This window comes from Mesoplodon densirostris, chromosome 10 (assembly GCF_025265405.1).
Source record: "Mesoplodon densirostris isolate mMesDen1 chromosome 10, mMesDen1 primary haplotype, whole genome shotgun sequence".
In the NCBI taxonomy this organism is placed as follows: domain Eukaryota; kingdom Metazoa; phylum Chordata; class Mammalia; order Artiodactyla; family Ziphiidae; genus Mesoplodon; species Mesoplodon densirostris.
In genome coordinates, this window is record NC_082670.1 from 48,554,248 (window position 1) to 48,626,336 (window position 72,089).

Below are 72,089 nucleotides of genomic sequence, written 5' to 3' on the forward strand. Positions count from 1 at the left end.
TATGACACCATAAACGCTTGCTGGAGTTTAGGCACCACTTTGACACAGGCTGCCTTGGATCTGGGGCCTGCCTATTTCTGTGACGAGAAATGGATTGTGTTAAGAAGAGAAGATATGGAACAACAGTGTTTCCCTGCCACAATTGAGCCTGCAACGCTCTAAATCCCAGTGAGGAAAAAAACTTTCCCTTCAAGCTCTCTTTTCCAAAGGGAACACAGAGCATTCTCCCTGCACTTTCCTTTTGAGTTTTGTACTTCCCAGGTGCGGTAGAAGGGAGATACTTTTGCTGTTCACATTTACCCGTTCTAGTGGCTTAAGTATAGAAGGCCTCCATTGCCCTTCTTTTGGCATATGATGTCCTCAAATGAAAGTGGTTTACAGATCCCAGAACTGACGGGCAGTCCTTCGCCTACATGTTAGAATCTAGAGCACAGCCTAGTGGCCTATGACACCATAAACGCTTGCTGGAGTTTAAGCACCGCTTTGACACAGGCTGACTTTGATCTGGGGCCTGCCTATTTCTGTGAGGAGAAATGGATTGTGTTAAGAAGAGAAGATATGGAACAACAGTGTTTCCCTGCCACAATTGAGCCTGCAACGCTGTAAATTCCAGTGAGGAAAACAACGTTTCCCTTCAAGCTCTTTTCCAAAGGGAACACAGAGCATTCTCCCTGCACTTTCCCTTTGAGTTTTGTACTTCCCAGGTGCGGTAGAAGGGAGACACTTTTGCTGTTCACAATTACCCGTTCTAGTGGTTTAAGGAAAGAAGGCCTCCATTGCCCTTCTTTTGGCATATGTTGTCCTCAACTAAACGTGGCTTACAGTTCCCAGAACTGACGGGCAGTCCTTCGCCTACATCTCAGAATCTAGTGCACAGCCTAGTGGCCTATGACACCATAAACGCTTGCTGGAGTTTAGGCACCACTTTGACACAGGCTGCCTTGGATCTGGGGCCTGCCTCTTTCTGTGATGAGAAATGGATTGTGTTAAGAAGACAAGATATGGAACAACAGTGTTTCCCTGCCACAATTGAGCCTGCAACGCTCTAAATCCCAGTGAGGAAAAAATAGTTTCCCTTCAAGCTCTCTTTTCCAAAGGGAACACAGAGCATTCTCCCTGCACTTTCCTTTTGAGTTTTGTACTTCCCAGTTGCGGTAGAAGGGAGATACTATTGCTGTTCACATTTACCCGTTCTAGTGGCTTAAGGAAAGAAAGCCTCCATTGCCCTTCTTTTGGCATATAATTGTCCTCAACTGAAAGTGGCTTACAGGTCCCAGTAGTGTCAGGCAGTCCGTCGTTTACATGTTGCATCCTAGTGCAGAGGCACGTGGCCTAAGACACCGTAAAAGCTTCCTGCATTTAAAGCACCGCTTTGACACACGCTGCCTTGGACCTGCGGCCTGCCTCTCTGTGTGACGAGAAACAGAGAGCTTGAGCTCGATGCTAGTCGTCCCATGTGTTTTACCTATTCCCTAACAATCCTTAGTGAATCCCCTCAAACCCTGTTTTCCAAAGGGACCACAAAGCACTCTCCCTTTGCCTTCCTGTGGTCTTTGGGGCTTCCGGGTACTGTAGAAGGTAGATACTTCTGTTGTTCACATTTACATCTTCAGGTGGCTTCCGAAAACGCTGAACGTTTTCAGGTCACTTTTCAAGCCCTCTTCTGCACAAGGACCACAGAGCATTCGCCCTGCGCCTTCGTTCTGTGTTTTGTACTTCCCAGGTGCGGTAGAAGGGAGATACATCTGGTGTTCACATTTACACCTTCTAGTGGCTTAAGAAAAGAATGTCTCCATTTCCCTTCTTTTGGCATATAGTTCTCCTCAACTGAACGTGGCTTACAGGGCCCAGAAGTGTCGGGCACACCGTCGCCTACATCTTTAAATCTAGTGCACAGCCTAGTGGCCTATGACACCATAAACGCTTGCTGGAGTTTAAGCACCGCTTTGACACAGGCTGCCTTGGATCTGGGGCCTGCCTATTTCTGTGACGAGAACTGGATTGTGTTAAGAAGAGAAGATATGGAACAACAGTGTTTCCCTGCCACAATTGAGCCTGCAACGCTCTAAATCCCAGTGAGGAAAAAAACTTTCCCTTCAAGCTCTCTTTTCCAAAGGGAACACAGAGCATTATCCCTGCACTTTCCCTTTGAGTTTTGTACTTCCCAGGTGCGGTAGTAGGGAGATACATCTGCTGTTCACATTTACAGCTTCTAGTGGCTTAAGAAAAGAAGGTCTCCATTGCCCTTCTATTGGCATAGAGTTCTCCTCAACTGAACGTGACTTACAGGGCCCAGAAGTGTCGGGCACTCCGTCGCCTACATCTTAGAATCTAGTGCACAGCCTAGTGGCCTATGACACCATAAACGCTTGCTGGAGTTTAGGCACCACTTTGACACAGGCTGCCTTGGATCTGGGGCCTGCCTATTTCTGTGACGAGAAATGGATTGTGTTAAGAAGAGAAGATATGGAACAACAGTGTTTTGCTGCCACAATTGAGCCTGCAACGCTCTAAATCCCAGTGAGGAAAAAAACTTTCCCTTCAAGCTCTCTTTTCCAAAGGGAACACAGAGCATTCTCCCTGCACTTTCCTTTTGAGTTTTGTACTTCCCAGGTGCGGTAGAAGGGAGATACTTTTGCTGTTCACATTTACCCGTTCTAGTGGCTTAAGTATAGAAGGCCTCCATTGCCCTTCTTTTGGCATATGATGTCCTCAAATGAAAGTGGTTTACAGATCCCAGAACTGACGGGCAGGCCTTCGCCTACATGTTAGAATCTAGAGCACAGCCTAGTGGCCTATGACACCATAAACGCTTGCTGGAGTTTAAGCACCGCTTTGACACAGGCTGACTTTGATCTGGGGCCTGCCTATTTCTGTGAGGAGAAATGGATTGTGTTAAGAAGAGAAGATATGGAACAACAGTGTTTCCCTGCCACAATTGAGCCTGCAACGCTGTAAATTCCAGTGAGGAAAACAACGTTTCCCTTCAAGCTCTTTTCCAAAGGGAACACAGAGCATTCTCCCTGCACTTTCCCTTTGAGTTTTGTACTTCCCAGGTGCGGTAGAAGGGAGACACTTTTGCTGTTCACAATTACCCGTTCTAGTGGTTTAAGGAAAGAAGGCCTCCATTGCCCTTCTTTTGGCATATGTTGTCCTCAACTAAACGTGGCTTACAGTTCCCAGAACTGACGGGCAGTCCTTCGCCTACATCTCAGAATCTAGTGCACAGCCTAGTGGCCTATGACACCATAAACGCTTGCTGGAGTTTAGGCACCACTTTGACACAGGCTGCCTTGGATCTGGGGCCTGCCTCTTTCTGTGATGAGAAATGGATTGTGTTAAGAAGACAAGATATGGAACAACAGTGTTTCCCTGCCACAATTGAGCCTGCAACGCTCTAAATCCCAGTGAGGAAAAAATAGTTTCCCTTCAAGCTCTCTTTTCCAAAGGGAACACAGAGCATTCTCCCTGCACTTTCCTTTTGAGTTTTGTACTTCCCAGTTGCGGTAGAAGGGAGATACTATTGCTGTTCACATTTACCCGTTCTAGTGGCTTAAGGAAAGAAAGCCTCCATTGCCCTTCTTTTGGCATATAATTGTCCTCAACTGAAAGTGGCTTACAGGTCCCAGTAGTGTCAGGCAGTCCGTCGTTTACATGTTGCATCCTAGTGCAGAGGCACGTGGCCTAAGACACCGTAAAAGCTTCCTGCATTTAAAGCACCGCTTTGACACACGCTGCCTTGGACCTGCGGCCTGCCTCTCTGTGTGACGAGAAACAGAGAGCTTGAGCTCGATGCTAGTCGTCCCATGTGTTTTACCTATTCCCTAACAATCCTTAGTGAATCCCCTCAAACCCTGTTTTCCAAAGGGACCACAAAGCACTCTCCCTTTGCCTTCCTGTGGTCTTTGGGGCTTCCGGGTACTGTAGAAGGTAGATACTTCTGTTGTTCACATTTACATCTTCAGGTGGCTTCCGAAAACGCTGAACGTTTTCAGGTAACTTTTCAAGCCCTCTTCTGCACAAGGACCACAGAGCATTCGCCCTGCGCCTTCGTTCTGTGTTTTGTACTTCCCAGGTGCGGTAGAAGGGAGATACATCTGGTGTTCACATTTACACCTTCTAGTGGCTTAAGAAAAGAATGTCTCCATTTCCCTTCTTTTGGCATATAGTTCTCCTCAACTGAACGTGGCTTACAGGGCCCAGAAGTGTCGGGCACACCGTCGCCTACATCTTTAAATCTAGTGCACAGCCTAGTGGCCTATGACACCATAAACGCTTGCTGGAGTTTAAGCACCGCTTTGACACAGGCTGCCTTGGATCTGGGGCCTGCCTATTTCTGTGACGAGAACTGGATTGTGTTAAGAAGAGAAGATATGGAACAAGAGTGTTTCCCTGCCACAATTGAGCCTGCAACGCTCTAAATCCCAGTGAGGAAAACAACTTTCCCTTCAAGCTCTCTTTTCCAAAGGGAACATAGAGCATTATCCCTGCACTTTCCCTTTGAGTTTTGTACTTCCCAGGTGCGGTAGTAGGGAGATACATCTGCTGTTCACATTTACAGCTTCTCGTGGCTTAAGAAAAGAAGGTCTCCATTGCCCTTCTATTGGCATAGAGTTCTCCTCAACTGAACGTGGCTTACAGGGCCCAGAAGTGTCGGGCACTCCGTCGCCTACATCTTAGAATCTAGTGCACAGCCTAGTGGCCTATGACACCATAAACGCTTGCTGGAGTTTAGGCACCACTTTGACACAGGCTGCCTTGGATCTGGGGCCTGCCTATTTCTGTGACGAGAAATGGATTGTGTTAAGAAGAGAAGATATGGAACAACAGTGTTTTGCTGCCACAATTGAGCCTGCAACGCTCTAAATCCCAGTGAGGAAAAAAACTTTCCCTTCAAGCTCTCTTTTCCAAAGGGAACACAGAGCATTCTCCCTGCACTTTCCTTTTGAGTTTTGTACTTCCCAGGTGCGGTAGAAGGGAGATACTTTTGCTGTTCACATTTACCCGTTCTAGTGGCTTAAGTATAGAAGGCCTCCATTGCCCTTCTTTTGGCATATGATGTCCTCAAATGAAAGTGGTTTACAGATCCCAGAACTGACGGGCAGTCCTTCGCCTACATGTTAGAATCTAGAGCACAGCCTAGTGGCCTATGACACCATAAACGCTTGCTGGAGTTTAAGCACCGCTTTGACACAGGCTGACTTTGATCTGGGGCCTGCCTATTTCTGTGAGGAGAAATGGATTGTGTTAAGAAGAGAAGATATGGAACAACAGTGTTTCCCTGCCACAATTGAGCCTGCAACGCTGTAAATTCCAGTGAGGAAAACAACGTTTCCCTTCAAGCTCTTTTCCAAAGGGAACAGAGAGCATTCTCCCTGCACTTTCCCTTTGAGTTTTGTACTTCCCAGGTGCGGTAGAAGGGAGACACTTTTGCTGTTCACAATTACCCGTTCTAGTGGTTTAAGGAAAGAAGGCCTCCATTGCCCTTCTTTTGGCATATGTTGTCCTCAACTAAACGTGGCTTACAGTTCCCAGAACTGACGCGCAGTCCTTCGCCTACATCTCAGAATCTAGTGCACAGCCTAGTGGCCTATGACACCATAAACGCTTGCTGGAGTTTAGGCACCACTTTGACACAGGCTGCCTTGGATCTGGGGCCTGCCTCTTTCTGTGATGAGAAATGGATTGTGTTAAGAAGACAAGATATGGAACAACAGTGTTTCCCTGCCACAATTGAGCCTGCAACGCTCTAAATCCCAGTGAGGAAAAAATAGTTTCCCTTCAAGCTCTCATTTCCAAAGGGAACACAGAGCATTCTCCCTGCACTTTCCTTTTGAGTTTTGTACTTCCCAGTTGCGGTAGAAGGGAGATACTATTGCTGTTCACATTTACCCGTTCTAGTGGCTTAAGGAAAGAAAGCCTCCATTGCCCTTCTTTTGGCATATAATTGTCCTCAACTGAAAGTGGCTTACAGGTCCCAGTAGTGTCAGGCAGTCCGTCGTTTACATGTTGCATCCTAGTGCAAAGGCACGTGGCCTAAGACACCGTAAAAGCTTCCTGCATTTAAAGCACCGCTTTGACACACGCTGCCTTGGACCTGCGGCCTGCCTCTCTGTGTGACGAGAAACAGAGAGCTTGAGCTCGATGCTAGTCGTCCCATGTGTTTTACCTATTCCCTAACAATCCTTAGTGAATCCCCTCAAACCCTGTTTTCCAAAGGGACCACAAAGCACTCTCCCTTTGCCTTCCTGTGGTCTTTGGGGCTTCCGGGTACTGTAGAAGGTAGATACTTCTGTTGTTCACATTTACATCTTCAGGTGGCTTCCGAAAACACTGAACGTTTTCAGGTCACTTTTCAAGCCCTCTTCTCCACAAGGACCACAGAGCATTCGCCCTGCGCCTTCGTTCTGTGTTTTGTACTTCCCAGGTGCGGTAGTAGGGAGATACAACTGCTGTTCACATTTACAGCTTCTAGTGGCTTAAGAAAAGAAGGTCTCCATTGCCCTTCTATTGGCATAGAGTTCTCCTCAACTGAACGTGGCTTACAGGTCCCAGAAGTGTCGGGCACTCCGTCGCCTACATCTTAGAATCTAGTGCACAGCCTAGTGGCCTATGACACCATAAACGCTTGCTGGAGTTTAGGCACCACTTTGACACAGGCTGCCTTGGATCTGGGGCCTGCCTATTTCTGTGACGAGAAATGGATTGTGTTAAGAAGAGAAGATATGGAACAACAGTATTTTCCTGCCACAGTTGAGCCTGCAACGCTCTAAATCCCAGTGAGGATAAAAAGTTTCCCTTCAAGCTCTCTTTTCCAAAGGGAACACAGAGCATTCTCCCTGCACTTTCCTTTTGAGTTTTGTACTTCCCAGGTGCGGTAGAAGGGAGATACTTTTGCTATTCACATTTCCCCGTTCTACTGGCTTAAGGAAAGAATGCCTCCATTGTCCTTCTTTTGGCATATAGTTGTCCTCAACTCAAAGTGGCTTACAGGTCCCAGTAGTGTCAGGCAGTCCGTCGTTTACATGTTGCATTGTAGTGCAGAGGCACGTGGCCTAAGACACCGTAAAAGCTTCCTGCATTTAAAGCACCGCTTTGACACACGCTGCCTTGGACCTGCGGCTTGCCTCTCTGTGTGACGAGAAACAGAGAGCTTGAGCTCGATGCTAGTCGTCCCATGGGTTTACCTATTCACTAACAATCCTTAGTGAATCCCTTCAAACCCTGTTTTCCAAAGGGACCACAAAGCACTCTCCCTTTGCCTTTCTGTGGTCTTTGTGGCTTCCCAGTGCTGTAGAAGGTAGATACTTCTGTTGTTCACATTGACACCTTCTAGTGGCTCCCGAAAACGCTGAACGTTTTCAGGTCACTTTTCAAGCCCTCTTCTCCACAAGGACCACAGAGCATTCCCCCTGCGACTTCGTTCTGTGTTTTGTACTTCCCAGGTGCCGTAGAAGGGAGATACATCTGCTGTTCACATTTACACCTTCTAGTGGCTTAAGAAAAGAAGGTCTCCATTGCCCTCCTTTTGGCATATACTTCTCCTCAACTAAACGTGGCTTACAGGGCCCAGAAGTGTCGGGCACACCGTCGCCTACATCTTAGAATCTAGTGCACAGCCTAGTGGCCTATGAAACCATAAATGCTTGCTGGAGTTTCAGCACTGCTTTGACACAGGCTGCCTTGGATCTGGGGCCTGCCTATTTCTGTGACGAGAAATGGATTGTGTTAAGAAGAGAAGATATGGAACAACAGTGTTTTCCTGCCACAATTGAGCCTGCAACGCTCTAAATCCCAGTGAGGAAAAAAACTTTCCCTTCAAACTCTCTTTTCCAAAGGGAACACAGAGCATTCTCCCTGCACTTTCCTTTTGAGTTTTGTACTTCCCAGGTGCGGTAGAAGGTAGATATTTTGCTGTTCACATTTACCCGTTCTAGTGGCTTAAGGAAAGAAGGCCTCCATTGCCCTTCTTTTGGCATATGATGTCCTCAAATGAAAGTGGTTTACAGATCCCAGAACTGACGGGCAGTCCTTCGCCTACATGTTAGAATCTAGAGCACAGCCTAGTGGCCTATGACACCATAAACGCTTGCTGGAGTTTAAGCACCGCTTTGACACAGGCTGTCTTTGATCTGGGGCCTGCCTATTTCTGTGAGGAGAAATGGATTGTGTTAAGAAGAGAAGATATGGAACAACAGTGTTTCCCTGCCACAATTGAGCCTACAACGCTGTAAATTCCAGTGAGGAAAACAACGTTTCCCTTCAAGCTCTTTTCCAAAGGGAACACAGAGCATTCTCCCTGCACTTTCCCTTTGAGTTTTGTACTCCCCAGGTGCGGTAGAAGGGAGATACATCTGCTGTTCACATTTACAGCTTCTAGTGGCTTAAGAAAAGAAGGTCTCCATTGCCCTTCTTTTGGCATATAGTTCTCCTCAACTGAACGGGCTTACAGGTCCCAGAAGTGTCGGGCACTCCGTCGCCTACATCTTAGAATCTAGTGCACAGCCTAGTGGCCTATGACATCATAAACGCTTGCTGGAGTTTAAGCACCGCATTGACACAGGCTGCCTTGGACCTGGGGCCTGCCTGTTTCTCTGACGAGAAATGGATTGTGTTAAGAAGAGAAGATATGGAACAACAGTGTTTCCCTGCCACAGTTGAGTCTGCAACACTGTAAATTACAGTGAGGAAAACAACGTTTCCCTTCAAGCTCTTTTCCAAAGGGAACACAGAGCATTCTGCCTGCACTTTCTTTTGAGTTTTGTACTTCCCAGGTGCGGTAGAAGGGAGATACATCTGCTCTTCACATTTACACGTTGTAGTGGCTTAATGAAAGAAGGACTCCATTGCGCTTCTTCTGGCATATAGTTCTCCTCAACTGAACGTGGCTTACAGGTCCCAGTAGTGTCAGGCAGTCCGTCGTTAACATGTTGCATCCTAGTGAAGAGGCACATGGCCTAAGACACCGTAAAAGCTTCCTGCATTTATAGCACCGCTTTGACACACGCTGCCTTGGACCTGCGGCCTGCCTCTCTGTGTGACGAGAAACAGAGAGCTTGAGCTCGATGCTAGTCGTCCCATGTGTTTTACCTATTCCCTAACAATCCTTAGTGAATCCCTTCAAACCCTGTTTTCCAAAGGGTCCACAAAGCACTCTCCCTTTTCCTTCCTGTTGTCTTTGGGGCTTTCGGGTGCTGTAGAAGGTAGATACTTCTGTTGTTCACATTGACACCTTCAGGTGGCTTCCGAAAACGCTGAACGTTTTCAGGTCACTTTTCAAGCCCTCTTCTGCACAAGGACCACAGAGCATTCGCCCTGCGCCTTCGTTCTGTGTTTTGTACTTCCCAGGTGCGGTAGAAGGGAGATACATCTGGTGTTCACATTTACACCTTCTAGTGGCTTAAGAAAAGAATGTCTCCATTTCCCTTCTTTTGGCATATAGTTCTCCTCAACTGAACGTGGCTTACAGGGCCCAGAAGTGTCGGGCACACCGTCGCCTACATCTTTAAATCTAGTGCACAGCCTAGTGGCCTATGACACCATAAACGCTTGCTGGAGTTTAAGCACCGCTTTGACACAGGCTGCCTTGGATCTGGGGCCTGCCTATTTCTGTGACGAGAACTGGATTGTGTTAAGAAGAGAAGATATGGAACAACAGTGTTTCCCTGCCACAATTGAGCCTGCAACGCTCTAAATCCCAGTGAGGAAAACAACTTTCCCTTCAAGCTCTCTTTTCCAACGGGAACACAGAGCATTATCCCTGCACTTTCCCTTTGAGTTTTGTACTTCCCAGGTGCGGTAGTAGGGAGATACATCTGCTGTTCACATTTACAGCTTCTAGTGGCTTAAGAAAAGAAGGTCTCCATTGCCGTTCTATTGGCATAGAGTTCTCCTCAACTGAACGTGGCTTACAGGGCCCAGAAGTGTCGGGCACTCCGTCGCCTACATCTTAGAATCTAGTGCACAGCCTAGTGGCCTATGACACCATAAACGCTTGCTGGAGTTTAGGCACCACTTTGACACAGGCTGCCTTGGATCTGGGGCCTGCCTATTTCTGTGACGAGAAATGGATTGTGTTAAGAAGAGAAGATATGGAACAACAGTGTTTTGCTGCCACAATTGAGCCTGCAACGCTCTAAATCCCAGTGAGGAAAAAAACTTTCCCTTCAAGCTCTCTTTTCCAAAGGGAACACAGAGCATTCTCCCTGCACTTTCCTTTTGAGTTTTGTACTTCCCAGGTGCGGTAGAAGGGAGATACTTTTGCTGTTCACATTTACCCGTTCTAGTGGCTTAAGTATTGAAGGCCTCCATTGCCCTTCTTTTGGCATATGATGTCCTCAAATGAAAGTGGTTTACAGATCCCAGAACTGACGGGCAGTCCTTCGCCTACATGTTAGAATCTAGAGCACAGCCTAGTGGCCTATGACACCATAAACACTTGCTGGAGTTTAAGCACCGCTTTGACACAGGCTGACTTTGATCTGGGGCCTGCCTATTTCTGTGAGGAGAAATGGATTGTGTTAAGAAGAGAAGATATGGAACAACAGTGTTTCCCTGCCACAATTGAGCCTGCAACGCTGTAAATTCCAGTGAGGAAAACAACGTTTCCCTTCAAGCTCTTTTCCAAAGGGAACACAGAGCATTCTCCCTGCACTTTCCCTTTGAGTTTTGTACTTCCCAGGTGCGGTAGAAGGGAGACACTTTTGCTGTTCACAATTACCCGTTCTAGTGGTTTAAGGAAAGAAGGCCTCCATTGCCCTTCTTTTGGCATATGTTGTCCTCAACTAAACGTGGCTTACAGTTCCCAGAACTGACGGGCAGTCCTTCGCCTACATCTCAGAATCTAGTGCACAGCCTAGTGGCCTATGACACCATAAACGCTTGCTGGAGTTTAGGCACCACTTTGACACAGGCTGCCTTGGATCTGGGGCCTGCCTCTTTCTGTGATGAGAAATGGATTGTGTTAAGAAGACAAGATATGGAACAACAGTGTTTCCCTGCCACAATTGAGCCTGCAACGCTCTAAATCCCAGTGAGGAAAAAATAGTTTCCCTTCAAGCTCTCTTTTCCAAAGGGAACACAGAGCATTCTCCCTGCACTTTCCTTTTGAGTTTTGTACTTCCCAGTTGCGGTAGAAGGGAGATACTATTGCTGTTCACATTTACCCGTTCTAGTGGCTTAAGGAAAGAAAGCCTCCATTGCCCTTCTTTTGGCATATAATTGTCCTCAACTGAAAGTGGCTTACAGGTCCCAGTAGTGTCAGGCAGTCCGTCGTTCACATCTTGCATCCTAGTGCAGAGGCACGTGGCCTAAGACACCGTAAAAGCTTCCTGCATTTAAAGCACCGCTTTGACACACGCTGCCTTGGACCTGCGGCCTGCCTCTCTGTGTGACGAGAAACAGAGAGCTTGAGCTCGATGCTAGTCGTCCCATGTGTTTTACCTATTCCCTAACAATCCTTAGTGAATCCCCTCAAACCCTGTTTTCCAAAGGGACCACAAAGCACTCTCCCTTTGCCTTCCTGTGGTCTTTGGGGCTTCCGGGTACTGTAGAAGGTAGATACTTCTGTTGTTCACATTTACATCTTCAGGTGGCTTCCGAAAACGCTGAACGTTTTCAGGTCACTTTTCAAGCCCTCTTCTGCACAAGGACCACAGAGCATTCGCCCTGCGCCTTCGTTCTGTGTTTTGTACTTCCCAGGTGCGGTAGAAGGGAGATACATCTGGTGTTCACATTTACAGCTTCTAGTGGCTTAAGAAAAGAAGGTCTCCATTGCCATTCTTTTGGCATATAGTTCTCCTCAACTGAACGTGGCTTACAGGGCCCAGAAGTGTCGGGCACACCGTCGCCTACATCTTTAAATCTAGTGCACAGCCTAGTGGCCTATGACACCATAAACGCTTGCTGGAGTTTAAGCACCGCTTTGACACAGGCTGCCTTGGATCTGGGGCCTGCCTATTTCTGTGACGAGAACTGGATTGTGTTAAGAAGAGAAGATATGGAACAACAGTGTTTCCCTGCCACAATTGAGCCTGCAACGCTCTAAATCCCAGTGAGGAAAACAACTTTCCCTTCAAGCTCTCTTTTCCAAAGGGAACACAGAGCATTATCCCTGCACTTTCCCTTTGAGTTTTGTACTTCCCAGGTGCGGTAGTAGGGAGATACATCTGCTGTTCACATTTACAGCTTCTCGTGGCTTAAGAAAAGAAGGTCTCCATTGCCCTTCTATTGGCATAGAGTTCTCCTCAACTGAACGTGGCTTACAGGGCCCAGAAGTGTCGGGCACTCCGTCGCCTACATCTTAGAATCTAGTGCACAGCCTAGTGGCCTATGACACCATAAACGCTTGCTGGAGTTTAGGCACCACTTTGACACAGGCTGCCTTGGATCTGGGGCCTGCCTATTTCTGTGACGAGAAATGGATTGTGTTAAGAAGAGAAGATATGGAACAACAGTGTTTTGCTGCCACAATTGAGCCTGCAACGCTCTAAATCCCAGTGAGGAAAAAAACTTTCCCTTCAAGCTCTCTTTTCCAAAGGGAACACAGAGCATTCTCCCTGCACTTTCCTTTTGAGTTTTGTACTTCCCAGGTGCGGTAGAAGGGAGATACTTTTGCTGTTCACATTTACCCGTTCTAGTGGCTTAAGTATAGAAGGCCTCCATTGCCCTTCTTTTGGCATATGATGTCCTCAAATGAAAGTGGTTTACAGATCCCAGAACTGACAGGCAGTCCTTCGCCTACATGTTAGAATCTAGAGCACAGCCTAGTGGCCTATGACACCATAAACGCTTGCTGGAGTTTAAGCACCGCTTTGACACAGGCTGACTTTGATCTGGGGCCTGCCTATTTCTGTGAGGAGAAATGGATTGTGTTAAGAAGAGAAGATATGGAACAACAGTGTTTCCCTGCCACAATTGAGCCTGCAACGCTGTAAATTCCAGTGAGGAAAACAACGTTTCCCTTCAAGCTCTTTTCCAAAGGGAACACAGAGCATTCTCCCTGCACTTTCCCTTTGAGTTTTGTACTTCCCAGGTGCGGTAGAAGGGAGACACTTTTGCTGTTCACAATTACCCGTTCTAGTGGTTTAAGGAAAGAAGGCCTCCATTGCCCTTCTTTTGGCATATGTTGTCCTCAACTAAACGTGGCTTACAGTTCCCAGAACTGACGGGCAGTCCTTCGCCTACATCTCAGAATCTAGTGCACAGCCTAGTGGCCTATGACACCATAAACGCTTGCTGGAGTTTAGGCACCACTTTGACACAGGCTGCCTTGGATCTGGGGCCTGCCTCTTTCTGTGATGAGAAATGGATTGTGTTAAGAAGACAAGATATGGAACAACAGTGTTTCCCTGCCACAATTGAGCCTGCAACGCTCTAAATCCCAGTGAGGAAAAAATAGTTTCCCTTCAAGCTCTCTTTTCCAAAGGGAACACAGAGCATTCTCCCTGCACTTTCCTTTTGAGTTTTGTACTTCCCAGTTGCGGTAGAAGGGAGATACTATTGCTGTTCACATTTACCCGTTCTAGTGGCTTAAGGAAAGAAAGCCTCCATTGCCCTTCTTTTGGCATATAATTGTCCTCAACTGAAAGTGGCTTACAGGTCCCAGTAGTGTCAGGCAGTCCGTCGTTTACATGTTGCATCCTAGTGCAAAGGCACGTGGCCTAAGACACCGTAAAAGCTTCCTGCATTTAAAGCACCGCTTTGACACACGCTGCCTTGGACCTGCGGCCTGCCTCTCTGTGTGACGAGAAACAGAGAGCTTGAGCTCGATGCTAGTCGTCCCATGTGTTTTACCTATTCCCTAACAATCCTTAGTGAATCCCCTCAAACCCTGTTTTCCAAAGGGACCACAAAGCACTCTCCCTTTGCCTTCCTGTGGTCTTTGGGGCTTCCGGGTACTGTAGAAGGTAGATACTTCTGTTGTTCACATTTACATCTTCAGGTGGCTTCCGAAAACACTGAACGTTTTCAGGTCACTTTTCAAGCCCTCTTCTCCACAAGGACCACAGAGCATTCGCCCTGCGCCTTCGTTCTGTGTTTTGTACTTCCCAGGTGCGGTAGTAGGGAGATACAACTGCTGTTCACATTTACAGCTTCTAGTGGCTTAAGAAAAGAAGGTCTCCATTGCCCTTCTATTGGCATAGAGTTCTCCTCAACTGAACGTGGCTTACAGGTCCCAGAAGTGTCGGGCACTCCGTCGCCTACATCTTAGAATCTAGTGCACAGCCTAGTGGCCTATGACACCATAAACGCTTGCTGGAGTTTAGGCACCACTTTGACACAGGCTGCCTTGGATCTGGGGCCTGCCTATTTCTGTGATGAGAAATGGATTGTGTTAAGAAGAGAAGATATGGAACAACAGTATTTTCCTGCCACAGTTGAGCCTGCAACGCTCTAAATCCCAGTGAGGATAAAAAGTTTCCCTTCAAGCTCTCTTTTCCAAAGGGAACACAGAGCATTCTCCCTGCACTTTCCTTTTGAGTTTTGTACTTCCCAGGTGCAGTAGAAGGGAGATACTTTTGCTATTCACATTTCCCCGTTCTACTGGCTTAAGGAAAGAATGCCTCCATTGTCCTTCTTTTGGCATATAGTTGTCCTCAACTCAAAGTGGCTTACAGGTCCCAGTAGTGTCAGGCAGTCCGTCGTTTACATGTTGCATTGTAGTGCAGAGGCACGTGGCCTAAGACACCGTAAAAGCTTCCTGCATTTAAAGCACCACTTTGACACACGCTGCCTTGGACCTGCGGCTTGCCTCTCTGTGTGACGAGAAACAGAGAGCTTGAGCTCGATGCTAGTCGTCCCATGGGTTTACCTATTCACTAACAATCCTTAGTGAATCCCTTCAAACCCTGTTTTCCAAAGGGACCACAAAGCACTCTCCCTTTGCCTTTCTGTGGTCTTTGTGGCTTCCCAGTGCTGTAGAAGGTAGATACTTCTGTTGTTCACATTGACACCTTCTAGTGGCTCCCGAAAACGCTGAACGTTTTCAGGTCACTTTTCAAGCCCTCTTCTCCACAAGGACCACAGAGCATTCCCCCTGCGACTTCGTTCTGTGTTTTGTACTTCCCAGGTGCCGTAGAAGGGAGATACATCTGCTGTTCACATTTACACCTTCTAGTGGCTTAAGAAAAGAAGGTCTCCATTGCCCTCCTTTTGGCATATACTTCTCCTCAACTAAACGTGGCTTACAGGGCCCAGAAGTGTCGGGCACACCGTCGCCTACATCTTAGAATCTAGTGCACAGCCTAGTGGCCTATGAAACCATAAACGCTTGCTGGAGTTTCAGCACTGCTTTGACACAGGCTGCCTTGGATCTGGGGCCTGCCTATTTCTGTGACGAGAAATGGATTGTGTTAAGAAGAGAAGATATGGAACAACAGTGTTTTCCTGCCACAATTGAGCCTGCAACGCTCTAAATCCCAGTGAGGAAAAAAACTTTCCCTTCAAACTCTCTTTTCCAAAGGGAACACAGAGCATTCTCCCTGCACTTTCCTTTTGAGTTTTGTACTTCCCAGGTGCGGTAGAAGGTAGATATTTTGCTGTTCACATTTACCCGTTCTAGTGGCTTAAGGAAAGAAGGCCTCCATTGCCCTTCTTTTGGCATATGATGTCCTCAAATGAAAGTGGTTTACAGATCCCAGAACTGACGGGCAGTCCTTCGCCTACATGTTAGAATCTAGAGCACAGCCTAGTGGCCTATGACACCATAAACGCTTGCTGGAGTTTAAGCACCGCTTTGACACAGGCTGTCTTTGATCTGGGGCCTGCCTATTTCTGTGAGGAGAAATGGATTGTGTTAAGAAGAGAAGATATGGAACAACAGTGTTTCCCTGCCACAATTGAGCCTACAACGCTGTAAATTCCAGTGAGGAAAACAACGTTTCCCTTCAAGCTCTTTTCCAAAGGGAACACAGAGCATTCTCCCTGCACTTTCCCTTTGAGTTTTGTACTTCCCAGGTGCGGTAGAAGGGAGATACATCTGCTGTTCACATTTACAGCTTCTAGTGGCTTAAGAAAAGAAGGTCTCCATTCCCCTTCTTTTGGCATATAGTTCTCCTCAACTGAACGGGCTTACAGGTCCCAGAAGTGTCGGGCACTCCGTCGCCTACATCTTAGAATCTAGTGCACAGCCTAGTGGCCTATGACATCATAAACGCTTGCTGGAGTTTAAGCACCGCATTCACACAGGCTGCCTTGGACCTGGGGCCTGCCTGTTTCTCTGACGAGAAATGGATTGTGTTAAGAAGAGAAGATATGGAACAACAGTGTTTCCCTGCCACAGTTGAGTCTGCAACACTGTAAATTACAGTGAGGAAAACAACGTTTCCCTTCAAGCTCTTTTCCAAAGGGAACACAGAGCATTCTGCCTGCACTTTCTTTTGAGTTTTGTACTTCCCAGGTGCGGTAGAAGGGAGATACATCTGCTCTTCACATTTACACGTTGTAGTGGCTTAAGGAAAGAAGGACTCCATTGCGCTTCTTCTGGCATATAGTTCTCCTCAACTGAACGTGGCTTACAGGGCCCAGAAGTGTCGGGCACTCCGTCGCCTACATCTTAGAATCTAGTGCACAGCCTAGTGGCCTATGACACCATAAACGCTTGCTGGAGTTTAGGCACCACTTTGACACAGGCTGCCTTGGATCTGGGGCCTGCCTATTTCTGTGACGAGAAATGGATTGTGTTAAGAAGAGAAGATATGGAACAACAGTGTTTTGCTGCCACAATTGAGCCTGCAACGCTCTAAATCCCAGTGAGGAAAAAAACTTTCCCTTCAAGCTCTCTTTTCCAAAGGGAACACAGAGCATTCTCCCTGCACTTTCCTTTTGAGTTTTGTACTTCCCAGGTGCGGTAGAAGGGAGATACTTTTGCTGTTCACATTTACCCGTTCTAGTGGCTTAAGTATAGAAGGCCTCCATTGCCCTTCTTTTGGCATATGATGTCCTCAAATGAAAGTGGTTTACAGATCCCAGAACTGACGGGCAGTCCTTCGCCTACATGTTAGAATCTAGAGCACAGCCTAGTGGCCTATGACACCATAAACGCTTGCTGGAGTTTAAGCACCGCTTTGACACAGGCTGACTTTGATCTGGGGCCTGCCTATTTCTGTGAGGAGAAATGGATTGTGTTAAGAAGAGAAGATATGGAACAACAGTGTTTCCCTGCCACAATTGAGCCTACAACGCTGTAAATTCCAGTGAGGAAAACAACGTTTCCCTTCAAGCTCTTTTCCAAAGGGAACACAGAGCATTCTCCCTGCACTTTCCCTTTGAGTTTTGTACTTCCCAGGTGCGGTAGAAGGGAGATACTTTTGCTGTTCACATTTCCCCGTTCTACTGGCTTAAGGAAAGAATGCCTCCATTGTCCTTCTTTTGGCATATAGTTGTCCTCAACTCAAAGTGGCTTACAGGTCCCAGTAGTGTCAGGCAGTCCGTCGTTTACATGTTGCATTGTAGTGCAGAGGCACGTGGCCTAAGACACCGTAAAAGCTTCCTGCATTTAAAGCACCGCTTTGACACACGCTGCCTTGGACCTGCGGCTTGCCTCTCTGTGTGACGAGAAACAGAGAGCTTGAGCTCGATGCTAGTCGTCCCATGGGTTTACCTATTCACTAACAATCCTTAGTGAATCCCTTCAAACCCTGTTTTCCAAAGGGACCACAAAGCACTCTCCCTTTGCCTTCCTGTGGTCTTTGTGGCTTCCCGGTGCTGTACAAGGTAGATACTTCTGTTGTTCACATTGACACCTTCTAGTGGCTCCCGAAAACGCTGAACGTTTTCAGGTCACTTTTCAAGCCCTCTTCTCCAAAGGACCACAGAGCATTCCCCCTGCGACTTCGTTCTGTGTTTTGTACTTCCCACGTGCCGTAGAAGGGAGATATATCTGCTGTTCACATTTACACCTTCTAGTGGCTTAAGAAAAGAAGGTCTCCATTGCCCTCCTTTTGGCATATACTTCTCCTCAACTGAACGTGGCTTACAGGGCTCAGAAGTGTCGGGCACACCGTCGCCTACATCTTAGAATCTAGTGCACAGCCTAGTGGCCTATGACACCATGAACGCTTGCTGGAGTTTCAGCACCGCTTTGACACAGGCTGCCTTGGATCTGGGGCCTGCCTATTTCTGTGACGAGAAATGGATTGTGTTAAGAAGAGAAGATATGGAACAAGAGTGTTTTCCTGCCACAATTGAGCCTGCAACGCTCTAAATCCCATGAGGAAAAAAACTTTCCCTTCAAGCTCTCTTTTCCAAAGGGAACACAGAGCATTCTCCCTGCAACTTCCTTTTGAGTTTTGTACTTCCCAGGTGCGGTAGAAGGGAGATACTTTTGCTGTTCACATTTACCCGTTCTAGTGGCTTAAGGAAAGAAGGACTCCATTGCCCTTCTTTTGGCATATGATGTCCTCAAATGAAAGTGGTTTACAGATCCCAGAACTGACGGGCAGTCCTTCGCCTACATGTTAGAATCTAGAGCACAGCCTAGTGGCCTATGACACCATAAACGCTTGCTGGAGTTTAAGCACCGCTTTGACACAGGCTGTCTTTGATCTGGGGCCTGCCTATTTCTGTGAGGAGAAATGGATTGTGTTAAGAAGAGAAGATATGGAACAACAGTGTTTCCCTGCCACAATTGAGCCTACAACGCTGTAAATTCCAGTGAGGAAAACAACGTTTCCCTTCAAGCTCTTTTCCAAAGGGAACACAGAGCATTCTCCCTGCACTTTCCCTTTGAGTTTTGTACTTCCCAGGTGCGGTAGAAGGGAGATACATCTGCTGTTCACATTTACAGCTTCTAGTGGCTTAAGAAAAGAAGGTCTCCATTGCCCTTCTTTTGGCATATAATTCTCCTCAACTGAACGGGCTTACAGGTCCCAGAAGTGTCGGGCACTCCGTCGCCTACATCTTAGAATCTAGTGCACAGCCTAGTGGCCTATGACATCATAAACGCTTGCTGGAGTTTAAGCACCGCATTCACACAGGCTGCCTTGGACCTGGGGCCTGCCTGTTTCTCTGACGAGAAATGGATTGTGTTAAGAAGAGAAGATATGGAACAACAGTGTTTCCCTGCCACAGTTGAGCCTGCAACACTGTAAATTACAGTGAGGAAAACAACGTTTCCCTTCAAGCCCTTTTCCAAAGGGAACACAGAGCATTCTGCCTGCACTTTCTTTTGAGTTTTGTACTTCCCAGGTGCGGTAGAAGGGAGATACATCTGCTCTTCACATTTACACGTTGTAGTGGCTTAAGGAAAGAAGGACTCCATTGCGCTTCTTCTGGCATATAGTTCTCCTCAACTGAACGTGGCTTACAGGTCCCAGTAGTGTCAGGCAGTCCGTCGTTTACATGTTGCATCCTAGTGCAGAGGCACATGGCCTAAGACACCATAAAAGCTTCCTGCATTTATAGCACCGCTTTGACACACGCTGCCTTGGACCTGCGGCCTGCCTCTCTGTGTGACGAGAAACAGAGAGCTTGAGCTCGATGCTAGTCGTCCCATGTGTTTTACCTATTCCCTAACAATCCTTAGTGAATCCCTTCAAACCCTGTTTTCCAAAGGGTCCACAAAGCACTCTCCCTTTTCCTTCCTGTTGTCTTTGGTGCTTCCGGGTGCTGTAGAAGGTAGATACTTCTGTTGTTCACATTGACACCTTCAGGTGGCTTCCGAAAACGCTGAACGTTTTCAGGTCACTTTTCAAGCCCTCTTCTGCACAAGGACCACAGAGCATTACCCCTGCGCCTTCGTTCTGTGTTTTGTACTTCCCAGGTGTGGTAGAAGGGAGATACATCTGGTGTTCACATTTACAGCTTCTAGTGGCTTAAGAAAAGAATGTCTCCATTTCCCTTCTTTTGGCATATAGTTCTCCTCAACTGAACGTGGCTTACAGGGCCCAGAAGTGTCGGGCACACCGTCGCCTACATCTTTAAATCTAGTGCACAGCCTAGTGGCCTATGACACCATAAACGCTTGCTGGAGTTTAGGCACCGCTTTGACACAGGCTGCCTTGGATCTGGGGCCTGCCTATTTCTGTGACGAGAAATGGATTGTGTTAAGAAGAGAAGATATGGAACAACAGTGTTTCCCTGCCACAATTGAGCCTGCAACGCTGTAAATTCCAGTGAGGAAAACAACGTTTCCCTTCAAGCTCTTTTCCAAAGGGAACACAGAGCATTCTCCCTGCACTTTCCCTTTGAGTTTTGTACTTCCCAGGTGCGGTAGAAGGGAGATACATCTGCTGTTCACATTTACCCGTTGTAGTGGCTTACGGAAGAAGGCCTCCATTGCCCTTCTTTTGGCATATGTTGTCCTCAACTGAAAGTGGCTTACAGATCCCAGAACTGATGGGCAGTCCTTCGCCTACATCTTAGAATCTAGTGCACAGCCTAGTGGCCTATGACATCATAAAGGCTTGCTGGAGTTTAAGCACCGCATTGACACAGGCTGCCTTGGACCTGGGGCCTGCCTGTTTCTCTGACGAGAAATGGATTGTGTTAAGAAGAGAAGATATGGAACAACAGTGTTTCCCTGCCACAGTTTAGCCTGCAACACTGTAAATTACAGTGAGGAAAACAACGTTTCCCTTCAAGCTCTTTTCCAAAGGAAACACAGAGCATTCTGCCTGCACTTTCTTTTGAGTTTTGTACTTCCCAGGTGCGGTAGAAGGGAGATACATCTGCTATTCACATTTACACGTTGTAGTGGCTTAAGGAAAGAAGGACTCCATTGCGCTTCTTCTGGCATATAGTTGTCCTCAACTGAACGTGGCTTACAGGTCCCAGTAGTGTCAGGCAGTCCGTCGTTTACATGTTGCATACTAGTGCAGAGGCACATGGCCTAAGACACCGTAAAAGCTTCCTGCATTTATAGCACCGCTTTGACACATGCTGCCTTGGACCTGCGGCCTGCCTCTCTGTGTGACGAGAAACAGAGAGCTTGATCTCGATGCTAGTCGTCCCATGTGTTTTACCTATTCCCTAACAATCCTTAGTGAATCCCTTCAAACCCTGTTTTCCAAAGGGTCCACAAAGCACTCTCCCTTTTCCTTCCTGTTGTCTTTGGGACTTCCGGGTGCTGTAGAAGGTAGATACTTCTGTTGTTCACATTGACACCTTCAGGTGGCTTCCGAAAACGCTGAACGTTTTCAGGTCACTTTTCAAGCCCTCTTCTGCACAAGGACCACAGAGCATTACCCCTGCGCCTTCGTTCTGTGTTTTGTACTTCCCAGGTGCAGTAGAAGGGAGATACATCTGGTGTTCACATTTACACCTTCTAGTGGCTTAAGAAAAGAATGTCTCCATTTCCATTCTTTTGGCATATAGTTCTCCTCAACTGAACGTGGCTTACAGGGCCCAGAAGTGTCGGGCACACCGTCGCCTACATCTTTAAACCTAGTGCACAGCCTAGTGGCCTATGACACCATAAACGCTTGCTGGAGTTTAAGCACCGCTTTGACACAGGCTGCCTTGGATCTGGGGCCTGCCTATTTCTGTGACGAGAAATGGATTGTGTTAAGAAGAGAAGATATGGAACAACAGTGTTTCCCTGCCACAATTGAGCCTGCAACGCTGTAAATTCCAGTGAGGAAAACAACGTTTCCCTTCAAGCTCTTTTCAAAAGGGAACACAGAGCATTCTCCCTGCACTTTCCCTTTGAGTTTTGTACTTCCCAGGTGCGGTAGAAGGGAGATACATCTGCTGTTCACATTTACCCGTTCTACTGGCTTAAGGAAAGAAGGCCTCCATTGCCCTTCTTTTGGCATATGATGTCCTCAAATGAAAGTGGTTTACAGATCCCAGAACTGACGGGCAGTCCTTCGCCTACATGTTAGAATCTAGAGCACAGCCTAGTGGCCTATGACACCATAAACGATTGCTGGAGTTTAAGCACCGCTTTGACACAGGCTGTCTTTGATCTGGGGCCTGCCTATTTCTGTGAGGAGAAATGGATTGTGTTAAGAAGAGAAGATATGGAACAACAGTGTTTCCCTGCCACCATTTAGCCTACAACGCTGTAAATTCCAGTGAGGAAAACAACGTTTCCCTTCAAGCTCTTTTCCAAAGGGAACACAGAGCATTCTCCCTGCACTTTCCCTTTGAGTTTTGTACTTCCCAGGTGCGGTAGAAGGGAGATACATCTGCTGTTCACATTTACAGCTTCTAGTGGCTTAAGAAAAGAATGTCTCCATTTCCCTTCTTTTGGCATATAGTTCTCCTCAACTGAACGTGGCTTACAGGGCCCAGAAGTGTCGGGCACACCGTCGCCTACATCTTTAAATCTAGTGCACAGCCTAGTGGCCTATGACACCATAAACGCTTGCTGGAGTTTAAGCACCGCTTTGACACAGGCTGTCTTTGATCTGGGGCCTGCCTATTTCTGTGAGGAGAAATGGATTGTGTTAAGAAGAGAAGATATGGAACAACAGTGTTTCCCTGCCACAATTGAGCCTGCAACACTGTAAATTACAGTGAGGAAAACAACGTTTCCCTTCAAGCTCTTTTCCAAAGGGAACACAGAGCATTCTGCCTGCACTTTCTTTTGAGTTTTGTACTTCCCAGGTGTGGTAGAAGGGAGATACATCTGCTCTTCACATTTACACGTTGTAGTGGCTTAAGGAAAGAAGGACTCCATTGCGCTTCTTCTGGCATATAGTTCTCCTCAACTGAACGTGGCTTACAGGTCCCAGTAGTGTCAGGCAGTCCGTCGTTTACATGTTGCATCCTAGTGCAGAGGCACATGGCCTAAGACACCGTAAAAGCTTCCTGCATTTTAGCACCGCTTTGACACATGCTGCCTTGGACCTGCGGCCTGCCTCTCTGTGTGACGAGAAACAGAGAGCTTGAGCTCGATGCTAGTCGTCCCATGTGTTTTACCTATTCCCTAACAATCCTTAGTGAATCCCTTCAAACCCTGTTTTCCAAAGGGTCCACAAAGCACTCTCCCTTTTCCTTCCTGTTGTCTTTGGTGCTTCCGGGTGCTGTAGAAGGTAGATACTTCTGTTGTTCACATTGACACCTTCAGGTGGCTTCCGAAAACGCTGAACGTTTTCAGGTCACTTTTCAATCCCTCTTCTGCACAATGACCACAGAGCATTACCCCTGCGCCTTCGTTCTGTGTTTTGTACTTCCCAGGTGCGGTAGAAGGGAGATACATCTGGTGTTCACATTTACACCTTCTAGTGGCTTAAGAAAAGAATGTCTCCATTTCCCTTCTTTTGGCATATAGTTCTCCTCAACTGAACGTGGCTTACAGGGCCCAGAAGTGTCGGGCACACCGTCGCCTACATCTTTAAATCTAGTGCACAGCCTAGTGGCCTATGACACCATAAACGCTTGCTGGAGTTTAAGCACCGCTTTGACACAGGCTGCCTTGGATCTGGGGCCTGCCTATTTCTGTGACGAGAAATGGATTGTGTTAAGAAGAGAAGATATGGAACAACAGTGTTTCCCTGCCACAATTGAGCCTGCAACGCTGTAAATTCCAGTGAGGAAAACAACGTTTCCCTTCAAGCTCTTTTCCAAAGGGAACACAGAGCATTCTCCCTGCACTTTCCCTTTGAGTTTTGTACTTCCCAGGTGCGGTAGAAGGGAGATACATCTGCTGTTCACATTTACCCGTTCTAGTGGCTTAAGGAAGAAGGCCTCCATTGCCCTTCTTTTGGCATATGTTGTCCTCAACTGAAAGTGGCTTACAGATCCCAGAACTGATGGGCAGTCCTTCGCCTACATCTTAGAATCTAGTGCACAGCCTAGTGGCCTATGACACCATAAACGCTTGCTGGAGTTTAAGCACCGCTTTGACACAGGCTGTCTTTGATCTGGGGCCTGCCTATTTCTGTGACGAGAAATGGATTGTGTTAAGAAGAGAAGATATGGAACAACAGTGTTTCCCTGCCACAATTTAGCCTGCAACGCTGTAAATTCCAGTGAGGAAAACAATGTTTCCCTTCAAGCTCTTTTCCATAGGGGACACAGAGCATTCTCCCTGCAATTTCCCTTTGAATTTTGTACTTCCCAGGTGCGGTAGAAGGGAGATACATCTGCTGTTCACATTTACACGTTCTACTGGCTTAAGGAAAGAAGGACTCCATTGCGCTTCTTCGGGCATATAATTCTCCTCAACTGAACGTGGCTTACAGGGCCCAGAAGTGTCGGGCACACCGTCGCCTACATCTTTAAATCTAGTGCACAGCCTAGTGGCCTATGACACCATAAACGCTTGCTGGAGTTTAGGCACCGCTTTGACACAGGCTGCCTTGGATCTGGGGCCTGCCTATTTCTGTGACGAGAAATGGATTGTGTTAAGAAGAGAAGATATGGAACAACAGTGTTTCCCTGCCACAATTGAGCCTGCAACGCTGTAAATTCCAGTGAGGAAAACAACGTTTCCCTTCAAGCTCTTTTCCAAAGGGAACACAGAGCATTCTCCCTGCACTTTCCCTTTGAGTTTTGTACTTCCCAGGTGCGGTAGAAGGGAGATACATCTGCTGTTCACATTTACCCGTTGTAGTGGCTTACGGAAGAAGGCCTCCATTGCCCTTCTTTTGGCATATGTTGTCCTCAACTGAAAGTGGCTTACAGATCCCAGAACTGATGGGCAGTCCTTCGCCTACATCTTAGAATCTAGTGCACAGCCTAGTGGCCTATGACATCATAAAGGCTTGCTGGAGTTTAAGCACCGCATTGACACAGGCTGCCTTGGACCTGGGGCCTGCCTGTTTCTCTGACGAGAAATGGATTGTGTTAAGAAGAGAAGATATGGAACAACAGTGTTTCCCTGCCACAGTTTAGCCTGCAACACTGTAAATTACAGTGAGGAAAACAACGTTTCCCTTCAAGCTCTTTTCCAAAGGAAACACAGAGCATTCTGCCTGCACTTTCTTTTGAGTTTTGTACTTCCCAGGTGCGGTAGAAGGGAGATACATCTGCTATTCACATTTACACGTTGTAGTGGCTTAAGGAAAGAAGGACTCCATTGCGCTTCTTCTGGCATATAGTTGTCCTCAACTGAACGTGGCTTACAGGTCCCAGTAGTGTCAGGCAGTCCGTCGTTTACATGTTGCATACTAGTGCAGAGGCACATGGCCTAAGACACCGTAAAAGCTTCCTGCATTTATAGCACCGCTTTGACACATGCTGCCTTGGACCTGCGGCCTGCCTCTCTGTGTGACGAGAAACAGAGAGCTTGATCTCGATGCTAGTCGTCCCATGTGTTTTACCTATTCCCTAACAATCCTTAGTGAATCCCTTCAAACCCTGTTTTCCAAAGGGTCCACAAAGCACTCTCCCTTTTCCTTCCTGTTGTCTTTGGGACTTCCGGGTGCTGTAGAAGGTAGATACTTCTGTTGTTCACATTGACACCTTCAGGTGGCTTCCGAAAACGCTGAACGTTTTCAGGTCACTTTTCAAGCCCTCTTCTGCACAAGGACCACAGAGCATTACCCCTGCGCCTTCGTTCTGTGTTTTGTACTTCCCAGGTGCAGTAGAAGGGAGATACATCTGGTGTTCACATTTACACCTTCTAGTGGCTTAAGAAAAGAATGTCTCCATTTCCATTCTTTTGGCATATAGTTCTCCTCAACTGAACGTGGCTTACAGGGCCCAGAAGTGTCGGGCACACCGTCGCCTACATCTTTAAACCTAGTGCACAGCCTAGTGGCCTATGACACCATAAACGCTTGCTGGAGTTTAAGCACCGCTTTGACACAGGCTGCCTTGGATCTGGGGCCTGCCTATTTCTGTGACGAGAAATGGATTGTGTTAAGAAGAGAAGATATGGAACAACAGTGTTTCCCTGCCACAATTGAGCCTGCAACGCTGTAAATTCCAGTGAGGAAAACAACGTTTCCCTTCAAGCTCTTTTCAAAAGGGAACACAGAGCATTCTCCCTGCACTTTCCCTTTGAGTTTTGTACTTCCCAGGTGCGGTAGAAGGGAGATACATCTGCTGTTCACATTTACCCGTTCTACTGGCTTAAGGAAAGAAGGCCTCCATTGCCCTTCTTTTGGCATATGATGTCCTCAAATGAAAGTGGTTTACAGATCCCAGAACTGACGGGCAGTCCTTCGCCTACATGTTAGAATCTAGAGCACAGCCTAGTGGCCTATGACACCATAAACGATTGCTGGAGTTTAAGCACCGCTTTGACACAGGCTGTCTTTGATCTGGGGCCTGCCTATTTCTGTGAGGAGAAATGGATTGTGTTAAGAAGAGAAGATATGGAACAACAGTGTTTCCCTGCCACCATTTAGCCTACAACGCTGTAAATTCCAGTGAGGAAAACAACGTTTCCCTTCAAGCTCTTTTCCAAAGGGAACACAGAGCATTCTCCCTGCACTTTCCCTTTGAGTTTTGTACTTCCCAGGTGCGGTAGAAGGGAGATACATCTGCTGTTCACATTTACAGCTTCTAGTGGCTTAAGAAAAGAATGTCTCCATTTCCCTTCTTTTGGCATATAGTTCTCCTCAACTGAACGTGGCTTACAGGGCCCAGAAGTGTCGGGCACACCGTCGCCTACATCTTTAAATCTAGTGCACAGCCTAGTGGCCTATGACACCATAAACGCTTGCTGGAGTTTAAGCACCGCTTTGACACAGGCTGTCTTTGATCTGGGGCCTGCCTATTTCTGTGAGGAGAAATGGATTGTGTTAAGAAGAGAAGATATGGAACAACAGTGTTTCCCTGCCACAATTGAGCCTGCAACACTGTAAATTACAGTGAGGAAAACAACGTTTCCCTTCAAGCTCTTTTCCAAAGGGAACACAGAGCATTCTGCCTGCACTTTCTTTTGAGTTTTGTACTTCCCAGGTGTGGTAGAAGGGAGATACATCTGCTCTTCACATTTACACGTTGTAGTGGCTTAAGGAAAGAAGGACTCCATTGCGCTTCTTCTGGCATATAGTTCTCCTCAACTGAACGTGGCTTACAGGTCCCAGTAGTGTCAGGCAGTCCGTCGTTTACATGTTGCATCCTAGTGCAGAGGCACATGGCCTAAGACACCGTAAAAGCTTCCTGCATTTTAGCACCGCTTTGACACATGCTGCCTTGGACCTGCGGCCTGCCTCTCTGTGTGACGAGAAACAGAGAGCTTGAGCTCGATGCTAGTCGTCCCATGTGTTTTACCTATTCCCTAACAATCCTTAGTGAATCCCTTCAAACCCTGTTTTCCAAAGGGTCCACAAAGCACTCTCCCTTTTCCTTCCTGTTGTCTTTGGTGCTTCCGGGTGCTGTAGAAGGTAGATACTTCTGTTGTTCACATTGACACCTTCAGGTGGCTTCCGAAAACGCTGAACGTTTTCAGGTCACTTTTCAATCCCTCTTCTGCACAATGACCACAGAGCATTACCCCTGCGCCTTCGTTCTGTGTTTTGTACTTCCCAGGTGCGGTAGAAGGGAGATACATCTGGTGTTCACATTTACACCTTCTAGTGGCTTAAGAAAAGAATGTCTCCATTTCCCTTCTTTTGGCATATAGTTCTCCTCAACTGAACGTGGCTTACAGGGCCCAGAAGTGTCGGGCACACCGTCGCCTACATCTTTAAATCTAGTGCACAGCCTAGTGGCCTATGACACCATAAACGCTTGCTGGAGTTTAAGCACCGCTTTGACACAGGCTGCCTTGGATCTGGGGCCTGCCTATTTCTGTGACGAGAAATGGATTGTGTTAAGAAGAGAAGATATGGAACAACAGTGTTTCCCTGCCACAATTGAGCCTGCAACGCTGTAAATTCCAGTGAGGAAAACAACGTTTCCCTTCAAGCTCTTTTCCAAAGGGAACACAGAGCATTCTCCCTGCACTTTCCCTTTGAGTTTTGTACTTCCCAGGTGCGGTAGAAGGGAGATACATCTGCTGTTCACATTTACCCGTTCTAGTGGCTTAAGGAAGAAGGCCTCCATTGCCCTTCTTTTGGCATATGTTGTCCTCAACTGAAAGTGGCTTACAGATCCCAGAACTGATGGGCAGTCCTTCGCCTACATCTTAGAATCTAGTGCACAGCCTAGTGGCCTATGACACCATAAACGCTTGCTGGAGTTTAAGCACCGCTTTGACACAGGCTGTCTTTGATCTGGGGCCTGCCTATTTCTGTGACGAGAAATGGATTGTGTTAAGAAGAGAAGATATGGAACAACAGTGTTTCCCTGCCACAATTTAGCCTGCAACGCTGTAAATTCCAGTGAGGAAAACAATGTTTCCCTTCAAGCTCTTTTCCATAGGGGACACAGAGCATTCTCCCTGCAATTTCCCTTTGAATTTTGTACTTCCCAGGTGCGGTAGAAGGGAGATACATCTGCTGTTCACATTTACACGTTCTACTGGCTTAAGGAAAGAAGGACTCCATTGCGCTTCTTCGGGCATATAATTCTCCTCAACTGAACGTGGCTTACAGGTCCCAGAATTGACAGGCAGTCCTTCGCCTATATCTTAGAATCTAGTGCACAGCCTAGTGGCCTATGACACCATAAACGCTTGCTTGAGTTTCTGCACCGCTTTGACACAGGCTGCCTTGGATCTGGGGCCTGCCTATTTCTGTGACGAGAAATGGATTGTGTTAAGAAGAGAAGATATGGAACAACAGTGTTTCCCTGCCACAATTGAGCCTACAACGCTGTAAATTCCAGTGAGGAAAACAACGTTTCCCTTCAAGCTCTTTTCCAAAGGGAACACAGAGCATTCTCCCTGCACTTTCCCTTTGAGTTTTGTACTTCCCAGGTGCGGTAGAAGGGAGATACATCTGCTGTTCACATTTACAGCTTCTAGTGGCTTAAGAAAAGAAGGTCTCCATTGCCCTTCTTTTGGCATATAGTTCTCCTCAACTGAACGGGCTTACAGGCCCCGGAAGTGTCGGGCACTCCGTCGCCTACATCTTAGAATCTAGTGCACAGCCTAGTGGCCTATGACATCATAAAGGCTTGCTGGAGTTTAAGCACCGCATTGACACAGGCTGCCTTGGACCTGGGGCCTGCCTGTTTCTCTGACGAGAAATGGATTGTGTTAAGAAGAGAAGATATGGAACAACAGTGTTTCCCTGCCACAGTTTAGCCTGCAACACTGTAAATTACAGTGAGGAAAACAACGTTTCCCTTCAAGCTCTTTTCCAAAGGGAACACAGAGCATTCTGCCTGCACTTTCTTTTGAGTTTTGTACTTCCCAGGTGCGGTAGAAGGGAGATACATCTGCTCTTCACATTTACACGTTGTAGTGGCTTAAGGAAAGAAGGACTCCATTGCGCTTCTTCTGGCATATAGTTCTCCTCAACTGAACGTGGCTTACAGGTCCCAGTATTGTCAGGCAGTCCGTCGTTTACATGTTGCATCCTAGTGCAGAGGCACATGGCCTAAGACACCGTAAAAGCTTCCTGCATTTATAGCACCGCTTTGACACACGCTGCCTTGGACCTGCGGCCTGCCTCTCTGTGTGACGAGAAACAGAGAGCTTGAGCTAGATGCTAGTCGTCCCATGTGTTTTACCTATTCCCTAACAATCCTTAGTTAATCCCTTCAAACCCTGTTTTCCAAAGGGTCCACAAAGCACTCTCCCTTTTCCTTCCTGTTGTCTTTGGGGCTTCCGGGTGCTGTAGAAGGTAGATACTTCTGTTGTTCACATTGACACCTTCAGGTGGCTTCCGAAAACGCTGAAGGTTTTCAGGTCACTTTTCAAGCCCTCTTCTGCACAAGGACCACAGAGCATTACCCCTGCGCCTTCGTTCTGTGTTTTGTACTTCCCAGGTGCGGTAGAAGGGAGATACATCTGGTGTTCACATTTACACCTTCTAGTGGCTTAAGAAAAGAATGTCTCCATTTCCATTCTTTTGGCATATAGTTCTCCTCAACTGAACGTGGCTTACAGGGCCCAGAAGTGTCGGGCACACCGTCGCCTACATCTTTAAATCTAGTGCACAGCCTAGTGGCCTATGACACCATAAACGCTTGCTGGAGTTTAAGCACCGCTTTGACACAGGCTGCCTTGGATCTGGGGCCTGCCTATTTCTGTGACGAGAAATGGATTGTGTTAAGAAGAGAAGATATGGAACAACAGTGTTTCCCTGCCACAATTGAGCCTGCAACGCTGTAAATTCCAGTGAGGAAAATAACGTTTCCCTTCAAGCTCTTTTCCAAAGGGAACAGAGAGCATTCTCCCTGCACTTTCCCTTTGAGTTTTGTACTTCCCAGGTGCGGTAGAAGGGAGATACATCTGCTGTTCACTTTTACCCGTTGTAGTGGCTTAAGGAAGAAGGCCTCCATTGCCCTTCTTTTGGCATATGTTGTCCTCAACTGAAAGTGGCTTACAGATCCCAGAACTGATGGGCAGTCCTTCGCCTACATCTTAGAATCTAGTGCACAGCCTAGTGGCCTATGACACCATAAACGCTTGCTGGAGTTTAAGCACCGCTTTGACACAGGCTGTCTTTGATCTGGGGCCTGCCTATTTCTGTGACGAGAAATGGATTGTGTTAAGAAGAGAAGATATGGAACAACAGTGTTTCCCTGCCACAATTGAGCCTGCAACGCTGTAAATTCCAGTGAGGAAAACAATGTTTCCCTTCAAGCTCTTTTCCATAGGGAACACAGAGCATTCTCCCTGCACTTTCCCTTTGAATTTTGTACTTCCCAGGTGCGGTAGAAGGGAGATACATCTGCTGTTCACATTTACACGTTCTAGTGGCTTAAGGAAAGCAGGACTCCATTGCGCTTCTTCTGGCATATAATTCTCCTCAACTGAACGTGGCTTACAGGTTCCAGAATTGACAGGCAGTCCTTCGCCTACATCTTAGAATCTAGTGCTCAGCCTAGTGGCCTATGACACCATAAACGCTTGCTGGAGTTTCAGCACCGCTTTGACACAGGCTGCCTTGGATCTGGGGCCTGCCTATTTCTGTGACGAGAAATGGATTGTGTTAAGAAGAGAAGATATGGAACAACAGTGTTTCCCTGCCACAATTGAGCCTACAACGCTGTAAATTCCAGTGAGGAAAACAACGTTTCCCTTCAAGCTCTTTTCCAAAGGGAACACAGAGCATTCTCCCTGCACTTTCCCTTTGAGTTTTGTACTTCCCAGGTGCGGTAGAAGGGAGATACATCTGCTGTTCACATTTACAGCTTCTAGTGGCTTAAGGAAAGAAGGACTCCATTGCGCTTCTTCTGGCATATAGTTCTCCTCAACTGAACGTGGCTTACAGGTCCCAGTAGTGTCAGGCAGTCCGTCGTTTACATGTTGCTTCCTAGTGCAGAGGCACATGGCCTAAGACACCGTAAAAGCTTCCTGCATTTATAGCACCGCTTTGACACATGCTGCCTTGGACCTGCGGCCTGCCTCTCTGTGTGACGAGAAACAGAGAGCTTGAGCTCGATGCTCGTCGTCCCATGTGTTTTACCTATTCCCTAACAATCCTTAGTGAATCCCTTCAAACCCTGTTTTCCAAAGGGACCACAAAGCACTCTCCCTTTTCCTTCCTGTTGTCTTTGGGACTTCCGGGTGCTGTAGAAGGTAGATACTTCTGTTGTTCACATTGACACCTTCAGGTGGCTTCCGAAAACGCTGAAAGTTTTCAGGTCACTTTTCAAGCCCTCTTCTGCACAAGTACCACAGAGCATTCCCCCTGCGCCTTCGTTCTGTGTTTTCTACTTCCCAGGTGCGGTAGAAGGGAGATACATCTGCTGTTCACATTTACACCATCTAGTGGCTTAAGAAAAGAATGTCTCCATTTCCCTTCTTTTGGCATATAGTTCTCCTCAACTGAACGTGGCTTACAGGGCCCAGAAGTGTTGGGCACACCGTCGCCTACATCTTTAAATCTAGTGCACAGCCTAGTGGCCTATGACACCATAAACGCTTGCTGGAGTTTAAGCACCGCTTTGACACAGGCTGCCTTGGATCTGGGGCCTGCCTATTTCTGTGACGAGAAATGGATTGTGTTAAGAAGAGAAGATATGGAACAACAGTGTTTCCCTGCCACAATTGAGCCTGCAACGCTGTAAATTCCAGTGAGGAAAACAACGTTTCCCTTCAAGCTCTTTTCCAAAGGGAACACAGAGCATTCTCCCTGCACTTTCCCTTTGAGTTTTGTACTTCCCAGGTGCGGTAGAAGGGAGATACATCTGCTGTTCACATTTACCCGTTCTACTGGCTTAAGGAAAGAAGGCCTCCATTGCCCTTCTTTTGGCATATGATGTCCTCAAATGAAAGTGGTTTACAGATCCCAGAACTGACGGGCAGTCCTTCGCCTACATGTTAGAATCTAGAGCACAGCCTAGTGGCCTATGACACCATAAACGCTTGCTGGAGTTTAAGCACCGCTTTGACACAGGCTGTCTTTGATCTGGGGCCTGCCTATTTCTGTGAGGAGAAATGGATTGTGTTAAGAAGAGAAGATATGGAACAACAGTGTTTCCCTGCCACAATTGAGCCTACAACGCTGTAAATTCCAGTGAGGAAAACAACGTTTCCCTTCAAGCTCTTTTCCAAAGGGAACACAGAGCATTCTCCCTGCACTTTCCCTTTGAGTTTTGTACTTCCCAGGTGCGGTAGAAGGGAGATACATCTGCTGTTCACATTTACAGCTTCTAGTGGCTTAAGAAAAGAAGGTCTCCATTGCCCTTCTTTTGGCATATAATTCTGCTCAACTGAACGGGCTTACAGGTCTCAGAAGTGTCGGTCACTCCGTCGCCACATCTTAGAATCTAGTGCACAGCCTAGTGGCCTATGACATCATAAACGCTTGCTGGAGTTTAAGCACCGCATTCACACAGGCTGCCTTGGACCTGGGGCCTGCCTGTTTCTCTGACGAGAAATGGATTGTGTTAAGAAGAGAAGATATGGAACAACAGTGTTTCCCTGCCACAGTTGAGCCTGCAACACTGTAAATTACAGTGAGGAAAACAACGTTTCCCTTCAAGCTCTTTTCCAAAGGGAACACAGAGCATTCTGCCTGCACTTTCTTTTGAGTTTTGTACTTCCCAGGTGCGGTAGAAGGGAGATACATCTGCTCTTCACATTTACACGTTGTAGTGGCTTAAGGAAAGAAGGACTCCATTGCGCTTCTTCTGGCATATAGTTCTCCTCAACTGAACGTGGCTTACAGGTCCCAGTAGTGTCAGGCAGTCCGTCGTTTACATGTTGCATCCTAGTGCAGAGGCACATGGCCTAAGACACCGTAAAAGCTTCCTGCATTTATAGCACCGCTTTGACACACGCTGCCTTGGACCTGCGGCCTGCCTCTCTGTGTGACGAGAAACAGAGAGCTTGAGCTAGATGCTAGTCGTCCCATGTGTTTTACCTATTCCCTAACAATCCTTAGTGAATCCCTTCAAACCCTGTTTTCCAAAGGGTCCACAAAGCACTCTCCCTTTTCCTTCCTGTTGTCTTTGGGGCTTCTGGGTGCTGTAGAAGGTAGATACTTCTGTTGTTCACATTGACACCTTCAGGTGGCTTCCGAAAACGCTGAACGTTTTCAGGTCACTTTTCAAGCCCTCTTCTGCACAAGGACCACAGAGCATTACCCCTGCGCCTTCGTTCTGTGTTTTGTACTTCCCAGGTGCGGTAGAAGGGAGATACATCTGGTGTTCACATTTACACCTTCTAGTGGCTTAAGAAAAGAATGTCTCCATTTCCCTTCTTTTGGCATATAGTTCTCCTCAACTGAACGTGGCTTACTGGGCCCAGAAGTGTCGGGCACACCGTCGCCTACAACTTTAAATCTAGTGCACAGCCTAGTGGCCTATGACACCATAAACGCTTGCTGGAGTTTAAGCACCGCTTTGACACAGGCTGCCTTGGATCTGGGGCCTGCCTATTTCTGTGACGAGAAATGGATTGTGTTAAGAAGAGAAGATATGGAACAACAGTGTTTCCCTGCCACAATTGAGCCTGCAACGCTGTAAATTCCAGTGAGGAAAACAACGTTTCCCTTCAAGCTCTTTTCCAAAGGGAACACAGAGCATTCTCCCTGCACTTTCCCTTTGAGTTTTGTACTTCCCAGGTGCGGTAGAAGGGAGATACATCTGCTTTTCACTTTTACCCGTTGTAGTGGCTTAAGGAAGAAGGCCTCCATTGCCCTTCTTTTGGCATATGTTGTCCTCAACTGAAAGTGGCTTACAGATCCCAGAACTGATGGGCAGTCCTTCGCCTACATCTTAGAATCTAGTGCACAGCCTAGTGGCCTATGACACCATAAACGCTTGCTGGAGTTTAAGCACCGCTTTGACACAGGCTGTCTTTGAACTGGGGCCTGCCTATTTCTGTGACGAGAAATGGATTGTGTTAAGAAGAGAAGATATGGAACAACAGTGTTTCCCTGCCACAATTGAGCCTGCAATGCTGTAAATTCCAGTGAGGAAAACAATGTTTCCCTTCAAGCTCTTTTCCATAGGGGACACAGAGCATTCTCCCTGCACTTTCCCTTTGAGTTTTGTACTTCCCAGGTGCGGAAGAACGGGGATACATCTGCTGTTCACATTTACACGTTCTACTGGCTTAAGGAAAGAAGGACTCCATTGCGATTCTTCTGGCATATAATTCTCCTCAACTGAACGTGGCTTACAGGTCCCAGAACAGACGGGCAGTCCTTCGCCTACATCTTAGAATCTAGTGCACAGCCTAGTGGCCTATGACACCATAAACGCTTGCTGGAGTTTAAGCACCGCTTTGACACAGGCTGTCTTTGATCTGGGGCCTGCCTATTTCTGTGACGAGAAAGGCATTGTGTTAAGAAGAGAAGATATGGAACAACAGTGTTTCCCTGCTACAATTGAGCCTGCAACGCTGTAAATTCCAGTGAGGAAAACAATGTTTCCCTTCAAGCTCTTTTCCATAGGGAACAAAGAGCATTCTCCCTGCACTTTCCCTTTGAATTTTGTACTTCCCAGGTGCGGTAGAAGGGAGATACATCTGCTGTTCACATTTACACATTCTAGTGGCTTAAGGAAAGCAGGACTCCATTGCGCTTCTTCTGGCATATAATTCTCCTCAACTGAACGTGGCTTACAGGTCCCAGAATTGACAGGCAGTCCTTCGCCTACATCTTAGAATCTAGTGCTCAGCCTAGTGGCCTATGACACCATAAACGCTTGCTGGAGTTTCAGCACCGCTTTGACACAGGCTGCCTTGGATCTGGGGCCTGCCTATTTCTGTGACGAGAAATGGATTGTGTTAAGAAGAGAAGATATGGAACAACAGTGTTTCCCTGCCACAATTGAGCCTACAACGCTGTAAATTCCAGTGAGGAAAACAACGTTTCCCTTCAAGCTCTTTTCCAAAGGGAACACAGAGCATTCTCCCTGCACTTTCCCTTTGAGTTTTGTACTTCCCAGGTGCGGTAGAAGGGAGATACATCTGCTGTTCACATTTACAGCTTCTAGTGGCTTAAGGAAAGAAGGACTCCATTGCGCTTCTTCTGGCATATTGTTCTCCTCAACTGAACGTGGCTTACAGGTCCCAGTAGTGTCAGGCAGTCCGTCGTTTACATGTTGCATCCTAGTGCAGAGGCACATGGCCTAAGACACCGTAAAAGCTTCCTGCATTTATAGCACCGCTTTGACACATGCTGCCTTGGACCTGCGGCCTGCCTCTCTGTGTGACGAGAAACAGAGAGCTTGAGCTCGATGCTAGTCGTCCCATGTGTTTTACCTATTCCCTAACAATCCTTAGTGAATCCCTTCAAACCCTGTTTTCCAAAGGGACCACAAAGCACTCTCCCTTTTCCTTCCTGTTGTCTTTGGGACTTCTGGGTGCTGTAGAAGGTATATACTTCTGTTGTTCACATTGACACCTTCAGGTGGCTTCCGAAAACGCTGAAAGTTTTCAGGTCACTTTTCAAGCCCTCTTCCGCACAAGTACCACAGAGCATTCCCCCTGCGCCTTCGTTCTGTGTTTTCTACTTCCCAGGTGCGGTAGAAGGGAGATACATCTGCTGTTCACATTTACACCATCTAGTGGCTTAAGAAAAGAATGTCTCCATTTCCCTTCTTTTGGCATATAGTTCTCCTCAACTGAACGTGGCTTACAGGGCCCAGAAGTGTCGGGCACACCGTCGCCTACATCTTTAAATCTAGTGCACAGCCTAGTGGCCTATGACACCATAAACGCTTGCTGGAGTTTAAGCACCGCTTTGACACAGGCTGCCTTGGATCTGGGGCCTGCCTATTTCTGTGACGAGAAATGGATTGTGTTAAGAAGAGAAGATATGGAACAACAGTGTTTCCCTGCCACAATTGAGCCTGCAACGCTGTAAATTCCAGTGAGGAAAACAACGTTTCCCTTCAAGCTCTTTTCCAAAGGGAACACAGAGCATTCTCCCTGCACTTTCCCTTTGAGTTTTGTACTTCCCAGGTGCGGTAGAAGGGAGATACATCTGCTGTTCACATTTACCCGTTCTACTGGCTTAAGGAAAGAAGGCCTCCATTGCCCTTCTTTTGGCATATGATGTCCTCAAATGAAAGTGGTTTACAGATCCCAGAACTGACGGGCAGTCCTTCGCCTACATGTTAGAATCTAGAGCACAGCCTAGTGGCCTATGACACCATAAACACTTGCTGGAGTTTCAGCACCGCTTTGACACAGGCTGTCTTTGATCTGGGGCCTGCCTATTTCTGTGAGGAGAAATGGATTGTGTTAAGAAGAGAAGATATGGAACAACAGTGTTTCCCTGCCACAATTGAGCCTACAACGCTGTAAATTCCAGTGAGGAAAACAACGTTTCCCTTCAAGCTCTTTTCCAAAGGGAACACAGAGCATTCTCCCTGCACTTTCCCTTTGAGTTTTGTACTTCCCAGGTGCGGTAGAAGGGAGATACATCTGCTGTTCACATTTACAGCTTCTAGTGGCTTAAGAAAAGAAGGTCTCCATTGCCCTTCTTTTGGCATATAATTCTCCTCAACTGAACGGGCTTACAGGTCTCAGAAGTGTCGGGCACTCCGTCGCCACATCTTAGAATCTAGTGCACAGCCTAGTGGCCTATGACATCATAAACACTTGCTGGAGTTTAAGCACCGCATTCACACAGGCTGCCTTGGACCTGGGGCCTGCCTGTTTCTCTGACGAGAAATGGATTGTGTTAAGAAGAGAAGATATGGAACAACAGTGTTTCCCTGCCACAGTTGAGCCTGCAACACTGTAAATTACAGTGAGGAAAACAACGTTTCCCTTCAAGCTCTTTTCCAAAGGGAACACAGAGCATTCTGCCTGCACTTTCTTTTGAGTTTTGTACTTCCCAGGTGCGGTAGAAGGGAGATACATCTGCTCTTCACATTTACACGTTGTAGTGGCTTAAGGAAAGAAGGACTCCATTGCGCTTCTTCTGGCATATAGTTCTCCTCAACTGAACGTGGCTTACAGGTCCCAGTAGTGTCAGGCAGTCCGTCGTTTACATGTTGCATCCTAGTGCAGAGGCACATGGCCTAAGACACCGTAAAAGCTTCCTGCATTTATAGCACCGCTTTGACACACGCTGCCTTGGACCTGCGGCCTGCCTCTCTGTGTGACGAGAAACAGAGAGCTTGAGCTCGATGCTAGTCGTCCCATGTGTTTTACCTATTCCCTAACAATCCTTAGTGAATCCCTTCAAACCCTGTTTTCCAAAGGGTCCACAAGGCACTCTCCCTTTTCCTTCCTGTTGTCTTTGGTGCTTCCGGGTGCTGTAGAAGGTAGATACTTCTGTTGTTCACATTGACACCTTCAGGTGGCTTCCGAAAACGCTGAACGTTCTCAGGTCACTTTTCAAGCCCTCTTCTGCACAAGGACCACAGAGCATTACCCCTGCGCCTTCGTTCTGTGTTTTGTACTTCCCAGGTGCGGTAGAAGGGAGATACATCTGGTGTTCACATTTACACCTTCTAGTGGCTTAAGAAAAGAATGTCTCCATTTCCCTTCTTTTGGCATATAGTTCTCCTCAACTGAACGTGGCTTACAGGGCCCAGAAGTGTCGGGCACACCGTCGCCTACAGCTTTAAATCTAGTGCACAGCCTAGTGGCCTATGACACCATAAACGCTTGCTGGAGTTTAAGCACCGCTTTGACACAGGCTGCCTTGGATCTGGGGCCTGCCTATTTCTGTGACGAGAAATGGATTGTGTTAAGAAGAGAAGATATGGAACAACAGTGTTTCCCTGCCACAATTGAGCCTGCAACGCTGTAAATTCCAGTGAGGAAAACAACGTTTCCCTTCAAGCTCTTTTCCAAAGGGAACACAGAGCATTCTCCCTGCACTTTCCCTTTGAGTTTTGTACTTCCCAGGTGCGGTAGAAGGGAGATACATCTGCTTTAAACATTTACCCGTTCTAGTGGCTTAAGGAAGAAGGCCTCCATTGCCCTTCTTTTGGCATATGTTGTCCTCAACTGAAAGTGGCTTACAGATCCCAGAACTGATGGGCAGTCCTTCGCCTACATCTTAGAATCTAGTGCACAGCCTAGTGGCCTATGACACCATAAACGCTTGCTGGAGTTTAAGCACCGCTTTGACACAGGCTGTCTTTGATCTGGGGCCTGCCTATTTCTGTGACGAGAAATGGATTGTGTTAAGAAGAGAAGATATGGAACAACAGTGTTTCCCTGCCACAATTGAGCCTGCAACGCTGTAAATTCCAGTGAGGAAAACAATGTTTCCCTTCAAGCTCTTTTCCATAGGGGACACAGAGCATTCTCCCTGCACTTTCCCTTTGAGTTTTGTACTTCCCAGGTTTGGAAGAACGGGGATACATCTGTTGTTCACATTTACACGTTCTACTGGCTTAAGGAAAGAAGGACTCCATTGCGCTTCTTCTGGCATATAATTCTCCTCAACTGAACGTGGCTTACAGGTCCCAGAACAGACGGGCAGTCCTTCGCCTACATCTTAGAATCTAGTGCACAGCCTAGTGGCCTATGACACCATAAACGCTTGCTGGAGTTTAAGCACCGCTTTGACACAGGCTGCCTTGGATCTGGGGCCTGCCTATTTCTGTGACGAGAAAGGCATTGTGTTAAGAAGAGAAGATATGGAACAACAGTGTTTCCCTGCTACAATTGAGCCTGCAACGCTGTAAATTCCAGTGAGGAAAACAATGTTTCCCTTCAAGCTCTTTTCCATAGGGAACACAGAGCATTCTCCCTGCACTTTCCCTTTGAATTTTGTACTTCCCAGGTGCGGTAGAAGGGAGATACATCTGCTGTTCACATTTACACGTTCTAGTGGCTTAAGGAAAGAAGGACTCCATTGCGCTTCTTCAGGCATATAATTCTCCTCAACTGAACGTGGCTTACAGGTCCCAGAATTGACAGGCAGTCCTTCGCCTATATCTTAGAGTCTAGTGCACAGCCTAGTGGCCTATGACACCATAAACGCTTGCTGGAGTTTCTGCACCGCTTTGACACAGGCTGCCATGGATCTGGGGCCTGCCTATTTCTGTGACGAGAAATGGATTGTGTTAAGAAGAGAAGATATGGAACAACAGTGTTTTCCTGCCACAATTGAGCCTGCAACGCTCTAAATCCCAGTGAGGAAAAACACTTTCCCTTCAAGCTCTCTTTTCCAAAGGGAACACAGAGCATTCTCCCTGCACTTTCCTTTTGAGTTTTGTACTTCCCAGGTGCGGTAGAAGGGAGATACTTTTGCTGTTCACATTTACCCGTTCTAGTGGCTTAAGGAAAGAAGGCCTCCATTGCCCTTCTTTTGGCATATGATGTCCTCAAATGAAAGTGGTTTACAGATCCCAGAACAGACGGGCAGTCCTTCGCCTACATGTTAGAATCTAGAGCACAGCCTAGTGGCCTATGACACCATAAACACTTGCTGGAGTTTAAGCACCTCTTTGACACAGGCTGTCTTTGATCTGGGGCCTGCCTATTTCTATGAGGAGAAATGGATTGTGTTAAGAAGAGAAGATATGGAACAACAGTGTTTCCCTGCCACAATTGAGCCTACAACGCTGTAAATTCCAGTGAGGAAAACAACGTTTCCCTTCAAGCTCTTTTCCAAAGGGAACACAGAGCATTCTCCCTGCACTTTCCCTTTGAGTTTTGTACTTCCCAGGTGCGGTAGAAGGGAGATACATCTGCTGTTCACATTTACAGCTTCTAGTGGCTTAAGAAAAGAAGGTCTCCATTTCCCTTCTTTTGGCATATAGTTCTCCTCAACTGAACGGGCTTACAGGCCCCGGAAGTGTCGGGCACTCCGTCGCCTACATCTTAGAATCTAGTGCACAGCCTAGTGGCCTATGACATCATAAAGGCTTGCTGGAGTTTAAGCACCGCATTGACACAGGCTGCCTTTGACCTGGGGCCTGCCTGTTTCTCTGACGAGAAATGGATTGTGTTAAGAAGAGAAGATATGGAACAACAGTGTTTCCCTGCCACAGTTTAGCCTGCAACACTGTAAATTACAGTGAGGAAAACAACGTTTCCCTTCAAGCTCTTTTCCAAAGGGAACACAGAGCATTCTGCCTGCACTTTCTTTTGAGTTTTGTACTTCCCAGGTGCGGTAGAAGGGAGATACATCTGCTCTTCACATTTACACGTTGTAGTGGCTTAAGGAAAGAAGGACTCCATTGCGCTTCTTCTGGCATATAGTTCTCCTCAACTGAACGTGGCTTACAGGTCCCAGTAGTGTCAGGCAGTCCGTCGTTTACATGTTGCATCCTAGTGCAGAGGCACATGGCCTAAGACACCGTAAAAGCTTCCTGCATTTATAGCACCGCTTTGACACACGCTGCCTTGGACCTGCGGCCTGCCTCTCTGTGTGACGAGAAACAGAGAGCTTGAGCTAGATGCTAGTCGTCCCATGTGTTTTACCTATTCCCTAACAATCCTTAGTGAATCCCTTCAAACCCTGTTTTCCAAAGGGTCCACAAAGCACTCTCCCTTTTCCTTCCTGTTGTCTTCGGGGCTTCCGCATGCTATAGAAGGTAGATACTTCTGTTGTTCACATTGACACCTTCAGGTAGCTTCCGAAAACGCTGAACGTTTTCAGGTCACTTTTCAAGCCCTCTTCTGCACAAGGACCACAGAGCATTACCCCTGCGCCTTCGTTCTGTGTTTTGTACTTCCCAGGTGCGGTAGAAGGGAGATACATCTGGTGTTCACATTTACACCTTCTAGTGGCTTAAGAAAAGAATGTCTCCATTTCCATTCTTTTGGCATATAGTTCTCCTCAACTGAACGTGGCTTACAGGGCCCAGAAGTGTCGGGCACACCGTCGCCTACATCTTTAAATCTAGTGCACAGCCTAGTGGCCTATGACACCATAAACGCTTGCTGGAGTTTAAGCACCGCTTTGACACAGGCTGCCTTGGATCTGGGGCCTGCCTATTTCTGTGACGAGAAATGGATTGTGTTAAGAAGAGAAGATATGGAACAACAGTGTTTCCCTGCCACAATTGAGCCTGCAACGCTGTAAATTCCAGTGAGGAAAACAACGTTTCCCTTCAAGCTCTTTTCCAAAGGGAACACAGAGCATTCTCCCTGCACTTTCCCTTTGAGTTTTGTACTTCCCAGGTGCGGTAGAAGGGAGATACATCTGCTTTTCACTTTTACCCGTTGTAGTGGCTTAAGGAAGAAGGCCTCCATTGCCCTTCTTTTGGCATATGTTGTCCTCAACTGAAAGTGGCTTACAGATCCCAGAACTGATGGGCAGTCCTTCGCCTACATCTTAGAATCTAGTGCACAGCCTAGTGGCCTATGACACCATAAACGCTTGCTGGAGTTTAAGCACCACTTTGACACAGGCTGTCTTTGATCTGGGGCCTGCCTATTTCTGTGACGAGAAATGGATTGTGTTAAGAAGAGAAGATATGGAACAACAGTGTTTCCCTGCCACAATTGAGCCTGCAACGCTATAAATTCCAGTGAGGAAAACAATGTTTCCCTTCAAGCTCTTTTCCATAGGGGACACAGAGCATTCTCCCTGCACTTTCCCTTTGAGTTTTGTACTTCCCAGGTGCGGAAGAACGGGGATACATCTGCTGTTCACATTTACACGTTCTACTGGCTTAAGGAAAGAAGGACTCCATTGCGATTCTTCTGGCATATAATTCTCCTCAACTGAACGTGGCTTACAGGTCCCAGAACAGACGGGCAGTCCTTCACCTACATCTTAGAATCTAGTGCACAGCCTAGTGGCCTATGACACCATAAACGCTTGCTGGAGTTTAAGCACCGCTTTGACACAGGCTGTCTTTGATCTGGGGCCTGCCTATTTCTGTGACGAGAAAGGCATTGTGTTAAGAAGAGAAGATATGGAACAACAGTGTTTCCCTGCCACAATTGAGCCTGCAACGCTGTAAATTCCAGTGAGGAAAACAATGTTTCCCTTCAAGCTCTTTTCCATAGGGAACACAGAGCATTCTCCCTGCACTTTCCCTTTGAATTTTGTACTTCCCAGGTGAGGTAGAAGGGAGATACATCTGCTGTTCACATTTACACGTTCTACTGGCTTAAGGAAAGCAGGACTCCATTGCGCTTCTTCTGGCATATAATTCTCCTCAACTGAACGTGGCTTACAGGTCCCAGAATTGACAGGCAGTCCTTCGCCTACATCTTAGAATCTAGTGCTCAGCCTAGTGGCCTATGACACCATAAACGCTTGCTGGAGTTTCAGCACCGCTTTGACACAGGCTGCCTTGGATCTGGGGCCTGCCTATTTCTGTGACGAGAAATGGATTGTGTTAAGAAGAGAAGATATGGAACAACAGTGTTTCCCTGCCACAATTGAGCCTACAACGCTGTAAATTCCAGTGAGGAAAACAACGTTTCCCTTCAAGCTCTTTTCCAAAGGGAACACAGAGCATTCTCCCTGCACTTTCCCTTTGAGTTTTGTACTTCCCAGGTGCGGTAGAAGGGAGATACATCTGCTGTTCACATTTACCCGTTCTACTGGCTTAAGGAAAGAAGGCCTCCATTGCCCTTCTTTTGGCATATGATGTCCTCAAATGAAAGTGGTTTACAGATCCCAGAACTGACGGGCAGTCCTTCGCCTACATGTTAGAATCTAGAGCACAGCCTAGTGGCCTATGACACCATAAACGCTTGCTGGAGTTTAAGCACCGCTTTGACACAGGCTGTCTTTGATCTGGGGCCTGCCTATTTCTGTGAGGAGAAATGGATTGTGTTAAGAAGAGAAGATATGGAACAACAGTGTTTCCCTGCCACAATTGAGCCTACAACGCTGTAAATTCCAGTGAGGAAAACAACGTTTCCCTTCAAGCTCTTTTCCAAAGGGAACACAGAGCATTCTCCCTGCACTTTCCCTTTGAGTTTTGTACTTCCCAGGTGCGGTAGAAGGGAGATAAATCTGCTGTTCACATTTACAGCTTCTAGTGGCTTAAGAAAAGAAGGTCTCCATTTCCCTTCTTTTGGCATATAGTTCTCCTCAACTGAACGGGCTTACAGGCCCCAGAAGTGTCGGGCACTCCGTCGCCTACATCTTAGAATCTAGTGCACAGCCTAGTGGCCTATGACATCATTAAGGCTTGCTGGAGTTTAAGCACCGCATTGACACAGGCTGCCTTGGACCTGGGGCCTGCCTGTTTCTCTGACGAGAAATGGATTGTGTTAAGAAGAGAAGATATGGAACAACAGTGTTTCCCTGCCACAGTTTAGCCTGCAACACTGTAAATTACAGTGAGGAAAACAACGTTTCCCTTCAAGCTCTTTTCCAAAGGGAACACAGAGCATTCTGCCTGCACTTTCTTTTGAGTTTTGTACTTCCCAGGTGCGGTAGAAGGGAGATACATCTGCTCTTCACATTTACACGTTGTAGTGGCTTAAGGAAAGAAGGACTCCATTGCGCTTCTTCTGGCATATAATTCTCCTCAACTGAACGTGGCTTACAGGTCCCAGTAGTGTCAGGCAGTCCGTCGTTTACATGTTGCATCCTAGTGCAGAGGCACATGGCCTAAGACACCGTAAAAGCTTCCTGCATTTATAGCACCGCTTTGACACACGCTGCCTTGGACCTGCGGCCTGCCTCTCTGTGTGACGAGAAACAGAGAGCTTGAGCTCGATGCTAGTCGTCCCATGTGTTTTACCTATTCCCTAACAATCCTTAGTGAATCCCTTCAAACCCTGTTTTCCAAAGGGTCCACAAAGCACTCTCCCTTTTCCTTCCTGTTGTCTTTGGGGCTTCCGGGTGCTGTAGAAGGTAGATACTTCTGTTGTTCACATTGACACCTTCAGGTGGCTTCCGAAAATGCTGAAAGTTTTCAGGTCACTTTTCAAGCCCTCTTCTGCACAAGGACCACAGAGCATTACCCCTGCGCCTTCGTTCTGTGTTTTGTACTTCCCAGGTGCGGTAGAAGGGAGATACATCTGGTGTTCACATTTACACCTTCTAGTGGCTTAAGAAAAGAATGTCTCCATTTCCATTCTTTTGGCATATAGTTCTCCTCAACTGAACGTGGCTTACAGGGCCCAGAAGTGTCGGGCACACCGTCGCCTACAACTTTAAATCTAGTGCACAGCCTAGTGGCCTATGACACCATAAACGCTTGCTGGAGTTTAAGCACCGCTTTGACACAGGCTGCCTTGGATCTGGGGCCTGCCTATTTCTGTGACGAGAAATGGATTGTGTTAAGAAGAGAAGATATGGAACAACAGTGTTTCCCTGCCACAATTGAGCCTGCAACGCTGTAAATTCCAGTGAGGAAAACAATGTTTCCCTTCAAGCTCTTTTCCATAGGGAACACAGAGCATTCTCCCTGCATTTTCCCTTTGAATTTTGTACTTCCCAGGTGCGGTAGAAGGGAGATACATCTGCTGTTCACATTTACACGTTCTAGTGGCTTAAGGAAAGAAGGACTCCATTGCGCTTCTTCAGGCATATAATTCTCCTCAACTGAACGTGGCTTACAGGTCCCAGAATTGACAGGCAGTCCTTCGCCTATATCTTAGAATCTAGTGCACAGCCTAGTGGCCTATGACACCATAAACGCTTGCTTGAGTTTCTGCACCGCTTTGACACAGGCTGCCATGGATCTGGGGCCTGCCTATTTCTGTGACGAGAAATGGATTGTGTTAAGAAGAGAAGATATGGAACAACAGTGTTTTCCTGCCACAATTGAGCCTGCAACGCTCTAAATCCCAGTGAGGAAAAACACTTTCCCTTCAAGCTCTCTTTTCCAAAGGGAACACAGAGCATTCTCCCAGCACTTTCCTTTTGAGTTTTGTACTTCCCAGGTGCGGTAGAAGGGAGAAACTTTTGCTGTTCACATTTACCCGTTCTAGTGGCTTAAGTATAGAAGGCCTCCATTGCCCTTCTTTTGGCATATGATGTCCTCAAATGAAAGTGGTTTACAGATCCCAGAACAGACGGGCAGTCCTTCGCCTACATGTTAGAATCTAGAGCACAGCCTAGTGGCCTATGACACCATAAACACTTGCTGGAGTTTAAGCACCGCTTTGACACAGGCTGTCTTTGATCTGGGGCCTGCCTATTTCTATGAGGAGAAATGGATTGTGTTAAGAAGAGAAGATATGGAACAACAGTGTTTCCCTGCCACAATTGAGCCTACAACACTGTAAATTCCAGTGAGGAAAACAACGTTTCCCTTCAAGCTCTTTTCCAAAGGGAACACAGAGCATTCTCCCTGCACTTTCCCTTTGAGTTTTGTACTTCCCAGGTGCGGTAGAAGGGAGATACATCTGCTGTTCACATTTACAGCTTCTAGTGGCTTAAGAAAAGAAGGTCTCCATTTCCCTTCTTTTGGCATATAGTTCTCCTCAACTGAACGGGCTTACAGGCCCCAGAAATGTCGGGCACTCCGTCGCCTACATCTTAGAATCTAGTGCACAGCCTAGTGGCCTATGACATCATAAAGGCTTGCTGGAGTTTAAGCACCGCATTGACACAGGCTGCCTTGGACCTGGGGCCTGCCTGTTTCTCTGACGAGAAATGGATTGTGTTAAGAAGAGAAAATATGGAACAACAGTGTTTCCCTGCCACAGTTTAGCCTGCAACACTGTAAATTACAGTGAGGAAAACAACGTTTCCCTTCAAGCTCTTTTCCAAAGGGAACACAGAGCATTCTGCCTGCACTTTCTTTTGAGTTTTGTACTTCCCAGGTGCGGTAGAAGGGAGATACATCTGCTCTTCACATTTACACGTTGTAGTGGCTTAAGGAAAGAAGGACTCCATTGCGCTTCTTCTGGCGTATAGTTCTCCTCAACTGAACGTGGCTTACAGGTCCCAGTAGTGTCAGGCAGTCCGTCGTTTACATGTTGCATCCTAGTGCAGAGGCACATGGCCTAAGACACCGTAAAAGCTTCCTGCATTTATAGCACCGCTTTGACACACGCTGCCTTGGACCTGCGGCCTGCCTCTCTGTGTGACGAGAAACAGAGAGCTTGAGCTAGATGCTAGTCGTCCCATGTGTTTTACCTATTCCCTAACAATCCTTAGTGAATCCCTTCAAACCCTGTTTTCCAAAGGGTCCACAAAGCACTCTCCCTTTTCCTTCCTGTTGTCTTTGGGGCTTCCGGGTGCTGTAGAAGGTAGATACTTCTGTTGTTCACATTGACACCTTCAGGTGGCTTCCGAAAACGCTGAACGTTTTCAGGTCACTTTTCAAGCCCTCTTCTGCACAAGGACCACAGAGCATTACCCCTGCGCCTTCGTTCTGTGTTTTGTACTTCCCAGGTGCGGTAGAAGGGAGATACATCTGGTGTTCACATTTACACCTTCTAGTGGCTTAAGAAAAGAATGTCTCCATTTCCATTTTTTTGGCATATAGTTCTCCTCAACTGAACGTGGCTTACAGGGCCCAGAAGTGTCGGGCACACCGTCGCCTACATCTTTAAATCTAGTGCACAGCCTAGTGGCCTATAACACCATAAACGCTTGCTGGAGTTTAAGCACCGCTTTGACACAGGCTGCCTTGGATCTGGGGCCTGCCTATTTCTGTGACGAGAAATGGATTGTGTTAAGAAGAGAAGATATGGAACAACAGTGTTTCCCTGCCACAATTGAGCCTGCAACGCTGTAAATTCCAGTGAGGAAAACAACGTTTCCCTTCAAGCTCTTTTCCAAAGGGAACACAGAGCATTCTCCCTGCCCTTTCCCTTTGAGTTTTGTACTTCCCAGGTGCGGTAGAAGGGAGATACATCTGCTTTTCACTTTTACCCGTTGTAGTGGCTTAAGGAAGAAGGCCTCCATTGCCCTTCTTTTGGCATATGTTGTCCTCAACTGAAAGTGGCTTACAGATCCCAGAACTGATGGGCAGTCCTTCGCCTACATCTTAGAATCTAGTGCACAGCCTAGTGGCCTATGACACCATAAACGCTTGCTGGAGTTTAAGCACCGCTTTGACACAGGCTGTCTTTGATCTGGGGCCTGCCTATTTCTGTGACGAGAAATGGATTGTGTTAAGAAGAGAAGATATGGAACAACAGTGTTTCCCTGCCACAATTGAGCCTGCAACGCTGTAAATTCCAGTGAGGAAAACAATGTTTCCCTTCAAGCTCTTTTCCATAGGGGACACAGAGCATTCTCCCTGCACTTTCCCTTTGAGTTTTGTACTTCCCAGGTGCGGAAGAACGGGGATACATCTGCTGTTCACATTTACACATTCTACTGGCTTAAGGAAAGAAGGACTCCATTGCGATTCTTCTGGCATATAATTCTCCTCAACTGAACGTGGCTTACAGGTCCCAGAACAGACGGGCAGTCCTTCACCTACATCTTAGAATCTAGTGCACAGCCTAGTGGCCTATGACACCATAAACGCTTGCTGGAGTTTAAGCACCGCTTTGACACAGGCTGTCTTTGATCTGGGGCCTGCCTATTTCTGTGACGAGAAAGGCATTGTGTTAAGAAGAGAAGATATGGAACAACAGTGTTTCCCTGCCACAATTGAGCCTGCAACGCTGTAAATTCCAGTGAGGAAAACAATGTTTCCCTTCAAGCTCTTTTCCATAGGGAACACAGAGCATTCTCCCTGCACTTTCCCTTTGAATTTTGTACTTCCCAGGTGCGGTAGAAGGGAGATACATCTGCTGTTCACATTTACACGTTCTAGTGGCTTAAGGAAAGCAGGACTCCATTGCGATTCTTCTGGCATATAATTCTCCTCAACTGAACGTGGCTTACAGTTCCCAGAATTGACAGGCAGTCCTTCGCCTACATCTTAGAATCTAGTGCTCAGCCTAGTGGCCTATGACACCATAAACGCTTGCTGGAGTTTCAGCACCGCTTTGACACAGGCTGCCTTGGATCTGGGGCCTGCCTATTTCTGTGACGAGAAATGGATTGTGTTAAGAAGAGAAGATATGGAACAACAGTGTTTCCCTGCCACAATTGAGCCTACAACGCTGTAAATTCCAGTGAGGAAAACAACGTTTCCCTTCAAGCTCTTTTCCAAAGGGAACACAGAGCATTCTCCCTGCACTTTCCCTTTGAGTTTTGTACTTCCCAGGTGTGGTAGAAGGGAGATACATCTGCTGTTCACATTTACAGCTTCTAGTGGCTTAAGGAAAGAAGGACTCCATTGCGCTTCTTCTGGCATATAGTTCTCCTCAACTGAACGTGGCTTACAGGTCCCAGTAGTGTCAGGCAGTCCGTCGTTTACATGTTGCAGCCTAGTGCAGAGGCACATGGCCTAAGACACCGTAAAAGCTTCCTGCATTTATAGCACCGCTTTGACACATGCTGCCTTGGACCTGCGGCCTGCCTCTCTGTGTGACGAGAAACAGAGAGCTTGAGCTCGATGCTAGTCGTCCCATGTGTTTTACTATTCCCTAACAATCCTTAGTGAATCCCTTCAAACCCTGTTTTCCAAAGGGACCACAAAGCACTCTCCCTTTTCCTTCCTGTTGTCTTTGGGACTTCCGGGTGCTGTAGAAGGTAGATACTTCTGTTGTTCACATTGACACCTTCAGGTGGCTTCCGAAAACGCTGAACGTTTTCAGGTCACTTTTCAAGCCCTCTTCTGCACAAGTACCACAGAGCATTCCCCCTGCGCCTTCGTTCTGTGTTTTCTACTTCCCAGGTGCGGTAGAAGGGAGATACATCTGCTGTTCACATTTACACCATCTAGTGGCTTAAGAAAAGAATGTCTCCATTTCCCTTCTTTTGGCATATAGTTCTCCTCAACTGAACGTGGCTTACAGGGCCCAGAAGTGTCGGGCACACCGTCGCCTACATCTTTAAATCTAGTGCACAGCCTAGTGGCCTATGACACCATAAACGCTTGCTGGAGTTTAAGCACCGCTTTGACACAGGCTGCCTTGGATCTGGGGCCTGCCTATTTCTGTGACGAGAAATGGATTGTGTTAAGAAGAGAAGATATGGAACAACAGTGTTTCCCTGCCACAATTGAGCCTGCAACGCTGTAAATTCCAGTGAGGAAAACAACGTTTCCCTTCAAGCTCTTTTCCAAAGGGAACACAGAGCATTCTCCCTGCACTTTCCCTTTGAGTTTTGTACTTCCCAGGTGCGGTAGAAGGGAGATACATCTGCTGTTCACATTTACCCGTTCTACTGGCTTAAGGAAAGAAGGCCTCCATTGCCCTTCTTTTGGCATATGATGTCCTCAAATGAAAGTGGTTTACAGATCCCAGAACTGACGGGCAGTCCTTCGCCTACATGTTAGAATCTAGAGCTCAGCCTAGTGGCCTATGACACCATAAACGCTTGCTGGAGTTTAAGCACCGCTTTGACACAGGCTGTCTTTGATCTGGGGCCTGCCTATTTCTGTGAGGAGAAATGGATTGTGTTAAGAAGAGAAGATATGGAACAACAGTGTTTCCCTGCCACAATTGAGCCTGCAACGCTGTAAATTCCAGTGAGGAAAACAACGTTTCCCTTCAAGCTCTTTTCCAAAGGGAACACAGAGCATTCTCCCTGCACTTTCCCTTTGAGTTTTGTACTTCCCAGGTGCGGTAGAAGGGAGATACATCTGCTGTTCACATTTACAGCTTCTAGTGGCTTAAGAAAAGAAGGTCTCCATTTCCCTTCTTTTGGCATATAGTTCTCCTCAACTGAACGGGCTTACAGGCCCCGGAAGTGTCGGGCACTCCGTCGCCTACATCTTAGAATCTAGTGCACAGCCTAGTGGCCTATGACATCATAAAGGCTTGCTGGAGTTTAAGCACCGCATTGACACAGTCTGCCTTGGACCTGGGGCCTGCCTGTTTCTCTGACGAGAAATGGATTGTGTTAAGAAGAGAAGATATGGAACAACAGTGTTTCCCTGCCACAGTTTAGCCTGCAACACTGTAAATTACAGTGAGGAAAACAACGTTTCCCTTCAAGCTCTTTTCCAAAGGGAACACAGAGCATTCTGCCTGCACTTTCTTTTGAGTTTTGTACTTCCCAGGTGCGGTAGAAGGGAGATACATCTGCTCTTCACATTTACACGTTGTAGTGGCTTAAGGAAAGAAGGACTCCATTGCGCTTCTTCTGGCATATAGTTCTCCTCAACTGAACGTGGCTTACAGGTCCCAGTAGTGTCAGGCAGTCCGTCGTTTACATGTTGCATCCTAGTGCAGAGGCACATGGCCTAAGACACCGTAAAAGCTTCCTGCATTTATAGCACCGCTTTGACACACGCTGCCTTGGACCTGCGGCCTGCCTCTCTGTGTGATGAGAAACAGAGAGCTTGAGCTCGATGCTAGTCGTCCCATGTGTTTTACCTATTCCCTAACAATCCTTAGTGAATCCCTTCAAACCCTGTTTTCCAAAGGGTCCACAAAGCACTCTCCCTTTTCCTTCCTGTTGTCTTTGGGGCTTCCGGGTGCTGTAGAAGGTAGATACTTCTGTTGTTCACATTGACACCTTCAGGTGGCTTCCGAAAACGCTGAACGTTTTCAGGTCACTTTTCAAGCCCTCTTCTGCACAAGGACCACAGAGCATTCCCCCTGCGCCTTCGTTCTGTGTTTTGTACTTCCCAGGTGCGGTAGAAGGGAGATACATCTGGTGTTCACATTTACACCTTCTAGTGGCTTAAGAAAAGAAGGTCTCCATTGCCATTCTTTTGGCATATAGTTCTCCTCAACTGAACGTGGCTTACAGGGCCCAGAAGTGTCGGGCACACCGTCGCCTACATCTTTAAATCTAGTGCACAGCCTAGTGGCCTATGACACCATAAACGCTTGCTGGAGTTTAAGCACCGCTTTGACACAGGCTGCCTTGGATCTGGGGCCTGCCTATTTCTGTGACGAGAAATGGATTGTGTTAAGAAGAGAAGATATGGAACAACAGTGTTTCCCTGCCACAATTGAGCCTGCAACGCTGTAAATTCCAGTGAGGAAAACAACGTTTCCCTTCAAGCTCTTTTCCAAAGGGAACACAGAGCATTCTCCCTGCACTTTCCCTTTGAGTTTTGTACTTCCCAGGTGCGGTAGAAGGGAGATACATCTGCTTTTCACTTTTACCCGTTGTAGTGGCTTAAGGAAGAAGGCCTCCATTGCCCTTCTTTTGGCATATGTTGTCCTCAACTGAAAGTGGCTTACAGATCCCAGAACTGATGGGCAGTCCTTCGCCTACATCTTAGAATCTAGTGCACAGCCTAGTGGCCTATGACACCATAAACGCTTGCTGGAGTTTAAGCACCGCTTTGACACAGGCTGTCTTTGATCTGGGGCCTGCCTATTTCTGTGACGAGAAATGGATTGTGTTAAGAAGAGAAGATATGGAACAACAGTGTTTCCCTGCCACAATTGAGCCTGCAACGCTGTAAATTCCAGTGAGGAAAACAATGTTTCCCTTCAAGCTCTTTTCCATAGGGGACACAGAGCATTCTCCCTGCACTTTCCCTTTCAGTTTTGTACTTCCCAGGTGCGGAAGAACGGGGATACATCTGCTGTTCACATTTACACGTTCTACTGGCTTAAGGAAAGAAGGACTCCATTGCGATTCTTCTGGCATATAATTCTCCTCAACTGAACGTGGCTTACAGGTCCCAGAACAGACGGGCAGTCCTTCACCTACATCTTAGAATCTAGTGCACAGCCTAGTGGCCTATGACACCATAAACGCTTGCTGGAGTTTAAGCACCGCTTTGACACAGGCTGTCTTTGATCTGGGGCCTGCCTATTTCTGTGACGAGAAAGGCATTGTGTTAAGAAGAGAAGATATGGAACAACAGTGTTTCCCTGCCACAATTGAGCCTGCAACGCTGTAAATTCCAGTGAGGAAAACAATGTTTCCCTTCAAGCTCTTTTCCATAGGGAACACAGAGCATTCTCCCTGCACTTTCCCTTTGAATTTTGTACTTCCCAGGTGAGGTAGAAGGGAGATACATCTGCTGTTCACATTTACACGTTCTAGTGGCTTAAGGAAAGCAGGACTCCATTGCGCTTCTTCTGGCATATAATTCTCCTCAACTGAACGTGGCTTACAGGTCCCAGAATTGACAGGCAGTCCTTCGCCTACATCTTAGAATCTAGTGCTCAGCCTAGTGGCCTATGACACTATAAACGCTTGCTGGAGTTTCAGCACCGCTTTGACACAGGCTGCCTTGGATCTGGGGCCTGCCTATTTCTGTGACGAGAAATGGATTGTGTTAAGAAGAGAAGATATGGAACAACAGTGTTTCCCTGCCACAATTGAGCCTACAACGCTGTAAATTCCAGTGAGGAAAACAACGTTTCCCTTCAAGCTCTTTTCCAAAGGGAACACAGAGCATTCTCCCTGCACTTTCCCTTTGAGTTTTGTACTTCCCAGGTGCGGTAGAAGGGAGATACATCTGCTGTTCACATTTACAGCTTCTAGTGGCTTAAGGAAAGAAGGACTCCATTGCGCTTCTTCTGACATATAGTTCTCCTCTACTGATCGTGGCTTACAGGTCCCAGTAGTGTCAGGCAGTCCGTCGTTTACATGTTGCATCCTAGTGCAGAGGCACATGGCCTAAGACACCGTAAAAGCTTCCTGCATTTATAGCACCGCTTTGACACATGCTACCTTGGACCTGCGGCCTGCCTCTCTGTGTGACGAGAAACAGAGAGCTTGAGCTCGATGCTAGTCGTCCCATGTGTTTTACCTATTCCCTAACAATCCTTAGTGAATCCCTTCAAACCCTGTTTTCCAAAGGGACCACAAAGCACTCTCCCTTTTCCTTCCTGTTGTCTTTGGGACTTCCGGGTGCTGTAGAAGGTAGATACTTCTGTTGTTCACATTGACACCTTCAGGTCGCTTCCGAAAACGCTGAACGTTTTCAGGTCACTTTTCAAGCCCTCTTCTGCACAAGTACCACAGAGCATTCCCCCTGCGCCTTCGTTCTGTGTTTTCTACTTCCCAGGTGCGGTAGAAGGGAGATACATCTGCTGTTCACATTTACACCATCTAGTGGCTTAAGAAAAGAATGTCTCCATTTCCCTTCTTTTGGCATATAGTTCTCCTCAACTGAACGTGGCTTACAGGGCCCAGAAGTGTCGGGCACACCGTCGCCTACATCTTTAAATCTAGTGCACAGCCTAGTGGCCTATGACACCATAAACGCTTGCTGGAGTTTAAGCACCGCTTTGACAGAGGCTGCCTTGGATCTGGGGCCTGCCTATTTCTGTGACGAGAAATGGATTGTGTTAAGAAGAGAAGATATGGAACAACAGTGTTTCCCTGCCACAATTGAGCCTGCAACGCTGTAAATTCCAGTGAGGAAAACAACGTTTCCCTTCAAGCTCTTTTCAAAAGGGAACACAGAGCATTCTCCCTGCACTTTCCCTTTGAGTTTTGTACTTCCCAGGTGCGGTAGAAGGGAGATACATCTGCTGTTCACATTTACCTCTTCTACTGGCTTAAGGAAAGAAGGCCTCCATTGCCCTTCTTTTGGCATATGATGTCCTCAAATGAAAGTGGTTTACAGATCCCAGAACTGACGGGCAGTCCTTCGCCTACATGTTAGAATCTAGAGCACAGCCTAGTGGCCTATGACACCATAAACGCTTGCTGGAGTTTAAGCACCGCTTTGACACAGGCTGTCTTTGATCTGGGGCCTGCCTATTTCTGTGAGGAGAAATGGATTGTGTTAAGAAGAGAAGATATGGAACAACAGTGTTTCCCTGCCACAATTGAGCCTACAACGCTGTAAATTCCAGTGAGGAAAACAACGTTTCCCTTCAAGCTCTTTTCCAAAGGGAACACAGAGCATTCTCCCTGCACTTTCCCTTTGAGTTTTGTACTTCCCAGGTGCGGTAGAAGGGAGATACATCTGCTGTTCACATTTACAGCTTCTAGTGGCTTAAGAAAAGAAGGTCTCCATTTCCCTTCTTTTGGCATATAGTTCTCCTCAACTGAACGGGCTTACAGGCCCCGGAAGTGTCGGGCACTCCGTCGCCTACATCTTAGAATCTAGTGCACAGCCTAGTGGCCTATGACATCATAAAGGCTTGCTGGAGTTTAAGCACCGCATTGACACAGGCTGCCTTGGACCTGGGGCCTGCCTGTTTCTCTGACGAGAAATGGATTGTGTTAAGAAGAGAAGATATGAAACAACAGTGTTTCCCTGCCACAGTTTAGCCTGCAACACTGTAAATTACAGTGAGGAAAACAACGTTTCCCTTCAAGCTCTTTTCCAAAGGGAACACAGAGCATTCTGCCTGCACTTTCTTTTGAGTTTTGTACTTCCCAGGTGCGGTAGAAGGGAGATACATCTGCTCTTCACATTTACACGTTGTAGTGGCTTAAGGAAAGAAGGACTCCATTGCGCTTCTTCTGGCATATAGTTCTCCTCAACTGAACGTGGCTTACAGGTCCCAGTAGTGTCAGGCAGTCCGTCGTTTACATGTTGCATCCTAGTGCAGAGGCACATGGCCTAAGACACCGTAAAAGCTTCCTGCATTTATAGCACCGCTTTGACACACGCTGCCTTGGACCTGCGGCTTGCCTCTCTGTGTGACGAGAAACAGAGAGCTTGAGCTCGATGCTAGTCGTCCCATGTGTTTTACCTATTCCCTAACAATCCTTAGTGAATCCCTTCAAACCCTGTTTTCCAAAGGGTCCACAAAGCACTCTCCCTTTTCCTTCCTGTTGTCTTTGGGGCTTCCGCGTGCTGTAGAAGGTAGATACTTCTGTTGTTCACATTGACACCTTCAGGTGGCTTCCGAAAACGCTGAACGTTTTCAGGTCACTTTTCAAGCCCTCTTCTGCACAAGGACCACAGAGCATTACCCCTGCGCCTTCGTTCTGTGTTTTGTACTTCCCAGGTGCGGTAGAAGGGAGATACATCTGGTGTTCACATTTACACCTTCTAGTGGCTTAAGAAAAGAATGTCTCCATTTCCATTCTTTTGGCATATAGTTCTCCTCAACTGAACGTGTCTTACAGGGCCCAGAAGTGTCGGGCACACCGTCGCCTACAACTTTAAATCTAGTGCACATCCTAGTGGCCTATGACACCATAAACGCTTGCTGGAGTTTAAGCACCACTTTGACACAGGCTGCCTTGGATCTGGGGCCTGCCTATTTCTGTGATGAGAAATGGATTGTGTTAAGAAGAGAAGATATGGAACAACAGTGTTTCCCTGCCACAATTGAGCCTGCAACGCTGTAAATTCCAGTGAGGAAAACAACGTTTCCCTTCAAGCTCTTTTCCAAAGGGAACACAGAGCATTCTCCCTGCACTTTCCCTTTGAGTTTTGTACTTCCCAGGTGCGGTAGAAGGGAGATACGTCTGCTGTTCACATTTAGCCGTTCTAGTGGCTTAAGGAAGAAGGCCTCCATTGCCCTTCTTTTGGCATATGTTGTCCTCAACTGAAAGGGGCTTACAGATCCCAGAACTGATGGGCAGTCCTTCGCCTACATCTTAGAATCTAGTGCACAGCCTAGTGGCCTCTGACACCATAAACGCTTGCTGGAGTTTAAGCACCGCTTTGACACAGGCTGTCTTTTATCTGGGGCCTGCCTATTTCTGTGACGAGAAATGGATTGTGTTAAGAAGAGAAGATATGGAACAACAGTGTTTCCCTGCCACCATTGAGCCTGCAATGCTGTAAATTTCAGTGAGGAAAACAATGTTTCCCTTCAAGCTCTTTTCCATAGGGGACACAGAGCATTCTCCCTGCACTTTCCCTTTGAGTTTTGTACTTCCCAGGTGCAGAAGAACGGGGATACATCTGCTGTTCACATTTACACATTCTACTGGCTTAAGGAAAGAAGGACTCCATTGCGCTTCTTCTGGCATATAATTCTCCTCAACTGAACGTGGCTTACAGGTCCCAGAACAGACGGGCAGTCCTTCGCCTACATCTTAGAATCTAGTGCACAGCCTAGTGGCCTATGACACCATAAACGCTTGCTGGAGTTTAAGCACCGCTTTGACACAGGCTGTCTTTGATCTGGGGCCTGCCTATTTCTGTGACGAGAAAGGCATTGTGTTAAGAAGAGAAGATATGGAACAACAGTGTTTCCCTGCAACAATTGAGCCTGCAACGCTGTAAATTCCAGTGACGAAAACAATGTTTCCCTTCAAGCTCTTTTCCATAGGGATCACAGAGCATTCTCCCTCACTTTCCCTTTGAATTTTGTACTTCCCAGGTGCGGTAGAAGGGAGATACATCTGCTGTTCACATTTACACGTTCTAGTGGCTTAAGGAAAGAAGGACTCCATTGCGCTTCTTCGGGCATATAATTCTCCTCAACTGAACGTGTCTTACAGGTCCCAGAATTGACAGGCAGTCCTTCGCCTATATCTTAGAATCTAGTGCACAGCCTAGTGGCCTATGACACCATAAACGCTTGCTTGAGTTTCTGCACCGCTTTGACACAGGCTGCCTTGGATCTGGGGCCTGCCTATTTCTGTGACGAGAAATGGATTGTGTTAAGAAGAGAAGATATGGAACAACAGTGTTTTCCTGCCACAATTGAGCCTGCAACGCTCTAAATCCCAGTGAGGAAAAAAACTTTCCCTTCAAGCTCTCTTTTCCAAAGGGAACACAGAGCATTCTCCCTGCACTTTCCTTTTGAGTTTTGTACTTCCCAGGTGCGGTAGAAGGGAGATACTATTGCTGTTCACATTTACCCGTTCTAGTGGCTTAAGGAAAGAAGGCCTCCATTGCCCTTCTTTTGGCATATGATGTCCTCAAATGAAAGTGGTTTACAGATCCCAGAACTGACGGGCAGTCCTTCGCCTACATGTTAGAATCTAGAGCACAGCCTAGAGGCCTATGACACCATAAACGCTTGCTGGAGTTTAAGTACCGCTTTGACACAGGCTGTCTTTGATCTGGGGCCTGCCTATTTCTGTGAGGAGAAATGGATTGTGTTAAGAAGAGAAGATATGGAACAACAGTGTTTCCCTGCCACAATTGAGCCTACAACGCTGTAAATTCCAGTGAGGAAAACAACGTTTCCCTTCAAGCTCTTTTCCAAAGGGAACACAGAGCATTCTCCCTGCACTTTCCCTTTGAGTTTTGTACTTCCCAGGTGCGGTAGAAGGGAGATACATCTGCTGTTCACATTTACAGCTTCTAGTGGCTTAAGAAAAGAAGGTCTCCATTGCCCTTCTTTTGGCATATAGTTCTCCTCAACTGAACGGGCTTACAGGCCCCGGAAGTGTCGGGCACTCCGTCGCCTACATCTTAGAATCTAGTGCACAGCCTAGTGGCCTATGACATCATAAAGGCTTGCTGGAGTTTAAGCACCGCATTGACACAGGCTGCCTTGGACCTGGGGCCTGCCTGTTTCTCTGACGAGAAATGGATTTTGTTAAGAAGAGAAGATATGGAACAACAGTGTTTCCCTGCCACAGTTTAGCCTGCAACACTGTAAATTACAGTGAGGAAAACAACGTTTCCCTTCAAGCTCTTTTCCAAAGGGAACACAGAGCATTCTGCCTGCACTTTCTTTTGAGTTTTGTACTTCCCAGGTGCGGTAGAAGGGAGATACATCTGCTCTTCACATTTACACGTTGTAGTGGCTTAAGGAAAGAAGGACTCCATTGCGCTTCTTCTGGCATATAGTTCTCCTCAACTGAACGTGGCTTACAGGTCCCAGTAGTGTCAGGCAGTCCGTCGTTTACATGTTGCATCCTAGTGCAGAGGCACATGGACTAAGACACCGTAAAAGCTTCCTGCATTTATAGCACCGCTTTGACACACGCTGCCTTGGACCTGCAGCCTGCCTCTCTGTGTGACGAGAAACAGAGAGCTTGAGCTAGATGCTAGTCGTCCCATGTGTTTTACCTATTCCCTAACAATCCTTAGTGAATCCCTTCAAACCCTGTTTTCCAAAGGGTCCACAAAGCACTCTCCCTTTTCCTTCCTGTTGTCTTTGGGGCTTCCGCGTGCTGTAGAAGATAGATACTTCTGTTGTTCACATTGACACCTTCAGGTGGCTTCCGAAAACGCTGAACGTTTTCAGGTCACTTTTCAAGCCCTCTTCTGCACAAGGACCACAGAGCATTACCCCTGCGCCTTCGTTCTGTGTTTTGTACTTCCCAGGTGCGGTAGAAGGGAGATACATCTGGTGTTCACATTTACACCTTCTAGTGGCTTAAGAAAAGAATGTCTCCATTTCCATTCTTTTGGCATATAGTTCTCCTCAACTGAACGTGGCTTACAGGGCCCAGAAGTGTCGGGCACACCGTCGCCTACATCTTTAAATCTAGTGCACAGCCTAGTGGCCTATGACACCATAAACGCTTGCTGGAGTTTAAGCACCGCTTTGACACAGGCTGCCTTGGATCTGGGGCCTGCCTATTTCTGTGACGAGAAATGGATTGTGTTAAGAAGAGAAGATATGGAACAACAGTGTTTCCCTGCCACAATTGAGCCTGCAACGCTGTAAATTCCAGTGAGGAAAACAACGTTTCCCTTCAAGCTCTTTTCCAAAGGGAACACAGAGCATTCTCCCTGCACTTTCCCTTTGAGTTTTGTACTTCCCAGGTGCGGTAGAAGGGAGATACATCTGCTTTTCACTTTTACCCGTTGTAGTGGCTTAAGGAAGAAGGCCTCCATTGCCCTTCTTTTGGCATATGTTGTCCTCAACTGAAAGTGGCTTACAGATCCCAGAACTGATGGGCAGTCCTTCGCCTACATCTTAGAATCTAGTGCACAGCCTAGTGGCCTATGACACCATAAACGCTTGCTGGAGTTTAAGCACCGCTTTGACACAGGCTGTCTTTGATCTGGGGCCTGCCTATTTCTGTGACGAGAAATGGATTGTGTTAAGAAGAGAAGATATGGAACAACAGTGTTTCCCTGCCACAATTGAGCCTGCAACGCTGTAAATTCCAGTGAGGAAAACAATGTTTCCCTTCAAGCTCTTTTCCATAGGCGACACAGAGCATTCTCCCTGCACTTTCCCTTTGAGTTTTGTACTTCCCAGGTGCGGAAGAACGGGGATACATCTGCTGTTCACATTTACACGTTCTACTGGCTTAAGGAAAGAAGGACTCCATTGCGATTCTTCTGGCATATAATTCTCCTCAACTGAACGTGGCTTACAGGTCCCAGAACAGACGGGCAGTCCTTCACCTACATCTTAGAATCTAGTGCACAGCCTAGTGGCCTATGACACCATAAACGCTTGCTGGAGTTTCAGCACCGCTTTGACACAGGCTGCCTTGGATCTGGGGCCTGCCTATTTCTGTGATGAGAAATGGATTGTGTTAAGAAGAGAAGATATGGAACAACAGTGTTTCCCTGCCACAATTGAGCCTACAACGCTGTAAATTCCAGTGAGGAAAACAACGTTTCCCTTCAAGCTCTTTTCCAAAGGGAACACAGAGCATTCTCCCTGCACTTTCCCTTTGAGTTTTGTACTTCCCAGGTGCGGTAGAAGGGAGATACATCTGCTGTTCATATTTACAGCTTCTAGTGGCTTAAGGAAAGAAGGCCTCCATTGCGCTTCTTCTGGCATATAGTTCTCCTCAACTGAACGTGGCTTACAGGTCCCAGTAGTGTCAGGCAGTCCGTCGTTTACATGTTGCATCCTAGTGCAGAGGCACATGGCCTAAGACACCGTAAAAGCTTCCTGCATTTATAGCACCGCTTTGACACATGCTGCCTTGGACCTGCGGCCTGCCTCTCTGTGTGACGAGAAACAGAGAGCTTGAGCTCGATGCTAGTCGTCCCATGTGTTTTACCTATTCCCTAACAATCCTTAGTGAATCCCTTCAAACCCTGTTTTCCAAAGGGACCACAAAGCACTCTCCCTTTTCCTTCCTGTTGTCTTTGGGACTTCAGGGTGCTGTAGAAGGTAGATACTTCTGTTGTTCACATTGACACCTTCAGGTGGCTTCCGAAAACGCTGAACGTTTTCAGGTCACTTTTCAAGCCCTCTTCTGCACAAGTACCACAGGGCATTCCCCCTGCGCCTTCGTTCTGTGTTTTCTACTTCCCAGGTGCGGTAGAAGGGAGATACATCTGCTGTTCACATTTACACCATCTAGTGGCTTAAGAAAAGAATGTCTCCATTTCCCTTCTTTTGGCATATAGTTCTCCTCAACTGAACGTGGCTTACAGGGCCCAGAAGTGTCGGGCACACCGTCGCCTACATCTTTAAATCTAGTGCACAGCCTAGTGGCCTATGACACCATAAACGCTTGCTGGAGTTTAAGCACCGCTTTGACACAGGCTGCCTTGGATCTGGGGCCTGCCTATTTCTGTGACGAGAAATGGATTGTGTTAAGAAGAGAAGATATGGAACAACAGTGTTTCCCTGCCACAATTGAGCCTGCAACGCTGTAAATTCCAGTGAGGAAAACAACGTTTCCCTTCAAGCTCTTTTCAAAAGGGAACACAGAGCATTCTCCCTGCACTTTCCCTTTGAGTTTTGTACTTCCCAGGTGCGGTAGAAGGGAGATACATCTGCTGTTCACATTTACCCGTTCTACTGGCTTAAGGAAAGAAGGCCTCCATTGCCCTTCTTTTGGCATATGATGTCCTCAAATGAAAGTGGTTTACAGATCCCAGAACTGACGGGCAGTCCTTCGCCTACATGTTAGAATCTAGAGCACAGCCTAGTGGCCTATGACACCATAAACGCTTGCTGGAGTTTAAGCACCGCTTTGACACAGGCTGTCTTTGATCTGGGGCCTGCCTATTTCTGTGAGGAGAAATGGATTGTGTTAAGAAGAGAAGATATGGAACAACAGTGTTTCCCTGCCACAATTGAGCCTACAACGCTGTAAATTCCAGTGAGGAAAACAACGTTTCCCTTCAAGCTCTTTTCCAAAGGGAACACAGAGCATTCTCCCTGCACTTTCCCTTTGAGTTTTGTACTTCCCAGGGGCGGTAGAAGGGAGATACATCTGCTGTTCACATTTACAGCTTCTAGTGGCTTAAGAAAAGAAGGTCTCCATTGCCCTTCTTTTGGCATATAATTCTCCTCAACTGAACGGGCTTACAGGTCCCAGAAGTGTCGGGCACTCTGTCGCCTACATCTTAGAATCTAGTGCACAGCCTAGTGGCCTATGACATCATAAACGCTTGCTGGAGTTTAAGCACCGCATTGACACAGGCTGCCTTGGACCTGGGGCCTGCCTGTTTCTCTGACGAGAAATGGATTGTGTTAAGAAGAGAAGATATGGAACAACAGTGTTTCCCTGCCACAGTTTAGCCTGCAACACTGTAAATTACAGTGAGGAAAACAACGTTTCCCTTCAAGCTCTTTTCCAAAGGGAACACAGAGCATTCTGCCTGCACTTTCTTTTGAGTTTTGTACTTCCCAGGTGCGGTAGAAGGGAGATACATCTGCTCTTCACATTTACACGTTGTAGTGGCTTAAGGAAAGAAGGACTCCATTGCGCTTCTTCTGGCATATAGTTCTCCTCAACTGAACGTGGCTTACAGGTCCCAGTAGTGTCAGGCAGTCCGTCGTTTACATGTTGCATCCTAGTGCAGAGGCACATGGCCTAAGACACCGTAAAAGCTTCCTGCATTTATAGCACCGCTTTGACACACGCTGCCTTGGACCTGCAGCCTGCCTCTCTGTGTGACGAGAAACAGAGAGCTTGAGCTCGATGCTAGTCGTCCCATGTGTTTTACCTATTCCCTAACAATCCTTAGTGAATCCCTTCAAACCCTGTTTTCCAAAGGGTCCACAAAGCACTCTCCCTTTTCCTTCCTGTTGTCTTTGGGGCTTCCGCGTGCTGTAGAAGGTAGATACTTCTGTTGTTCACAATGACACCTTCAGGTGGCTTCCGAAAACGCTGAACGTTTTCAGGTCACTTTTCAAGCCCTCTTCTGCACAAGGACCACAGAGCATTACCCCTGCGCCTTCGTTCTGTGTTTTGTACTTCCCAGGTGCGGTAGAAGGGAGATACATCTGGTGTTCACATTTACACCTTCTAGTGGCTTAAGAAAAGAATGTCTCCATTTCCCTTCTTTTGGCATATAGTTCTCCTCAACTGAACGTGGCTTACAGGGCCCAGAAGTGTCGGGCACACCATCGCCTACATCTTTAAATCTAGTGCACAGCCTAGTGGCCTATGACACCATAAACGCTTGCTGGAGTTTAAGCACCGCTTTGACACAGGCTGCCTTGGATCTGGGGCCTGCCTATTTCTGTGACGAGAAATGGATTGTGTTAAGAAGAGAAGATATGGAACAACAGTGTTTCCCTGCCACAATTGAGCCTGCAACGCTGTAAATTCCAGTGAGGAAAACAACGTTTCCCTTCAAGCTCTTTTCCAAAGGGAACACAGAGCATTCTCCCTGCACTTTCCCTTTGAGTTTTGTACTTCCCAGGTGCGGTAGAAGGGAGATACATCTGCTGTTCACATTTACCCGTTCTAGTGGCTTAAGGAAGAAGGCCTCCATTGCCCTTCTTTTGGCATATGTTGTCCTCAACTGAAAGGGGCTTACAGATCCCAGAACTGATGGGCAGTCCTTCGCCTACATCTTAGAATCTAGTGCACAGCCTAGTGGCCTATGACACCATAAACGCTTGCTGGAGTTTAAGCACTGCTTTGACACAGGCTGTCTTTGATCTGGGGCCTGCCTATTTCTGTGACGAGAAATGGATTGTGTTAAGAAGAGAAGATATGGAACAACAGTGTTTCCCTCCCACAATTGAGCCTGCAATGCTGTAAATTCCAGTGAGGAAAACAATGTTTCCCTTCAAGCTCTTTTCCATAGGGGACACAGAGCATTCTCCCTGCACTTTCCCTTTGAGTTTTGTACTGCCCAGGTGCGGAAGAACGGGGATACATCTGCTGTTCACATTTACACATTCTACTGGCTTAAGGAAAGAAGGACTCCATTGCACTTCTTCTGGCATATAATTCTCCTCAACTGAACGTGGCTTACAGGTCCCAGAACAGACGGGCAGTCCTTCGCCTACATCTTAGAATCTAGTGCACAGCCTAGTGGCCTATGACACCATAAACGCTTGCTGGAGTTTAAGCACCGCTTTGACACAGGCTGTCTTTGATCTGGGGCCTGCCTATTTCTGTGACGAGAAAGGCATTGTGTTAAGAAGAGAAGATATGGAACAACAGTGTTTCCCTGCAACAATTGAGCCTGCAACGCTGTAAATTCCAGTGAGGAAAACAATGTTTCCCTTCAAGCTCTTTTCCATAGGGATCACAGAGCATTCTCCCTGCACTTTCCCTTTGAATTTTGTACTTCCCAGGTGCGGTAGAAGGGAGATACATCTGCTGTTCACATTTACACGTTCTAGTGGCTTAAGGAAAGAAGGACTCCATTGCGCTTCTTCGGGCATATAATTCTCCTCAACTGAACGTGTCTTACAGGTCCCAGAATTGACAGGCAGTCCTTCGCCTATATCTTAGAATCTAGTGCACAGCCTAGTGGCCTATGACACCATAAACGCTTGCTTGAGTTTCTGCACCGCTTTGACACAGGCTGCCTTGGATCTGGGGCCTGCCTATTTCTGTGACGAGAAATGGATTGTGTTAAGAAGAGAAGATATGGAACAACAGTGTTTTCCTGCCACAATTGAGCCTGCAACGCTCTAAATCCCAGTGAGGAAAAAAACTTTCCCTTCAAGCTCTCTTTTCCAAAGGGAACACAGAGCATTCTCCCTGCACTTTCCTTTTGAGTTTTGTACTTCCCAGGTGCGGTAGAAGGGAGATACTTTTGCTGTTCACATTTACCCGTTCTAGTGGCTTAAGGAAAGAAGGCCTCCATTGCCCTTCTTTTGGCATATGATGTCCTCAAATGAAAGTGGTTTACAGATCCCAGAACTGACGGGCAGTCCTTCGCCTACATGTTAGAATCTAGAGCACAGCCTAGTGGCCTATGACACCATAAACGCTTGCTGGAGTTTAAGTACCGCTTTGACACAGGCTGTCTTTGATCTGGGGCCTGCCTATTTCTGTGAGGAGAAATGGATTGTGTTAAGAAGAGAAGATTTGGAACAACAGTGTTTCCCTGCCACAATTGAGCCTACAACGCTGTAAATTCCAGTGAGGAAAACAACGTTTCCCTACAAGCTCTTTTCCAAAGGGAACACAGAGCATTCTCCCTGCACTTTCCCTTTGAGTTTTGTACTTCCCAGGTGCGGTAGAAGGGAGATACATCTGCTGTTCACATTTACAGGTTCTAGTGGCTTAAGAAAAGAAGGTCTCCATTGACCTTCTATTGACATATAGTTCTCCTCAACTGAACGGGCTTACAGGTCCCAGAAGTGTCGGGCACTCCGTCGCCTACATCTTAGAATCTAGTGCACAGCCTAGTGACCTATGACATCATAAAGGCTTGCTGGAGTTTAAGCACCGCATTGACACAGGCTGCCTTGGACCTGGGGCCTGCCTGTTTCTCTGACGAGAAATGGATTGTGTTAAGAAGAGAAGATATGGAACAACAGTGTTTCCCTGCCACAATTGAGCCTGCAACGCTGTAAATTCCAGTGAGGAAAACAACGTTTCCCTTCAAGCTCTTTTCCAAAGGGAACACAGAGCATTCTCCCTGCACTTTCCCTTTGAGTTTTGTAGTTCCCAGGTGCGGTAGAAGGGATATACTTTTGCTGTTCACATTTACCCCTTCTAGTGGCTTAAGGAAAGAAGGCCTCCATTGCCCTTCTTTTGGCATATGTGGTTCTCAACTGAAAGTGGCTTACAGATCCCAGAACTGATGGGCAGTCCTTCGCCTACATCTTAGAATCTAGTGCACATCCTAGTGGCCCATGGCACCATAAACGCTTGCTGGAGTTTAAGCACCGCTTTGACACAGGCTGTCTTTGATCTGGGGCCTGCCTATTTCTGTGACGTTAAATGGATTGTGTTAAGAAGAGAAGATATGGAACAACAGTGTTTCCCTGCCACAATTGAGCCTGCAACGCTGTAAATTCTAGTGAGGAAAACAATGTTTACCTTCAAGCTCTTTTCCATAGGGAACACAGAGCATTCTCCCTGCACTTTCCCTTTGAATTTTGTACTTCCCAGGTGCGGTAGAAGGGAGATACATCTGCTGTTCACATTTACACGTTCTAGTGGCTTAAGGAAAGAAGGACTCCATTGCGCTTCTTCTGGCATATAATTCTCCTCAACTGAACGTGGCTTACAGGTCCCAGAATTGACAGGCAGTCCTTCGCCTACATCTTAGAATCTAGTGCACAGCCTAGTGGCCTATGACAACATAAACGCTTGCTGGAGTTTAGGCACCACTTTGACACACGCTGCCTTGGATCTGGGTCTGCCTATTTCTGTGATTAGGAATGTATTGTGTTAAGAAGAGAAGATATGGAACAACAGTGTTTCCCTGCCACAATTGAGCCTGCAACGCTCTAAATCCCAGTGAGGAAAAAAAGTTTCCCTTCAAGCTCTCTTTTCCAAAGGGAACACAGAGCATTCTCCCTGCATTTTCCTTTTGAGTTTTGTACATCCCAGTTGCGGTAGAAGGGAGATACTATTGCTGTTCACACTTACCCGTTCTAGTGGCTTAAGGAAAGAAGGCCTCCATTGCCCTTCTTTTGGCATATAGTTGTCCTCAACTCAAAGTGGCTTACAGGTCCCAGTAGTGTCAGGCAGTCCTTCGCCTACATCTTAGAATCTAGTGCACAGCCTAGTTGCCTATGACACCATAAACGCTTGCTGGAGTTTAGGCACCACTTTGACACAGGCTGCCTTGGATCTGGGGCCTGCCTATTTCTGTGACGAGAAATGCATTGTGTTAAGAAGAGAAGATATGGAACCACAGTGTTTCCCTGCCACAATTGAGCCTGCAACGCTCTAAATCCCAGTGAGGAAAAAAAGTTTCCCTTCAAGCTCTCTTTTCCAAAGGGAACACAGAGCATTCTCCCTGCACTTTCCTTTTGAGTTTTGTACTTCCCAGTTGCGGTAGAAGGGAGATACTATTGCTGTTCACATTTACCCGTTCTAGTGGCTTAAGGAAAGAAGGCCTCCATTGCCCTTCTTTTGGCATATAGTTGTCCTCAACTGAAAGTGGCTTACAGATCCCAGTAGTGTCAGGCAGTCCGTCGTTTACATGTTGCATCCTAGTGCAGAGGCACATGGCCTAAGACACCGTAAAAGCTTCCTGCATTTAAAGCACCGCTTTGACACACGCTGCCTTGGACCTGCGGCCTGCCTCTCTGTGTGACGAGAAACAGAGAGCTTGAGCTCGGTGCTAGTGGTCGTATGGGTTTACCTATTCCCTAACAATCCTTAGTGAATCCCTTCAAACGCTGTTTTCCAAAGGGACCACAAAGCACTCTCCCTTTGCCTTCCTGTGGTCTTTGGGGATTCCCGGTGCTTTAGAAGGTAGATACTTCTGTTGTTCTCATTGACACCTTCTAGTGGCTTCCGAAAACGCTGAACGTTTTCAGGTCACTTTTCAAGCCCTCTTCTCCACAAGGACCACAGAGCATTCCCCCTGTGCCTTCGTTCTGTGTTTTGTACTTCCCAGGTGCGGTAGTAGGGAGATACATCTGCTGTTCACATTTACAGCTTCTAGTGGCTTAAGAAAAGAAGGTCTCCATTACCCTTCTATTGGCATAGAATTCTCCTCAACTGAACGTGGCTTACAGGGCCCCGAAGTGTCGGACACTCCGTCGCCTACATCTTAGAATCTAGTGCACAGCCTAGTGGAATATGACACCATAAACGCTTGCTGGATTTTAGGCAACACTTCGACACAGGCTGCCTTGGATCTCGGGCCTGGCTATTTCTCTGAGGAGCAATGAATTGTGTTAAGAAGAGAAGATATGGAACAACAGTGTTTTCCTGCCACAGTTGAGTCTGCAACGCTCTAAATCCCAGTGAGGATAAAAAGTTTCCCTTCAAGCTCTCTTTTCCAAAGGGAACACAGAGCATTCTCCCTGCACTTTCCTTTTGAGTTTTGTACTTCCCAGGTGCGGTAGAAGGGAGATACTTTTGCTGTTCACATTTCCCCGTTCTACTGGCTTAAGGAAAGAATGCCTCCATTGTCCTTCTTTTGGCATATAGTTGTCCTCAACTCAAAGTGGCTTACAGATCCCAGTAGTGTCAGGCAGGCCGTCGTTTACATGTTGCATCCTAGTGCAGAGGCACATGGCCTAAGACACCGTAAATGCTTCCTGCATTTAAAGCACCACTTTGACACACGCTGCCTTGGACCTGTGGCCTGCCTCTCTGTGTGACGAGAAACAGAGAGCTTGAGCTCGATGCTAGTCGTCCCATGGGTTTACCTATTCACTAACAATCCTTAGTGATTCCCTTCAAACCCTGTTTTCCAAAGGGACCACAAAGCACTCTCCATTTGCCTTCCTGTGGTCTTTGGGGCTTCCCGGTGCTGTAGAAGGTAGATACTTCTGTTGTTCACATTGACACTTTCTAGTGGCTTCCGAAAACACTGAACGTTTTCAGGTCACTTTTCAAGCCCTCTTCTCCACAAGGACCACAGAGCATTCCCCCTGCGCCTTCGTTCTGTGTTTTGTACTTCCCAGGTGCAGTAGAAGGGAGATACATCTGCTGTTCACATTTACAGCTTCTAGTGGCTTAAGAAAAGAAGGTCTCCATTGCCCTTCTTTTGGCATATAGTTCTCCTCAACTGAACGGGCTTACAGGTCACAGAAGTGTCGGGCACTCCGTCGCCTACATCTTAGAATCTAGTGCACAGCCTAGTGGCGTATGACATCATAAACACTTGCTGGAGTTTAGGCACCGCATTCACACTGGCTTCCTTGGACCTGGGGCCTGCCTGTTTCTCTGACGAGAAATGGATTGTGTTAAGAAGAGAAGATATGGAACAACAGTGTTTCCCTGGCACAATTGAGCCTGCAACACTGTAAATTACAGTGAGGAAAACAATGTTTCCCTTCAAGCTATTTTCCAAAGGGAACACAGAGCATCCTCCCTGCACTTTCCCTTTGAGTTTTGTACTTCCCAGGTGCGGTAGAAGGGAGATACATCTGCTGTTCACATTTACACGTTGTAGTGGCTTAAGGAAAGAAGGACTCCATTGCGTTTTTCTGGCATATAGTTCTCCTCAACTGAACGTGGCTTACATGTCCCAGTAGTGTCAGGCAGTCCGTCGTTTACATGTTGCATCCTAGTGCAGAGGCACATGGCCTAAGACACCGTAAAAGCTTCCTGCATTTATAGCACCGCTTTGACACACGCTGCCTTGGACCTGCGGCCTGCCTCTCTGTGTGACGAGAAACAGAGAGCTTGAGCTCGATGCTAGTCGTCCCATGTGTTTTACCTATTCCCTAACAATCCTTAGTGAATCCCTTCAAACCCTGTTTTCCAAAGGGACCACAAAGCACTCTCCCTTTTCCTTCCTGTTGTCTTTGGGGCTTCCGGGTGCTTTAGAAGGTAGATACTTCTGTTGTTCACATTGACACCTTCAGGTGGCTTCCGAAAACGCGGAACGTTTTCAGGTCACTTTTCAAGCCCTCTTCTCCACAAGGACCACAGAGCATTCCCCCTGCGCATTCGTTCTGTGTTTTCTACTTCCCAGGTGCGGTAGAAGGGAGATACATCTGCTGTTCATATTTACAGCTTCTAGTGGCTTAAGAAAAGAATGTCTCCATTTCCCTTCTTTTGGCATATAGTTCTCCTCAACTGAACGTGGCTTACAGGGCGAGAAGTGTCGGGAACACCGTCGCCTACATCTTAGAATCTAGTGCACAGCCTAGTGGCCTATGACACCATAAACGCTTGCTGGAGTTTAAGCACCGCTTTGACACAGGCTGCCTTGGATCTGGGGCCTGCCTATTTCTGTGACGAGAAATGGATTGTGTTAAGAAGAGAAGATATGGAACAACAGTGTTTCCCTGCCACAATTGAGCCTGCAACGCTGTAAATTCCAGTGAGGAAAAGAATGTTTCCCTTCAAGCTCTTTTTCAAAGGGAACACAGAGCATTCTCCCTGCACTTTCCCTTTGAGTTTTGTACTTCCCAGGTGCCGTAGAAGGGAGATACATCTGCTGTTCACATTTACACGTTCTAGTGGCTTAAGGAAAGAAGGACTCCATTGCGCTTCTTCTGGCATATAGTTCTCCTCAACTGAACGTGGCTTACAAGTCCCAGAACTGACGGGCAGTCCTTCGCCTACATCTTACAATCTAGTGCTCTGCCTAGTGGCCTATGACACCATAAACTCTTGCTGGAGTTTAAGCACCGCTTTGACACAGGCTGCCTTGGATCTAGGGCCTGCCTATTTCTGTGACGAGAACTGGATTGTGTTAAGAAGAGAAGATATGGAACAACAGTGTTTCCCTGCCACAATTGAGCCTGCAACGCTCTAAATCCCAGTGAAGAAAACAACTTTCCCTTCAAGCTCTCTTTTCCAAAGGGAACACAGAGCATTCTCCCTGCACTTTCCCTTTGAGTTTTGTACTTCCCAGGTGTGGTAGAAGGGAGATACTTTTGCTGTTCACATTTACCCGTTCTAGTGGCTTAAGGAAAGAGGCCTCCATTGCCCTTCTTTTGGCATATGTTGTCCTCAACTGAAAGTGGCTTACAGATCCCAGAACGGATGGGCAGTCCTTCGCCTACATCTTAGAATCTAGTGCACAGCCTAGTGGCCTATGACACCATAAATGCTTTCTGGAGTTTAAGCACCACTTTGACACAGGCTGCCTTGGATCTGGGGCCTGCGTATTTCTGTGAAGACAAAGGGATTGTGTTAAGAAGAGAAGATATGGAACAACAGTGTTTCCCTTCCACAATTGAGCCTGCAACGCTGTAAATTCCAGTGAGGAAAACAATGTTTCCCTTCAAGATCTTTTCCATAGGGGACACAGAGCATTCTCCCGGGACTTTCCCTTTGAGTTTTGTACTTCCCAGGTGCGGAAGAAGGGAGATACATCTGCTGTTCACATTTACACGTTCTAGTGGCTTAAGGAAAGAAGGACTCCATTGCGCTTCTTCTGGCATATAATTCTCCTCAACTGAACGTGGCTTACAGGTCCCAGAACTGACGGGCACTCCTTCGCCTACATCTTAGAATCTACTGCACAGCCTAGTGGCCTACGACACCATAAACGCTTGCTGGAGTTTAAGCACCGCTTTGACACAGGCTGTCTTTGATCTGGGGTCTGCCTATTTCTGTGACGAGAAATGGATTGTGTTAAGAAGAGAAGATATGGAACAACAGTGTTTCCCTGACACCATTGAGCCTGCAACGCTGTAAATTCCAATGAGGAAAACAAATTTTCCCTTCAAGCTCTTTTCCAAAGGGAACACAGAGCATTCTCCCTGCACTTTCCCTTTGAGTTTTCTACTTCCCAGGTGCGGTAGAAGGGAGGTACATCTGCTGTTCACATTTACACGTTCTAGTGGCTTAAGGAAAGAAGAACTCCATTGCGCTTCTCCTGTCATATAGTTCTCCTCAACTGAACGTGGCTTACAGGTCCCAGAACTGACGGGCAGTCTTTCGCCTACATCTTAGAATCTAGTGCACAGCCTAGTGCCCTATGACACCATAAACGCTTGCTGGAGTTTAAGTACCGCTTTGACACAGGCTGCCTTGGACCTGGGGCCTCCCTGTTTCTCTGAGGAGAAATGGATTGTGTTAATAAGAGAAGATAAGGAACAACAGTGTTTCCCTGCCACAATTGAGCCTGCAATGCTGTAAATTCCAGTGAGGAAAACAACATTTCCCTTCAAGCTCTTTTCCAAAGGGAACACAGAGCATTCTCCCTGCACTTTCCCTTTGAGTTTTGTACTTCCCAGGTGCGGTAGAAGGGAGATACATCTGCTGTTCACATTTATAGCTTCTAGTGGCTTAAGAAAAGAAGGTCTCCATTGCCCTTCTTTTGGCATATAGTTCTCCTCAACTGAACGGGCTTACAGGTCCCAGAAGTGTCGGGCACACCGTCGCCTACATCTTAGAATCTAGTGCACAGCCTAGTGGCCCATGACATCATAAAAGCTTGCTGTAGTTTAAGCACCGCATTCACACAGGCTGCCTTGGACCTGGGGCCTGCCTGTTTCTCTGAAGAGAAATGGATTGTGTTAAGAAGAGAAGATATGGAACAACAGTGTTTCCCTGACACAATTGAGCCTGCAACTCTGTAAATTCCAGTGAGGAAAACAATGTTTCCCTTCAAACTCTTTTCCATAGGGGACACAGAGCATTCTCGCTGCACTTTCCCTTTGAGTTTTGTACTTCCCAGGTGCGGTAGAAGGGAGATACATCTGCTGTTCATATTTACAGCTTCTAGTGGCTTAAGAAAAGAAGGTCTCCATTGCCCTTCTTTTGGCATATAATTCTCCTCAACTGAACATGGCTTACAGGTCCCAGAACTGACGGGCAGTCCTTCGCATACATCTTAGAATCTAGTGCACAGCCTAGTGGCCTATGACACCATAAACGCTTGCTGGAGTTTAAGCACCGCTTTGACACAGGCTGTCTTTGATCTGGGGCCTGCCTATTTCTGTGACGAGAAATGGATTGTGTTAAGAAGAGAAGATATGGAACAACAGTGTTTCCCTGCCACCATTGAGCCTGCAACACTGTAAATTCAAGTGAGGAAATCAACGTTTCCCTTCAAGCTCTTTTCCAAAGGGAACACAGAGCATTCTCCCTGCACTTTCCCATTGAGTTTTGTACTTCCCAGGTGCGGTAGAAGGGAGATACATCTGCTGTTCACATTTACAGCTTCTAGTGGCTTAAGAAAAGAGGTCTCCATTGCCCTTCTTTTGGCATATAGTTCTCCTCAACTGAACGGGCTTACAGGTCCCAGAAGTGTCGGGCACTCCGTCGCCTACATCTTAGAATCTAGTGCACAGCCTAGTGGCCTATGACATCATAAACGCTTGCTGGAGTTTAAGCACCGCATTGACACAGGCTGCCTTGGACATGGGGCCTGCC